Source organism: Pelecanus crispus, chromosome 3 (assembly GCF_030463565.1).
Source record: "Pelecanus crispus isolate bPelCri1 chromosome 3, bPelCri1.pri, whole genome shotgun sequence".
Lineage (NCBI taxonomy): Eukaryota > Metazoa > Chordata > Aves > Pelecaniformes > Pelecanidae > Pelecanus > Pelecanus crispus.
The window spans coordinates 59,389,069-59,461,157 of NC_134645.1; the positions used below are offsets into that span (position 1 = coordinate 59,389,069).

Here is a 72,089-nt window from a genome sequence, read left to right on the forward strand (position 1 = left end):
TGATTGCACTAGCCAGGTTTCCACAAAAAACTGGGCTAAGAAGGTCAAGCTGTGTTTAGCCCTGAGGTCAAACATCACAGACTGGAAAATGAGCCTCTGTTCTTGGTTTAGTTCTAAACGAAAAATATTTGTTTCTAACTTCTAACAATTCCTAGCACTGCAGTATTTCCCTACTTTATTTAAGAATTCCTGCAATTAGAAGAAAATGAATAATGCAAAAATGGATTTGCAAATTAATGGGCTGACTTTATTATGGTTCTAAAAATGAGGCTGCATTATGAATTATTCATGTATACCTGGATGAACACTAACTTTTATTAAAATGTTTGCGAGGTCCAGAAGATTCAGAGTTTTTATCACCAAAATACAATTGTTTGGTAGTCAAAAATAACAGCAGCAAAATCACATGAGAATAACAAAAAAAACCCCAGATGAAATAGGTTATATGAGTCACAGTCCTTAAGTATGTAGAAACACAATGATCTGTTTAAATACAAACCAAATTTGAAGGAAAAAATAGTCTAAATATTATACAAATCAGCATGAATGTTAGTCTTTGTAGAACGGAAAGGTTGTTAGATGGTGTCGTGAGTTATTTGTTCAGAAACTTATATTAGAAGATCTTTAAAAAGATTCAGCATATTTTATAAAAAGGGCAGAAACCATATTCCTGACTTAAGTGGCTAGGGACTTGCCACTGAGAAATTTAAAGTAGGTTATGTCTTACTTGGTGAACAGTCCCCATGCTGAAGAAGCATTTTCCTGAAGAGGGTGGTCAATATGGAGCGTGACAATTTTCAGGAAATTAGGGATCGTTTGGGAATAACTAAGGGATAGAAAGAAATACCATATGCCCAGTAATACATAACTATGCCATAACAAAGAGCACAAGTAGTTGAATGAAATAGCCAGGTTTGGGATTCAAGTGCCCTGTGGACATCTACTCAGTACTTAACTTCTGCAGCTCTTCGCGTTGTTGTCTTTGTCTGGAGGGTCCACAACCATGGCAAGACCTAATAGAGGTGACATACTGAGTCTTGACTTCTATCTTTCAAATTCGAAAGGAAAAAGCACCACAGGAGTGTGACACGTGAATGTAGATTTACTGACAGACCATCTTTATGTATATATGTATGAGGAACATCCTGTTAACTAGTTATCAGCCAATCCAGAGGTCCCTCCCTGAGGTGTTGCCCTAGTTAGTGCTCTATTTCAGGGCTCTGGACCTGAGTGACATGGTGATACTATCTCTGTGAACTGCTGGAAGAGGCAAAAGGCCTATAAATTTCTCAAGTTTTGCTTTGTATGTGCGTGGAGGATCCCTGAGTTTATTTGTAGAGAGGAAAGTAAGCTGAAGTCCTATTGCCTTCCAAATCACCCTTTAGGTTGCTCTTATTTAAAGCCAGATCAGCCTTACAGTCCTTTGGGTAGCCTCTGTGGGTGCTGGGTCTGTTCAAACCAGCTTCCTGAGAAGCTGAAAACCCCAAATTTACTATGAGTTTTCTTTCCAGTGTCCCCACCTTAATCTCATGTAATCCCTTCCTCTGGGGAAAAGTGACTCACAGCTGTTACTGCTAGTGGTAATGAGCAGACCATTTGGACTGAGAAGCACTTCACACTGATTCGATGCTGGGATAGAGAGCACAGACAACTCTCAGGGTGCAGCCTGAAAATGCGCTTCACCCAAGCCTCTTTCTTCATGCTGATAAAGGGAAAGGAAAAAGAAAAGGTGTGGGGTTAAATGCTGTTCCACTTTCAGGTTCTATTTTTTAAGTACATCTTTTTCATTAGTAAACATTGTAATATTTCACCAGTTATTATACAGTTATAGCACCCCAGGCTTCTGTCAGTGCTGAAGTCCTAGTTTGCCAGGTGCTGGGCAGTGGATGCCAAATCGTTTATAGCCTAATGAAGCCAAGATACTATGAATGGACAGAGCAAACTACTGAAAAGAAAGGAGAACCATGAATGGAAAAAGTAGCCATGGGAACAGATGTATGCTTGGAGGCCAGAAGCAAATGTAACTAAGTGGCTTTGAATGATTTATAGTACTTGCATATAAATATTACCTCTCTAACTTGCTTTACTCACTTTCTCCCTGGATGTCAGCATGTGACACATTGGATGGACACCCAAGTGGGACTTCGTATAAAAGGACTTAGAGGGAGTTAAATATTATAATTTGGTCACCCCCAGGAGACTCTACATCTGTTTTCACAAACACTTACTGACAGAAGGGTGTTTTTCAAGTGGAGAGAATTCGGTTGATGCGGAGTTCTTGCTCTGTCAACACCATGGCGATTTGAACAGCAGCTGCTGGTTGTATTTGAGGCTGGAAGGAGGGGAGAGGAACAGTGTTAGCTCTGGATGGGGAACTGCTGAGAAAAGCAATCATTTCTAAATCACTCTTTTTCTAAAATGTGATGGCTTTGCACTAGAAATATTAACTCTTTCTGAAATGTCTCTGTGCCTTTTTTCCCTTTTGTAATACTAACCCATTTCTGAGACACTGGGCATGGCTTCCTCCTCTCTCTCTCTCTCTCCCCCCCCCATGATGTTTGTCAGCGCTTTTACAGCCTTTGCCAGCTTCCCAGCCAGAGCAGATTCCATACCAGCAGACTACCCTCATGGCTCAATTTATAAAGGGCTGATTGCTTTGATGGATGATAAGGCTAAGGAGAATGAGGGAACAAGGGATTTCTTTCTTTCTTTCTTTCTTTTTTTTTTTTTTTTAAAGTAAAAAAAGCCCTCTCCCTTGCTTCTGAAAGACACATTGCAAATAGAGTTAGTCCAAACCTCGCAAGTATTTATCATGGGAGAGCCCATCACAGGTGAAAGCTGTTCCTGTGGTACTGTGTGTGTGATACTGGGGGGTGGGAGGTGGAAACATTAACGCAGGAAAAGGTTAGGAAATGAAAAGGAAAACACACAAAAATCTTAGGCTATGAGAGACTCAGGTACCAGTCCTTGGTCTCTGATGCCTTTTGGAGGTTTTTAAATTCCATATTCATTAGAATAGGGATGTGCTAAACCTGGGAGTGGGAAACAGTTTGCCTTTTTCTTTGCCCCAACTTTGATGAAGCCAACAAGTTTCTGCACCTTGTTCAGTAAAATTACTTCTTTTTTATTTTTTTTTTATTGCTCTGACCACATCTGATGATAATTTGCATGTACATTGTGCCTCTCAAAAGATTTGTTACAGAGAACCTGTGCTGTTTTCTGACCTCCCTTCTCATCAGTCCTCCTTCTATCTTAGTAATAGAGCCATTATCTCTCAACACTGAATTTAATGTTGATGTTTAGCACTGTGCAGATATCTGATTGAGCATTAAAGGCCAAGATTATGCCCATCTTGCGGAGATTTGCCTCAGTGTTCATTCTTGTTGCAGACACAGAAGGAAATATATATGTTGAATCAGTCTAGTGCTTCCTTCGTTTTGCATGTCTTGGCTGGACTCTGATGTGGGCAACTAGTGAAGCTTTGCTTACCTTAACAGTTACGCTATCAACTATTTGCATCTTAATCAAGAGCTCCAGTGCAATGTGAACATGTCCTGAGGACTGTTTTCCACATCCTCTGGCTGTATAGGGTAAGAACAAAAACCGATATGTTCCTTCAGTGTACATATGATCTTTCAGCAGCATCAATATGTCACCTCTTTTTTTTTTGTTGTTCATTCCAACAAAACCACCCATATGGGTGCAATTACTCAGGAGTATGCAAATGGCAACTTAAAGGAGAGACCTCTACAGATGTCTGGACAGGAGCAAACCTGTCCTGTATGGTTGTGTAAAGCTCTCTCAGGTCCCAGTCTAGACTAGCTCATTACATACACTGCATTCACACTGCCTTTTCCAGAGGCAATGTACAGCATGTTAATGCTTACTTTGTTAAGCTTTCCCCTGCCCCGCCCTTTGAGTGGATGAGGCCTGCAGGACTATCATTAATTCAGGGTAACTCCAAGTGTCTAGTAATAGAGGTAATTCTGCCTTCTGGACATCTTTTTCCTCTGCACCTGTAGCTCTTTGTGGCCTTCCCATCCCATTCACATTTACTGCGATAGCACAGACAAGAGCTCTCTAAAAATGATGCATAAACTCTTCTCTATTTCATGGTAAATTTTCTCTCTTTCTTTGATACTGCTTGTTGTGTCCTCTGTTTCCACACAGAGTCGGTGGTGTTGCCTATCTGCCTGCTGCAGGCTGTGCTATAAAGCTTGGCGCTGGCCCTGCCGCTTGTCCGCGGCCAGCAGGAACAGCTGTGGGCCCCTGCTCTGCTGGAGAGGGCTGCAGCACCTGAAGGGAGCAGTTTTGGGAGAAAGCGATGTGGATGTGGGTGCACTCTGAATGACTGAAGGCTGGCCTGGCAAGGGTTTCTGCAAAAGAGAGAAGCCCAGGGTGTTTGCTCTCCTTCTCCAGAACTGGGTTGAAGCAAGCTGTGCTTTTAACATAGAGTGACATTCTCATTTCTTCTGCTGAATCTGGAAAAAGCTCCCATTTGGGGTTTTTTTTTTTTGGCTACTGGTTGCACTGTCTATTACAGTGACTGGATAATTTGTTTATACCTCAGCCCGCTTTAACTCTTTTTACCCCATACTGTCAGGGTTTTGTCCCTGCTGTTGTCATTGATGTATCCAAATTAATGAATCACTTTCTTCAGGATATAGAGGGGACTTTCGAGGTTCAAGAGGCAGCTATCTGCTTAGCTGTCATTGTGTTTTTGTGGGACATAGGCACAGAGTTGGGCTCTGGACTCTTCAAAACACGCCCCTGGTTTCTGGTGAAGGTGGCAGGTACTTACACTTTCATGCTGAAGGGTAGGCATTCCAGCCTGTTGTCTGAGTTGTGTGTGCATGCAAATCCTTCCCACCACCGCCTAGCTGCGGTAAGAATCTTGTCTTCTGGGATTATGCTGACTTCTATTTCAAAAAAGCTTGATGTGACCATGTAGTCTGACCTCCTATACTTCAGTCTTACTCCTATAGACTAGGTCTGAAGGTCATGAAAATAATATAAATGAGTTTAAAAGAAACCAAGAGCAAAAGTTAAATTCATTGCATTCTGCCTGTGCTTATTTGTGGATCTTTGCTTCCTCTATCAATCAAAAAGAGATTAAACTTCCTCACTTGCTTAATACTTGGTTAAACATTATACAGTCCGCTGGCTCCGGCTAAATGTGTCCCCAGTTATATGGGACTTCTACTAATACTGCTCAAGTTAAGCAGCAGTCATTGGAATAAATCAGACATCTCAGTAAAGTGGCCTTCAGCTGAAGTTAGGTGCAGTGTAATCACAGCCTTAAGGGCATGTGGCTTGATTGCTTATAGCTTTGCATGTTTCTTTTAATAGGTGTCATCCTTCTAAATGAAAACTGTCTGTCTTTTTCTGTAGGTCCTTTCAATACATAATAAAGGACCTCAAGTATTTCTTGAAGCCTTCCTGAGGAAATTCTTTTTTTACTGGAATTTTTGAAAGGGAAATAAATGGGAAAACAGGGAGAATTATTGTATTTCCTCTTGCTCACCAAAATCTAACCTTGTCTGAACTCAGCAGTCAGAGTACATTCAAGCATCAGGGAAGCAGAAAGTATTCAAGTTTATAGAATAATAGCCTTAAAAATTTCAGAGTTCTAAATATTGGATGATCAGCTGAATGAAATCTCCAGACCTAAAGGATGGGATCATTAGCCCAAATTCCCTGGGAAATGAAGCTTGAGCAGCTACATTGTCTTTCTAGGCTGTCTATCCCTCCCACAGGGCGTAATTTTTGAGCCCACTGGTCACTTGAGCAAATCTGGCAGAGGCATGGTGTTTCAAAAGACAGGGAGACATGGAGTTGTTCCAGGTTTTGTGAAGGTGGTCAGTCAGAGGGGAGGAAAGAAGAGGCTCTGCAGGAGCACAGCAGCTTCCCTGTGCAGCACATGGGGCTTAAACACCTCACAGCAGGTACTGACCTTGGTTCAGCTGCCAGGGGGGAGCAGGATGAGGTGGGGGGACATGGAGGCTACCAGGAGGGTGTGGGGAGGCTCTAGGGAGTCACTGTGGTGGGGGGACCACAGGCTGGAGGTGGTGACTGGGACCAGGAGGTTGCTAGGGCTGTAGGACATCAACTGACAGGGAACCAGCATCATTAATCATGTAGAGAATGGGACAACTTGTCAATGCTGTGTGAAGGAAGGGAGATGGGGAATGAATTTCTGTGCATTTATGTGGACAATTTTAACGTGTGGTTCAACACTCAGGAATGCAAAATAATACTTTGGTCCCCCTCAGCCCCTTCTTCTGGTTCTACTAACAAAGGACATGAGGAACGAAGAGGGCCGATAGAGCATAGCAGGCAGGGATGGGAAAGCATGGCTGGGACCGTGCAGGGGGCACCCCGGGGAGGCCGGGGCACTGAGGCTCTCCTGCATGTCAGTGCAATGCTCCTCACTGTGCCCACGGCGTGCTGGCCCTGTGGCTGTCACCAGGGTTCTCATCTGCTTACAGGGGTCACCTGGTCCCACAATCATGGCCTGTAACTGCCTCAGGATTTTTTCAAATCTCTTTTCTTTTTGGGTTTGGGCTTGTTTGGGTTTTTTTTTTTTGTTTGTTTTTTGTTTTTTTTTTCAGGGGAAGAAGGTGGGATGCTGCTGCTCAGCAGGAACAAGATGTCTTCCAATTACAGCTGCTCCTGTAGAAGCTCTGCCTGGTGCTGTGTTGTTTATTATCTTCCCTGTGAAGGTTGTGAGAAGGGAACCAAAAATACCAAGTGAGCTCTACTTTAAGGGATAACCACTATGGTATCTCTCCTTTTGCATCAGAAAAGTGCAAATAGAAAATGACAGCCTTTTTTTTCCTTTTCTTCTTTTTTTTGCTGCAGCATGGTTTCTATCCCTGCCTGGCATACTGATTTTCTGGAGAATCCAGGCAGGAATTCAGTGGAAAAAATCGTGAAGATTAAGTACAAACAGGCCTTGCTCAGCACTATATCATGACTGGACTCCTACTACCACTTCGTTTCTTCTCCAGATCTCAAAACACTTCTTTTGTAAAATAGTGTCACATTTCAACAGTGTTTCTTCCTCTTTTCAACCTTTAGCCAAGGAGAATGACTGAAATAGAGCTCACAAATTATCTCTTGGACATCTTAGAGATCTCCCTTGTCCTTATGTGTGCCACACAGTTCTTTCTCAGAGCATTTTTGCATCCTTTAAACAGCATGTTGCAGTGCCAGGATTTTCCAGTTGTAAGGCATCTTTTTTTGTTCAGACTGAAATGTGCATAGAGCTTTATTGCTGCTGCCAAGCCTTAAAATCATCAGGAGAGTAGCCTAGAAGTTGTGAGTTAAGTTAAAATTGTAGTTGTGCTCTTATTTATGAACCTGGGAGGTGCAGTCAAGCTTGCCTCTGCTATGAAGAGACGTATGGACTTTTTAAAAAAGTGCAATTTTGACTGAATTATAAAATTTTTGGGGAAGGAGCTAAGGAAAATGGCAGATTTAACACAGAACCCCAGAGGTGAGTTAATCCATAAAGATGTTGAAAGCTTGTTGTAGGAGAGATTTTAGTGCTTTTAGAAGATAACATTGGTGATGCGGAGCCTGACCCAAGGTTCACCTAGCTGAGAGTGATGTTCCTAACAGCGTCCATAGGTGAAGACCTAGGGAAGAGTCTGAGCAAGACAAGTATGTGTGATACTTGATGGTCTCCCAGCCTTCACCTTTTTGAGCTCAGAGACTTCATGGCCAGCTGCTGTCCCTGAGGAGTTCCCCTCTGCGAGAATATGTCTAGCCTTCCCTGGAAGCCACAGCAACTTACATCATCTGCAGTGCCCTTTGTCGAGGCATTCCTGTTGCCCTTTTTTTTGTTGTTTTGAACTTGGCTCCTATGAGCTTCAGTTGATGCCCCCCTAGCGTTAGTACGGTTAGAGAAGCGGACAACCAGTCTTTACCCACCCTCCCTACACCCAGTCACAGTTTTGCAGACTTTTCTTGTATACCCAAAAGTCACTTCTTGCACAGACTGCTGTGTCCTACCTCACTGATATGTTCCTTGTACAGCAGCTTTCTCTACCTTTGATCTTCTGGTCTGCCTTTCTCTGAACATTTGCCAGTTCTGTTATAAATCTTTTGAGGGATTTTCTTGCTCAGATGCATATGATTCCTCTGCAATTCTTCACTGTTGGTGCTAGTCCTTACTACCCTGAATAACTTTGTATTCTTTCTCACTTCACTCTTTTCTAAATTGTCTGTAAATACACTGAACAGCATGGGTCCCAGCACAGACCTCTCCCGAACTGTTGCTTACTCTTCATTAAGAAAATGCTGCTACTGTATTTCCCAACTGTGCTAGGACCTTCCATGGATGCTTGGCTTCTTCTAACACTTTGGCAGACATTGAAAATCAAGACAGTCTGTGTCAACCAGACCACCCTTATCCACAGGTTTGTTGATTCTTTTGCATATCTCCAGGGAGAATAAGTCAGACCTTATTATAAAAGCCGTACTAACTCTTCCTGTCGTGATCATCCCAAGTAGATTGTACTTCTCTAGATACCCACTAATTTTAGCCTTTATTACAACTTCCCCTAATTAACTTGGTTCAAAGGTCAGGCTACCTTCCCATATCTCTTCTGGTGCTTCCCTAAAAATTGGTGTCACTTGCACCCATAGCAGTGACTGAATGTTGCAATGCATCCTGAAGCTGAGGATGGTCTCCAGGAGCTCAGCACCCTGCGGGTGTCCTGGCCCCTTCTCTGGCCAGTCTACGGGGACACATCACACTGTTCTCAAGTGAAAAACTGTGTGCTCAGAGGGAAGGGCTTTACAGTCACATTGTGTAGCATCTTTTATCTTAAAGCGTAGACAGGAAGCATGGGCTGGGTGTTCACACGGGAGGAGAGGTGTTCAGTCCCTACTGTGCCGCAGCTTAGTCTCTCTCTGCCTCTCTCCCCTGCATGTGCTGTGGGTGTAGTGGTATTTTCCTAGCTCACAGGATTGGGGCTGGATAAATAGACTGCAAACAGTAAGAACCTTATTTACTACTGGAACTGGTGCCATAGTAGAGCCAAAAATAGGTTGGAGAGTGTACATACAGCACCAGTGAAGCATTGCTAACCTTGTGTGACAGAGCAAGGGCTAGCGTGCAAGGAATGTGTTGTGTGGAGGCAGTCGGAAAGCCCTGGCTGAGCACAGCAGGGACAGCCTCTCCTTATGCAAAAAGCACAGGTTTCCTTTGTCAAAACATTGCCTTGGGCAGTACGTTTCAAACAGGGTGATTTTTGTCTGACTCTACCCCTTGTAAGTGAACTTTTGGGCCCTGCTTAGGGCTGTAAACCCATACCTTCAGACATGTCAGTGATCAGAAGGAAATTCTTAATGGTCTGGAGGTGAAACTGGGATGGCAGAAAGGGCCAGGCCTTGTGAAACGCAGAACAGTGGGTCTGGACTGCCACAGAGGTGCATGTTGGCTGCAAGTCTGTAAACAGTACTTAAAACTGGCTGGAGTACAGTTATTCCTTATGTTGAATTACACCTCTAATTTCAACTTCCACATGGAAATTACTTTCAGCAGGTAATGATTTGCAGAAAATAATTGTTTCAGTATTGTGAAAGATATCATGGACTGTCTGAGGAACATGGAAGTGTGTGCTCTCGCCCACTGTGTGGATTGTGCATCAGTCTAGCCACACCTAACAGAGGCATTTGCATGAATAATTAACTGCCATTTCCTGCAAATCAAATTACTTTGAATTAGAATTTAAAATGACTTTACAATTACTGAACCACACTTGTAAGTGAGAGAGAGAGAGAGAGAGCAATGTTTTTACTGTGCCGCATTTAGAAAGGGGCAGAGGCTCTTAACTCTTGAAAGAGAGCAATTATTTCTGAAACACATATTCTGAGAAGCACAGTGTGTGCAGGCATCCTAACCTTATTTGCTTTACACTGCTAACTACCACTGGAGCTGGCGATGCTGCTCTCACAAGTAAGATAAATTGTTTCTTAAAATTTATGAGTAGAAGAACATAAAATGTCTTATATTAGCATCATATTTCAGCAACAGTTGTATGGGCTTCTGCATAGGGTTGGGTTTAGTTTTAAAGTATCCAGTGAGGTTGTTCGGCTTTTTTTCATGATAGGTTGTATAATTGTATGTGTAACTGTGAATCTAACTGTAAATGAAGATGTCCCTATTATCACTTATAGCATCCATTTAAATTGCCAATGGGAATGTTCCACTTGTAATGCAGAATTGTATTTCCTAAAAATATCTGAAAATTTACAGACTCTGAATTTCCTCATGCCTTGTGTCAGACAATGATCAGAGAGATCATCTCTCTTTCTATTTACCTGAAACACAACCAAATAATAATAAAAGGGATTATAAAAAAGTGATGAAGCCAGGACATCATATTTAAAGTTATGCTATGGGGACTCTGGCTAGTATTCCACATCAATGCATTGAAGAAAATGAATGTATTCATGTTTCTTAGTTCCTGCAAACCAGATCTTGTATGTAACTTAAATGACTTCCTGGCTATCTGGCATGATTTCAGAGAGTCAAAGCGTTATTATGAATGTCTGCTTGAAGAACACAGTGCGCCGTTAACCGTTAATAGGAGTCAATGAATCCTGATTGATTCAGCGACCAGGGAATATCTGATGTCCAAGATCATAAAATATTAGGAGAACAGACATTAATTTTACTACCTGCTGCCTAGGAAAGGAATGGATTTAGTTAAAAGGAATAATAAAAGAACAACTTGTTTTTCCATATTAGCTACACAACGTCATTATGTTTTTATATAACTTGAACTGGCAAGAACAATGCAATGTAAGGTCAAGATTCTCACTACCTTTAATCTTGCTGTGACTGGAGGTAGTGTAATGCACTAAGCAAATACTACTGTGGAAATGATGAGACCAATATAATTATAAACCAAGAGGCTGGAAAAAGGAGTGTGTGACACATTTCTTGTCAGATTTATTGGCAGAATGTTAGAATAATCCCTCCTGAAACCAACAGAGGTCCCCAAATTAACAAGACAAGAGAATTTGCCTTAAGTTTGCCTCATCTCACCCTGAATGTCACCATTAATTTACCCTATTGAGTTATGGGATGGGTTTAATGGGGGACTGATGACAGGAGAGGCATTTCATTAGTTCCATCTTCCTTCTTTTGCTTGGAGGAGGTGTCCTGCCAGGTGGTGCAGCTCTGGGGAACCTGCAGTACTTCCTGGAGGGCATGCGTGGTATCTGCGGTGACTGCTGAAGGTGAGCTCTTCTGCCAGCACGCAGACAGCTCAGGTTAGGCTTTCACTGACTGTCATGTCCTAATTGGAAGGGAAGGCAACATTTGTGCTGTTAAAGGGTATTTGGATGTGCAATGGAGGCTGAAAAGGAAAATGTGTTATGGAGTTGGATGGCAGAGAATAAAAGGAGAGTGAAGAGGCGAGAGATTGAAGCAAGAGGAAGATGGTGAAGCAGGATAGCATGGGGGGATGGAGCAGAAGAGCAGGCAGAGAGTAAATGAGTGGAGCTGCTTGCTGCCAAGCAGCTCCCAGAAGATGACACCGGGGAGGAGAAACTTGCCTCTGGGAGGCCTGAAGTTACTGCCTTCCCCTGGGCTATGACTGCTGTTGTCAGCTTGTGTCAGCATGTTGTCAGTGTGTCCCCAGGAGGGTTTGATACAAGTGTAATGAACGGTGTGGAAAAGAAACATTTTCTTATGCCACCTGCTCGCACAAGAAGTTCATCAACAAAAGGGTCATGGTAATTCAAGCCTTTACCTTCTGAAGGGAAGACTGATATATTTTCAGAGATCACAGTTATCTGCAGGAACCACTGCCATGAAAGGACCTGGTTTTGAAGGAAAGGAGGATTTAGCATCATCTGAAGCATTTAGTGCCACCGCTGCCAGCATGCTGGAACAGCTGGACCATTGCTTGGATCTGTCAGTCTGGTGTCTGTTCAGAGGCTCATCACACAGCTTTGCTGGACAATTAACTCCCTGAACCTTCTCTAATAGGAATAATGCCAGGCAGAAACCAGACGGGACAGTGCTGTACGATATGTTTAGACTGTTAAATGGTTAACAACAGAGCTCCTGTTGTGATTCAGTCATGCCAGTAGCATAATGCCAGCTTCTGTCCTCATCTGACACTTTTGTGCTGCTCGGAAGGAACCGCTGGGGAAATATGCTTTCACAGATTGTTGGTTGTACATCCACATCCCTCAGAGCCTTGTATAATAAGGCATCGGCTGAGGAAGGGGAAATAACCAAGTGCTGGTCACATACCAGCTCTATTTTTGCTGTCAGCACAGCCTCAAAGGCAGCTGACACTGGGTGTGAGGTAAAGCTACTCAGGGGTCACCACAATTAACAGCAGGGCTAGGACAGGGTCCCTGCCTGGCTTCATAGATAAAACTCCATGACTTTTTCATTTACTGAGAAGAACCTGACTAAAATGAGCAATTGGGTTCTTAAGCTGCAAAAATCTACTGGCAAACTGCTAAAGCAGGATCCTCTGTGTGTGTGTGTGTGTGCCTGATGGCAAAGCATGTTACGTGATGACAGACCACCCCACGGTTAGCAGGGGCAGGGGGAATCCGTAGCACAGAGAAAGCAGTATATAGGTCCTAATTCTTTTTTAATTTTGGAGTGAAATCACACTGAAAAGCAAACAGTTCCAGTCAATGTTGAAAAATGAGCTTACTTATCTTTTTGGACACAGAAGATGCTCCAGGATTGATTAGCTGTAATTGACTGCAGTGCACTGATTGCAAGGCAAGATATGTTTGATCGCTGGTGGGAAGACACTTGGTCTTGGGGCACCACCTTGGTGATCTCTAAAAGACTGTCAGCCATACATGCAGCGCTGTCCCAAACTGAACTTAACGTGCAGTAAACAGGGACTCTGTTGTTGCTGGAAGGTAATCTGGGAGCATCGGGGGGCAGCAGCCTCTTCTGTCACTGTATCGGTGACATGGCAAGGTGAGGTTAAGGATGCTGGCAGAATGCCTGGATCTCTCAGTTTACTCAGTCATGGTGTGCACTTTTTTTTTTTTTTTTTTTAAGAAATACCCATTCATAAATTTTTAAGTAAAATAACCTCTGTGGAGTCTAAGCCTCCTCTTCCTCGTACCAATGGCTATAGCCATAATATATCTGTGGTGGGGCAACATGAGATCCTCCAGATCTTTCCAATAACACTGATCATTATTTCCCTTTGTTAAATTTTCCTCTGGTATCAAGGACCATGTTCCTATTTTAGAAGGAATGAGAGAATATTTTTTTTCAATCAGAAAGTAGATCTTTTCAAATGGCTGTCACGGCCTGAGCTTTTATATTGTTTTAATGAGACAACAAAGGGAAGAGTTTCACAGTGGGATGCAGAGTGGATTTTGCCTATGTAATTAGTCTGAGCTTTTCAAAGAATTTAAATCCCAAAGATCCCAAGGAAAAATTTCAGCTGATCCCATTTCCAAGCTCTGTATGCTTAAATCAGATGTAAGTCCACTGGAGAAACCACATGTAAAGTCCCCTGGCTGGTGGAGTAGCAAACCTCAAACTGTTTAATTGTGCCACATAGTTGTATTTTTCAAACAGTCCACTAATATCCAGTTTCATTTCAGAGAGTGACTGTCTGTAATGAAGTGTTAGCTGAGTAAAGTGAGTTGTTTGAACAGTGCTGGGATTTTGAACTAAGTGTCATTGTGAGAAATGCTGCCTTTTTATGCACCAGCCAGGGAAAGATGCCCCTTCTTTCTCCAGGAGGGAAGATGGTAAATGTTAATCACCCCTTGACAACCTGTCAGGTGGTGGACTGCAACCCAAGAGGAGCAATTTGCTGATTAGCTGTTGTGACAGGCTATGAAATAAATGTTTATGCGCAGGGCAAAAGTAACAATAGAGTTGGGCAAAAGATCTGTATCTTCTAAAGTCTTCCCTGATCAGTGATTTGGGGGAAAAAATGTTTTCCTTTCTGGCCTGAGGGAAAAGGGTGAAATTATCTTTGTCAAGTTCTTTGTGGTGGTCCTTTAAATACTCTGTGTGCTTGGGATTGCTCTTTAAAAGGGTGACTCGAGATGGGAAGGAGATCTGTGATCCTGGGTCCCTTGGCATGTGGCTTTCCAGCCTCAGGGTCCCTGTGGAGCATGCCGACCCAACCACCCAGCTATCTCACCTTCCCCAGATACCAAGATATTTAAAAATGTCTTCCACAGTGTCTGATGCCTCCATGGTTTATCTGAGAGCCAGGTCAGCATATGTGCTGATCTGCACTCTGTGTACGCATGGGCATGGCCATCTTCACTTCCCAGCTTTCCCTTGCAAGCAACAAATGGAGCAAGGGAGAGGGAAATACTGGAATAGCATCATCCTTGACGCAGCCGAACCAGAGTCACTTAATAGTTGGCCACTGATGCTACTGATCAGAAGGGAGGAAGGGTTTGGCTTGGAGGCATTTCCAGGGGACTGCAAAGGCCCCTTAGGGAGAGCAAAGAAGGGGAGATGCTCGCTGCTAGGCTGGGTGAGGAGCCTGTGTGGCCAATCCACTGTCCAAGCAACACTGCAGACAGCAAGGTGGCCCCTATGAAGGAGAGAAGTTGGAGAGGGATTGGAGCTAGGGACAGGCAGACTGACCCCATGGAAGAGAGGAGGCTGTGGATGCCCTCTGTGGTAAGGACAAGGCTTCAGCCTTGTGATGGATTTCCTCAGGAGGCTGGAAGATTAAAGTCATTCAAAGCATTTAAAGAAGAAGAGGGGGGAAAAAAAGTCCCACAAAAAAACCAAACCCTTTGAACATTGCTGTTTATGATTACATAGGAATTCAAGGCTTCCTTCATGTTCATAGCTAGAAATTGTTTTCCTAGATGAAGTTTTTAGAGGCTCAGATGTAATCAGCTAAGAAACTCTTCAAATAAGCTAGCCGTGTTTTGATATGGTGCAAATAAGAAGTGAAGTAATAGGAATAGCTATTCCAGGAATAGCTGAGGCTTTGAAATGCTGATTTTAAATGCTGCATGCTGCCATTCAGCTGTCCTGTCATAACAGTATGGAACGAAAGACAATTTCCCCTCTCTGTAAGCACACAAAAAAAAGTATATTAGCAAATGGAAATAAAAATCCACCTCTGAAAAGTAGGGGGTTTAATTTTTTTTCTTTTTTTTTCACATTTTATTTTATTTTTTTTAATTCTTTTTTTGCCTCCCTGTATTTCTTCTTTACGTCAAAAATAGCAATGTTTCTTACATCAGCTACAAAGTATATTTCAGTTATCACTTCTCTACTGCTAATAGTTACTTGACTTCACATCATGATTTGAAAAGTCTGATCGTATGGGGCACTGCTATAAATTCACTGTAAACACTCATTCTCCTGTGCCACAGACTGATGAGGAAGAGAGATCTGGGCTGATGGCTGTGCTGCAATCGGAAGCCCAGGCAGAGCACGTACAGGCCCTGTGTACTGGGGATGAAGGCTGGAGAGCTGCAGCTGCAGGGGTGCTGGCATGGGGAGCTGCTTGAGTACTTGCCTAGGGTCATGGGTAAGCTGCTACCTCATTCCTTTGGCATCATGACAACTATGGGGCTCTGATAATGGAGCTGGTTCAGGTCTATCTAGCCACATGCCTTGGCCCCACACCTTGGGCAGTGTGGTCATAACCTGCCTTTTGAATTTCTGTCTCTGCATTTTGACTTTGCCTTTGCCTTCCCCTCCTTGGCCTGATATGCAGAGAAGTAATTTGCTGTGATATTTTGTCTGGAAGAGGTTCCTCTCAACTTGCTGGTTATTGGGAGGGGGCCATTGCCACCCCTCCTTCCTCTTCCCTAAACACCCCTACTCTGAAGAGGTTATAACAGCCTCTGTTAGACTGTGCTCTCCCACCTACCATGTGGCTGTTCAGAAATGGCCCTTTATTTTCTTTACTTTTCCCCATGGGCTGGTATCAAAGGTAACCTAGTGGTACTCACAGAATAGAACAGATTTTAACATAGCCTATTATGAGTCTATGCCTAAAAGTGACTATGGAAAAATAATATTTTGTCTTTATGTGTTTATGTACCCCCATAATTGGGGCAAATAACTTTCAAGGTCTGTGCTATCTGCAGATCCTTGGTGGTTCTTCATGAAAGGTCAGTGCTGTTTTCAGGATCTCTGTTTAGAGAGCTGAAAGTTTTAGTGAGTTCCTGCAAACTCAACCGTGCAGCTTTACTTCAATGAGTAGCACTGTTAATGTCTACCAGACTCCTGCCATGGGTAAACTCACTCCTACATGTTCGTGGTGGTTACACTGGTACAGCAGTAGCAAATTTCTCCTTCTGGTGTGAATCTGGGGGTAAAGTAGTCTCTGGGTTAAAATTTAAGTTATGTTCTGAAAACAGAAATATTTTTAGGACCACTGTTGTCGTGTTGGGCATGAATAATGATTTATCTGGTACCACAGATCCTAATAAATGGATTATTTTATTTAGAAAGATATTAATGAATCATGCTGTCTATTGCAAGGTTATTTATTCTGCCCTGTAATATATAAATACTGAGCTTGTAACCGAAGGGTGGTATACCGAGGACAAATGGAAAGAATTACTCTATTGAATTGTGCATTGTTGTCTCGTGCTTTCATTGCTATGGGATGTAATTGTATTACCCACTGTACTGTTAGATTTCAAAAGGCTAGTTCATAAGCAGTAATAACATTTGTGGCAATCTGAGCTAAGTTAATGAAAAAGATAATCAAATCTAATGCTACAGGGCATGATATCTGATATCTCCAGGGGTCATAAAGAGATCATACAGCTGACTCGAGGGAAGGGAAGGAGGCGGTTGTATGTGTGGAGTGCAGAAGAGGCAAGAGATGGCAAAAAATTGAGGGTCACCTTGCTCAGAAGCACTGCGTGCTGGTCACTGACAGCGGCAGGAGGGTATGTGCTAGATGTATCACAGAGATGAAGATGCTTATCAAGATAATGATATTTTTAGTAATGCCCATACCTGATGAGGTATAAGTTTCAGCTGATCCCAGACATTTGTCTCTATGTGTTGATTAGGAAATTGGATTAAGTAGTTCATGTGTGCTTCTGCCTTGCCCATAGCAGACATATACTGAGTTGGGGGCTGATCATGGGTGGTGTTGGAATAGTCTTTTTTTTGTTTGTTTTTCAGTGAACACCAACTCCAGCCTGAAACTCATGTCTGCCCCTGATGGCAGTATAATATTTCTTTGCATCTCTAGACAATACCCAGTGGCCACTTTTTCCTGCTTCTAACTATAAGCACAGCAAGTTGTCAGTGTGGATGTTTTCACCACCACATACTGGTATATCACTTGAGGGTCCCGACAGTGGCTTATGCACTAACTAGTAGCAGAAATAATGCACGTGTTCCTTGTAGGTGTGTAACTGATGATGTTCAGCAAAAGACATGTGCAATGGTAACTGTAGTCAGCACCCAAAAATGTGTTTTCCCTCATAGATTTGTGCTATATTTATTGCAATTACCTCCTTCATCCTACTCTGCTCTTCTGTACATTCCCTTTTAGCACTGTTCTTCTTTTAGTACTGCTCTCTGTACAGATCTGCCTTTGACTAAAGTAAGAATTCTCATACCAAGTCCTAGTCATCTGAGGCCATCTAGCACTATAGCCTATGTCTGTCCATGGCCAAAGGCAGATGGTTAGGAAAAATGAGAAGGCTAAGGGCTTCACGAAAGCATGCCTCTTTCCATATATCTTCTCAGCAGTCAGAAGTTTAGAGATTTCCTAAATTAGGTGTTTTAACTACCATACTGTGCATTTGATAGTTAATCCAGTCTGAAAAGATGTATTAAATCCCTTTTTTAAATGTCTGTTTGTTCATGAAATTTATTGGTTTCCTATAGCATCCCATATGAAGTCTTGAGTTCTCCAATAAAATACTGGTAGGAAAGACTGTGGGGGCTGATGGTTTCAGTTCTGCCTGGCTATTCACAGCCTCTTTCCCTTCTACCCCTGTGCATTTATGTAACCCACATTCACCCTATACAGATAATATGTTCATTGATAATTTGTGCCTCTGGAGGCTCTTCTACCATTTACATCTTTTGTGTAACTCTTCTGTTAGACCCTATATACATGTAAGAAATCATCAAGAGACTTACCACGAGATTATCTCATAGTAATGCTGTAAGACTCCTCCAGGCAGGATGAGAGAGGTATGTTGAGGTCATGGGAATGATGGGAAGAACCAATGGGGAACATCCAAAGCAGAGATGGAGCTGCATAACTTAGGGCTCATGGCTGGGTTCTGAAAGGTCCTACAGTAGGATGGTCAAACAGCAGAAGTAGTAAGTCGGTCCCACAACCCTCAGATGCAGACTCACGTGAGTTTAGTGCAGAGCTAACACACTGCACTATACAATGTAGACATGTCCTTGTAGCCTATGAATGACACTTGCACATCACATATTTGCTTTGAGAAAAATAAAGGGCCATATTTGATACTTGAGTACATCTTTTTTCTTCAGAACAACAACAACAAATACACATGGGAAACATTAAAGAAAGAAAAGTCCAAAAGCTTTTATTATGGTGGTCTGTATCTTTAAAGAGTGTTTACATGGATATCATGCATTAATACTTGAGTACTTTTGTGTTCTTAATAGCTATATTTCTATCAAAATTTTCTAGTTTCTTTCCAAGTCTATCAGAAAAGCTTCATTCATTCCTAGGAGTAGCGTTATTTGTAATGTTTCTCCTGACTTTTTTGAAACTCAAAAAGAAAAAAAAAAAAACAATCCAGCTGCTAGGCTTTAAGGTTTAGGGTAGAACAGAAGAAATAATGGTACTAAATTTACTGGAACTTGTCATGATCACCATCATAATTACATTTATATAAAGCTTGGATTGAAGAAAATCCAACAGTGCCTTTAGAAATACTGATGAAAATCTACCATACAAAAATTGACTGCTTCCACCCACTCCTTCCCACAGTTCCTCAGAGTATCTCTGTGTTTATATTTTGAATGTCTGTGGTATGGAGTTATTGAAACTAAATCAGGTTTTAATAAAACAAGGTATTGTGGGATTTCTGTGGGGCTGAAGTTCAAGTTAACAATCTTGACTATATAACACCAAATATAGATTTTGCTTAAGTTAATGCCAGAGGGAATTTTATTTATCTTGCTTTCTTTTCCTGCTCTACAAGAGAAAAATTAATATCTCATCACCTCTAAGAAAGTCAAAGTTATTCCAGAAGAGTGAGAGGTTATAAAGTTCCCAGCGTTGCAAATAGAGGTAGTTATTTTAAATAATAGCGTTCAACCTTCTATATTGCTTCTCTCGCTCTTTCAGCACAGACCTGTCTCTCTGCAAGGATGGATTCTCAGCTGCAAAGCATCCAGATCCTAATTTATGTGTATGTGAATGTTCAAGGTTAACAAGAATATATTCCCTGTGGGAGAAACAGTCAGTGCCATTCAGACCTCATTCCTTTTTCCTTCCTTGCCATAGAGTAGGCTGTTGAAAATGTGTCTGATGAAACTGCAGGTCCCTATTCTACTCACATGAACAATTTTAATGTTTCTAATTGGGATTAGGTGAAGTATCTCTCCCCTTGACTGGATGGCCAGCAGGCAGGACAAATGAGTTTAAATAACTGCTCTAAATCAAGGAGACAGAGGATAAATTTAACTCTTTTCCCCGACATGATAATTGTTGTCCTGTACACTGTATGGGTTTTGGTTGTTTTTTTTGGTTGTGGTTTGTTTTGTTTTTTTTTTTTTTCCTCCATATGCAACTCAATATCAATGAGCCAAGCATGTGTCCCAGGTGACAACTTGACTGGAAAGTAGGGAAGAGAAGATGAATGGCTCAGGTTTTAAAGCAGGTCACCCTCTTAGCAGGGGGCAGGTGCCTGTCTACTGCCAATTTTACTGGATTACAATAGAAACCTAAGCACAACTTCTGCATGTCTTCTTTATTTAATCTCTAATGGATTCGCACAGGTATTTGGCTGGTTCTGGGGGTACCCTTCCTACACAAAGACCCATATATTGCCCAGAAGGACCAGGACCTATTTGGACCCAGGGACTATGTGTTGGGTAGGATGCCCTGCAATAGGTGTGAAGTATTTATTCTGTATCTGAGCTGGGCAGCTGGGAAAGCCCAGCCTGAGTACAAGATGTGAGGCAGTTTCATTTTGCCTCTAAGCACATCTAAACAATATATGCACAACTGAGAAATTTGCTTGGCCTTGCCTCTTTTAATACAAGGAGCTTGTATTAATAGAGGATAGATAACCAGACTGTCAGCCAGACTATCATTGTGTGTGGCCAACCAGGATGGCCACACATTCCTCTTCCTGTGCACCAAGCTGGTCATTAATCTGTGTTTCCTGACACGCTGACCCTTATTCAAGGCAGCCAGCAACATTCACTGAAGCATGGGAAAGTAGGGAGCATACAGCAGGAAGCCTTTGGAGTGGCAGTGTCAAATGGGACCAGTAAGCGTGCTCTCAGTGCTGCAAAAGGGTGCGAGACATGAGTGGCTAGGCTATGGACTGAGAACTTGTCAGGATGAAACCTGTGCATGCCTCAACTTCTTCTTCTCTCTCCCCTGTGTGCCCCAGTTTCCACATCAAGAAAAGAGGGGGTGCCCTACGCAGGACCTGCGATGCCCCCCGGCAGGTTCCAGTGGCGGTGCGTGACGTGCCAGGGCCCTGGGGCACACCATCTCCTGGAATGGTTACAGCCATGAACTGCTCCCACTTATTCTGGGGAGGGCTTATCCAAAGTGCAGATTAACTTGCCATGGATGCAGAGACTTCAGAGCTGGCCGTGTGCAGCATGAGATAAGGCTTGGCAGGGCTGGTGCTCGGCCAGCGCTAAAAAGGGCTGATGGGTGCTGGTGACTGCATGCAGTCAGTACCCCTGTACCCTGCTCTTCAGCACAACCCTCAGCACCCACTGCCATCTGGTGTTTCGTTTTCCAGTATGTCCCAAAAGTCCCAGATAAAGATATTGATTCAACGTTGCTGTGTTGATTTGGTTCCCAAGCAGCTGGCTGAGGTAAAAAAATGGGTTAAGCAGTTAGACTTTCTTGGATTAGACCAGGATCCTATCACTTTTTAATCTTTCCTTTGATAAGATAGCTGAATCACAGTTTTAAAATTACTGCAGCATAGATTTTTAGCCCGCAAATATTTCTTATTTTGATTCCCTGAATTCTTCTTATTTCTTCCCCCAGAACATCCAGGATGAATACAGGGTTCTGTGAATCATCTCATTCATGCTTCATGCAGAGGTAATGCTGCCACTTTACTTATCTGTTTTATTGACCCATTTACATAGCCAAGGGTGGTGCTTGTTGTGGTTTAACCCGGCAGGCAGCTAAACACCACACAGCCATTCGCTCACTCTCCCTCTCCCTAGTGGGATGGGGGAGAGAGTCGGGAAAAAAAAAAGTAAAATTTGTGGGTTGAGATAAAGACAGTTTAATAGGACAGAAAAGGAAGAAACAATAATGATAATAATGATAATAATAATAACATATAAAATAAGTGATGCACAATGCAATTGCTCACCACCCGCCGACCGATACCCAGACAGTTCCCGAGCAGCGATTGCTGCCCCCCTGGCCAACTCCCCCCCAGTTTCTATACTGACCATGACGTCATATGGTATGGAATAGCCCTTTGGCCAGTTTGGATCAACTATTCTGGCTGTGCCCCCTCCCAGTTTCTTGTGCACCTGGCAGAGCATGGGAAGCTGAAAAGTCCTTGACTAGCATAAGCAGTACTTAGCAACAACTAAAACATCAGTGTGTTATCAGCATTCTTCTCCTACTAAATCCAAAACACAGCTCTATGCCAGCTACTAGGATGAAAATTAACTCTATCCCAGTTGAAACCAGGACAGCACTGCAAGCTGCTATTCAATTGGTGATATTCTGACTTCCTGGGATACGAGCAATATGACTAATTTTATGAGTTAAACATTGACAAGATGCCATCAATTTTTAAAAGTCACATTCCTACTTGGCTCTTTCTCATAATCATTGTTACAAGCAAGATTACTGGGATCACCATTATGATAAAAATAAGGGGGAGAAGTGTTTTGCCTTAGTCTGGGGTTTTGGAAGATTTTTTTTTTTTTTTATATTTTGCACTTGATGATATTTATGCATTTGTATGGTCAGTGCCTCTGCTTGTAAGCAGTTTCTTTCCAGAAAATATGTAATTCTGGGTCTGCTTAACAGCAGAAGCACATTACAGATGATTGTGGGGGCGGTGGCTGAAAAGTAGAAGCAGGATAGGGTTGAGGATTGAACTTTGGGTCCACCCCTTTCTGCTTACTGCTGTTGTGCTCTTCCTATTTCAACCTCACCTTTTTGGGATAAACTATTGAACTTGGAAGGAAGGCTCCACATTTCCATTATCATGGCACTCTTTTCATCCCTAACCCCAGTCTTTATAGCCATTGTATGTGTTTTGATTGGAGTAATACTGAAGAAGACTAATGGAGAGAAGGAAAAACGTGAGACTAAAAGCAAGCCTCTATCTCGCCCATGGGTGGATGAACATTTAAAAGATGGCACTGACCACCACTTAGAGGAAGAAGGTAAGAAAAATCTAAGCTGTTTTGTTATTTGAATTTGATTTGCTGGTACAAATAAAGAAGATGCGATCTTCTCAACTTCTCCACAGTGATGGAGACGCATAGTGCTACTGCTGCTGTGCCCTGAGCTTGTCAGCTCTGTGGAAGGAGGCTGTCCTGATGTCATGTCACTCTTGGTGTAAATCTCTATTTCCTCCAAATCCCACAGGTCAGAATGCAAAAAGAAAATGCATTTTCAAAGACTGCTGTCTGCCCCTCTGCCCAGCAGATCTCAGACCTATGAGAGACTCTGTGGGGAATGCAGGAAAAGAAAGGAGATACTGCTGAAGCCCCCAGCCTCTTCCCAGGCCTCATTACTGTGAGCAAAGGGAAGACCCGAGCAGAGGGTTTCTCTCTGTAAGCTGATTTTGTAGACATCTCATCCCACTTTACCATCCAGTGCTACATATTTGATCTCAGCACCCCCAGAAAAGTTGGAAATGGGTTTATTACAGTTATTACAGAAGTCCTCCTTTTGTGACTTCTGTGAGCATCCGTGAGAGCTTTAGCCGGATTAGCACTGGGAATCATTTGGGAGGTACGTTGATCAAATATTTAAGAACAAAATGTGGTGATGGTGCTAATCTCTGTTCACTCAACCGTATATTTGAACCTTTACAGAATGCCCCCCCCCCCCCCCTTTTTTTTTTCAGTAGTGATTTCTGACACACAGCTTGGACAAAAGTCTGAGCACAAAATGTACCCTTCCTTCTTTTTGCTTCCTGACTATCCTCCATAAGCTCCCTTCATTCCCTTGCGAAATAAAAATCTACAGGGTTCTGTTCCTATAAAGTTTTTAAACTTGCAGTTAATACAGCCTTTTTCACCCAAGCTAGTTTCAAAGGCTTTTTGTGTGTTTTTTGTCCCATAATGACACATTGCTTGAGTCCACTTCTAGGAATCTTGAAACTTATATTCTTTTTCTGCACGTATACCTTTTTCTAAGAACCATTATTTCTCAGTGTTCGGTGTAGTTTGAGTTACAGTGTTATGAATCAGTTTCCAGAAATAGTTGATACTTGGAACCTTTTAAACCATGTTGACTATTTCCCAAATATACAATATTCCTTTAAAAGTTAGTTCATATGTTGTACCCTCCTTTGTACAATGAAAAATAGATTCTGTATAAAATTATCCCATATTTTCTTTGTCACTAATGGCTTACTAGTTCAGTTAAATTACTGCAAATTACAGTTCCCATGGGTAGTTCAGGTGATAATCTATGAATTATCAGTGGCATCTTTGACTACAGCTGTTTCTATCAGTTTAAAAATTTAGATCCTCTAAATAAACAATCCTATTATCTCTTAACAAGGAGCCTCACTGCAACAGCTACATATACGAAAGGTCTTAGTTGTTTTCCCTGTTATTCAGGCGCTAAATTCAAAACTGTACTAGTTTTACATTGCTTACAAGAAATCGGCAGGCAGGCCGACACACTTGCGCTGTTGTTAAAAGGAGATTTATTTATTTTTAAATAAAACCTCTCTCTATGTACCATGTAATCCAACACTAAATTAGGCTTTCTTGCTTTTAAGAACAAATCATCTTTCCCTTCATGTTGTGTGGTTCCAAACCAACATCTTTGCAAAACAGGCATGTCTTTTACCTCCAGAAAAATTAAAATAATTACATCATGCTTGGGGAAGCTTTTCTTCAGGAGAGGAAAGTCCAGCCTGAGTAAAAAGAGAATATGGCCACCTTGGTAAGGCTATGTTACTCTGCTAATGCTATGCTTCTCTGCTAATGCTATAATCGAGGATCAAAATATTCAGCTTGTTGTCAGTGTTAAAAATTTCAGTGACTGCCATAGATGTTGAAGTGGAAACATGGATGTAAACAGAGATTTTCTTAATAGTAGAGAATATTTGATCTGCTGTGCAAATTCTACTACTTTACTAACATATCTTACTTCATCAGAAAAGCTCTTTCTACTTAAATGTCTCAAGCTGGCTTGTGTTTAAAGACAAAGTTCCTCTAAAGACAATTTGACTTAGGTGAGAATGAAGCATTTTAAAGGCCTTGTCTAAAGCTACAATCTAGGGCTGCTGCAGGTGAACAAGCTGAATTTTGAAGAGCCCTAACAGGAAGAGGCAGCTGAAGACCAAGTCTTTCGATACCTGGCCATGACCAAAGTAAGGGCACTTTGCCAAGAGAGTGAAGTGCTCTGTAAGAAAAGCACTGAACTTACTCGGGCATCATCCACTCCGTCAACCTTCCCTCAAGTGGCACTGCTGGGGATGTTTCCCCTGAGAGGGTCATACCTTTGAGCAGCAAAGCATGAGGTGTAATTAGCTGAACTGCTTGGACAGACTCAGTAGAGTCACTTATTGGCAGTGAAGGGCAGAAGGGGAGGGCCAAATGCTCCCGAGCTTGTCTGTGTTATGCTTTCAGCAGCTGAAGAGCAGGATGTTTCTCAGAGCAGCCAGAAACCCAGTTTTGTGGTTAAGTGGAAAGTATTCACTCAGTCCATTTGTTTAATGCCTTAGCTGGCAGTACTTCAGATTTGTTTGCATACTCATCTGTCCTCTAACTTTTTTCTTCATTTATGAGATCCAGAATGAGAGATTGTTGTGCTGTGGACTGGCAAGAATGGTCTGCATGTGTGTATATCTGGCCATCTCTTGCATTAGGCCATGTGTGATTACCAAGTAGATAACAGACGGAAAAAGATGTTTCTTCAGCCTTGTCTTGAACGATGAGTCACAAGGACTCTCTTTTAGTAGTGGGCATCTGATCCCAAAGTCTCCCACTGCTTCAGGTTTACACAATTAGATATATCTGGACCGTTGCAAAGGCAAGTTCAGTCTTTAGCCCAGTGTATATTGGCCACTTTCTTGGTCATATATTCAGATCAATACAATTGATGGATGAGGTGAATACAGACCCAGTTTACAGTGGTGTGGGGGATAAGGTTGAATTTTATTTGTGTCCTTGTTGATCTGGGGATCAGTTGCAGAGATTAATAGCAAAGGCATTTTATTACTGCATATTTAAGTGTGGAGACTTTGGTGATGTACTCGACTTAAGGACTACAAAGCAATCTACAAAGGCCCAAATGTTCCGTCTCTTCTGAAAATGCACTGCTCATTGCTTGTGATACTTCTTATAATAGACCCCTGCCACTTAGAAGTATTTCTCCTCTCCCCAAGTTCAAAGGCTTCCAATAACTTTTAATAATACTACTGACATGAATGAGGCAACAGCCGTTTAATTTTCAAATTCAATGGCAGTTTATGCTTTGTGTCATTTAGGAACACAGGACTTACATGGACATGGTGCATCATTGTGTTTGTCTCCCTGCTGCTGCAGACACCTTCAGCCTTTGTCACCATCTGAATGAACATGAAAATTGGCCTTTTTTGACCCTGTTTCTTTAACCTTGCTGGAAGGCTATTCCAGAACTTTGTGCTATGGGTTAAAAAGTCCTCATCTGCCTGCCTGCCCAAACTTATTTAATACTACTCTATACCCATTTTTCCTGTTCCATCCTCTTGTTAGTTTAAAAGGCGCTTTTCCAGCCCTGGTGTATACCTTCCTGTGGTTTACAGACAGCAGTCAGATTACCTCTCAACTTTCCTTTTACTAGGTAAAGCAGCAAATCTTCTCTTTATAAAACAGCCACTCTGTTCCTCTGAAGACCTTAAGAAACCTTCTGCAGCTATATTCTAGTTTGAGATAATTTTTACAATATTTTGATGCTGGCCTCTTTCTTCCAAGGTCCACCTCTCCCACTTGATACATACTTCTTTTGCTTAAGATCCCCGACCAACTCTTGAGGTTTCCAGGATCAGCCTGCCAACCACAATTTATAACTCACTAGTAAGGCACTCCATCTCTTTTAGTTCCCTATTATCACACACTCAGTTCAGGATTGGATTCACTACTGGGATTCCTATAGTGGCAGATTATGTAGCAGCCTGCCATTAATCAAGCAAAAAACCACAGGTTCAGTTGCCCAGCATTTTAAGTCCAAAGATCTGAAAGCTTTCTTTATATACATTTAATTGTTTTCCTATGCATCATGTCTTTACACTGGAAAAGAGGATTGGAGAGGAATTCTATGCTTAGGAAGCAACTCCTTAGAGAAGAAACTGAAAGAGCTGGTTTGGAAAGTAAACTCATTGGTCTAGACTGAGGTTACAAGTGAGGTTTCTCAAGCATCAGCCTCAAGACCAACTGATACTATTATCTAGTGGTCTTTGCATAAAACCAAGGAGTGTCCAAGTAAAATTTCTTAAATGATGTACAACTGGGAGCCCACAACACAGGGAAGTGTCACTGTAGGTAAAATAAATGGCCAACAGAAATGAAATGACAAGTCATTGTTCTCAGTGTGAGGTTATGTTACTAGGAACTTATGGTAAGAGTTTTTGCTCCAAATTGAGGCAAAATTTATTACGTGATTTGTAGGCTGATTATAACCTCCCATATGAACTGCTGGGAAGAACACAAACATCATCTTAAAATGTATCCAGAGAGGAATTTCTGGTAGAGTTAGAGAAATAGTACTTTTAAAATGAGATTTCACTCAGGATATCTGAGCCAAAACCATTTTAGATTTGCTTAAAAAGGAGGAAGCCTAATAACTCTTGCAAATGTACAACAGAATCGATGGCAATCTTGAGAATGTGGCTAATAAGATAATAAACTGATTAGCAGAATGTCTGTTGTCCATCAAATGGTGGAATACACAGAATTGTAAACAAGACATTTGTAGTATTGTATAACGTGACTGTACAAACAGGAGTATGTCCAAACACAGCAATTAAAGATATAGAGAGCATGCACTAAACAGATGGTGCTGATAATGATTTTAGCTAAGCATATGGATAATGTTAACTGCTAAAAATGAATGGTAGACACATGGTGGAAGAGAATAAATACTAGATTAATTTATTATTTAAAAAAAATTGCCAGGAGAATTTTGGTTTTGTGTGTTAGTTCTCTCACTTCTGGGTTTTTCTTCTGCCTCAGCCAGTACTCCTGTTTTGAGTACATTAATGTTTTTAAGTTTTGCTTACAAAACTTAAGCTCAGATATGGTGACTGTCATATTCTCATTCTCACTAGTCACCTCCTCTTTGTCCTATGTTCAACATCTTCGAAAATACATTTCTTGTTTCATCATGTTATTATTAAGTTGAACCATCCAGACCACACAGCAGCTTCATTTCTTTTCTTCTCTTCTACTTACATGGATTACAAAAAAACCCAACCAACCAACCAAACAAGCAAGCAAACCTCACAAAATGTATTGCAGCTTGGCTTTAGGTAATACTGCAAGTTTTATACTTTCTGACTGACAAGGCCTAGGTTTCTGTGCTAACTAATCCTTTTCTTCCATTCCTAGTTGTCTATAGATCATTTGAGATGTTTATTCAACCAATTACATCTAAGATTATTTTTATACCTTTGATTTAAAGAAATGCCAAATCTCTCTGCTTCCTGATCCCTGAATTCTTCAATCTGAGTTCTGCAACTTAATTTTTCATAATCCCTTGTTTTCCTCAAGTTTGTTCCCTTAAAAATTGAGAGCCACAGTTGTAGACCTACTTTTCCTTACCCTTTCATTTAGTCAATTAAATTGAATGAACTGATAATCTCAGTTTAAGGGTAGGTTTTTGGTTTTTTTGTTTGTTTGTTTCTTTTATAATGTCCTCCCCTCTCACTGAAACCAAAGCTAAGAGAGTCATTGCACAAGAGAAAACCAGGTCATTTTATTAAGGTATTGGATGCTTCACCTGGGAAGCCTGGTTTATAGTATTATCATAATATTTCCTCTTCGGTCTATGTGTGGAAAGCCATGCTTCTGCCATGTACTTCATAACAATGATGTGATTGAGGCAATATAACTCTCCCTTAAAGATGTGTCCTGATCTGCATGTGACCCTGGGGGCCTTTGTAAGCTTCACACTATCCCAGAAGACAGTGCATCTCAAAAAGCAACCCTTTTTTTAGCCATGCTACTTTTTTATTTCTTTACAATCTACCACAATGTCAGTTATTACTTATTTTTTATTGATATGCTTCCTGGACAAATCAAAGCAGGTACTGCTGTTGTTACTGCATCTTCATTCTTCCCTCCCTGTCACGTTTTGTTTCATGTTCTGTAGAGGCACTGACAGCTCTTCCAGTTTGCTGTCTAGGCCTCTGCACTCAACTGGCCACAAGCAACATTCTCTTTGGATTAAGTACATCATCTGAGCCAGCTCTCTGACTACTGTCCTCATCCCTATAAGTAATTTAATCTTGCTCTTCATCCTTCTGTCCTTCAATATTCACATATGTATTGATGGTCTATCACCTACCTGACTTTCCCCTCCTTGTGTTTCAAAACCAGGTACAGAGATTACACAAATTTCCTCCAGCCTTTGCTCCCATTTGACAAACCTCCTTTGTAAAGATTTTCAGTATTTTATAGACTACTCTCAGTATCTCTAACTCAAAATGGTTGTTGGTAGTTTTGCAATAACACTAGAAAAAGAGATGACCAAGCGGGGCTTGGATTTGCTTAGAAGCCAAGGTTAGTGGCTGAATCAGCTCCATCAGTGGCTGAATAAAAGGTATGGTACATTGAATGTATGGTATTTCCTACTTTCTGAACTTTGATAAAAACCTCATCATAAGAAAGTAAATAACGAGGGCACATAAGAACTCTTGGGTCCTGGAGTTAGTTCTATTTGACTGTTTCTAGGCTAGAAATACTCTATTTCTATTTCCCAGGACACTCAACATTGTAAGCTTGGGAAATGGATAGGGATGATCACTACCACACATTGGTATAAGCACAAATAGCATAGTCTGACCTGAAATTTTCACCAAGACGCTAATCCTATACCTACTATCAGCATAGTTTTGTGGTCAGATTCTGCCTTCTGATAGGCAATGAACAACCTCAGCTGATTTCAGGAAGTTCTTTATTATCATAAGGAAAATATTTCTCCCATTTAGAAACTCCTTTTATGTGAGTGCCTATGTATAAAATTAAGATGCATGTCATTCTGTGTAACTGCTAAATCTCAGTTCAGCAACAAATATCTTTGTTGTGGTTTCAGTGCTGCTATACACAAGATGGATTTGGAGAGGGAGAATTAATTTTATTGGACTAATCAAGACAGTTGCAGGAGGCCATCCAGCTTCCAGGCCTGTAAGTCCTTCGAGAGGAACTTGCAGGAGAGGTTATGGGGCCAAAGCTTGCATGATTTTCTATCCTGTCTATATCAATGGTCACCTTCTGAATTCCTCTACTGGCCAGACAGTCCTCAATCAAGTTGGAAAGTGTTGCTGCGTTGCTGTCTCTCAGCTCCCTGTTTTTTCCCTTAGGGTTTTATACATTTTTGGGTCATCACTTTTTCTCTCAAATCCTTTGGCTGCCAGCCATCACTGTCTCAGCTTCTGTCTGTGGAAGGTTTTTTACTTCCACTTTTTACTTTTTTTCTTTCTCATCCAGTATGGCTTTAGCTCATGTTCTTTCTCACATCTTCACAGCAATTGTGTCACTGTGCCTCTGATGACATGGGCCCTACCCTCTGGGCTGAGGGTTACACCTTCTTCCAAGCCACCAGGCAAAGAGGCAAGAGGGAGAGAGATGCATCCTGCAAACTATTCCACAACTGCTTTCCCTGTGAATCGTCAAGGAGAGGCTGCATAGTGGCTTTTACCAGCTTAATACAGTGGTCCTTGAAAATGGCATACTATGGTACCATGCACAGCGTAGAAGATGTGGGAAGGATGCAGAGCTCTGTCTCCCTGCCTCCCCTCCCCAGCTAGCCTACCGCCCTAAAACCTGTAGGATGTTGAACACTGGGTCCCCAGCAGCAGGTCTTCCTCTCAACATCCTATTGCACCACACTACTTGATAGTGTAAACATAGCTCTTTAACCCCATGGTATTCTCTTCACTGTGTGTGGAGGAGGAACAGCAAAAAAGGGGGTATGAAAGTTTCTGAAAGAGAAGACCACCTGAATCCTAGCAAAGGGCAAGTCCTAGTCAGCGGGTTGCTACTGAATAGTAAATAATCTACTGTACTGAGCATAAGCCACAAAGGGAACACTAGGAAGAGGCATCCTCTTCCTTTTTCAGTTTGAGTGTGCAAGATGCCCACAAAAATAATTTTTACAATGGGTCACTGCTTCCCATTACCATGGAGCCAGGTCCTTGCAGACCGTGACTGAGAGTGCTTAACACAGGCATGAAATGCTAAACAAAACAAACTTTCTGGGTGACTTCTTTGTATGCAAAATGAAATGTATGTTGTTTGGTGCCCAGAATCATTCTGTTTAGATTCAACATGTGAAACTGGATATATTGCAGCCTCTTGCACATGCTGAGCCACACTTGTGAATATTTCACTGCTGTTTATAAAACAACAAAAAAATCAGCCTGGTCTCTAAGGCAACGGCATACTACTAAAATACAGAAATAATTGCTGTTTGAATTTGCACTGAAGATTGCTATGACTCTGGGATAATAGCCTAATGGCGACTGAAAAAGAACTGGAATATTTTTTCCTGACTCAGCTCTCTGTAGCAGATTGCTCAATACTATTGACTAGTCAAAATGCAAAATTTAAATGGCTTTAACTTCCACATAATAGTTGCAAAAAATGCTATCCCTGCTGATTCGAGGAGTGCAGGGGAGAAAGACGAGATCTCAGAGACAACAGAAGATGCCTTTTGTGGTATTAAAAAAAATACAAAACAGAGAGACAGATTTCAGTGAAGTGAGGAACCATTTTGAGTTCTTAAATTAAAGACAAGAAACACAATATCCTACATTTGATATGTTGTTATCCTAAGTATAGATGCCTGTCATCCTTTTCCTCTTATGCTGAAAGTACCATGAAACCAGAGAACTTAACCACAAAGTCACATTTGTGCAGAGCCTAGACTTGTAATGCTTCTCCTATGAAACACGAATATGGAAGAAGCTGACATTCAGCTCTTCAGAGGAGATTTTATACATCTTGGTAGTCAAGTCCTCTCCTTAACTTCAGTAATTTAACTGATTTTCTTCTTTTTTTTTTCTTTTCTTATTAGACTGCTCAGATTGGAACACACATGTTCACATTTACTTACTGAGAAATGTGGGCTCAAAGGTTGGCCACCTTTTCACTGCTGTTTCAGCTTGTAACCCACTTTTACAGGCAGGCTTGCAGACTGAAGTGGGGAAGGCTGTAACTTCTTCATGGATCACACTTGCTACAGCCAGCCAGGACCCTCCTGCCTCTTGGTATTTAAACAAGGTGTTTGTTCAGTAGCTGGAGCTAGGGATCAATGAGTTGTGTCAACTGGAACCTCGGACTTCGCCTTTCCAGTGGTGTAGAAGTGCAATGTATGCCAATGCAGGCCAAAGTGCATTACAGTGCTGAATGGTGAATGCCAAAGATATAAACAGCACTCTCCAGCAAAAAAATCCCTAACCACTTTTATTTTCTTGCAGAGCTTGATGAAGAGTGGCAAAGACTTGATGAAAATGTTGCCCATGTCCCCTTCTTTGTGGAGCGCTACTCTGAGGCTGAAATGATTAAAAGGTCACAGATGTTTTATGAGCTTCTTAATAAGAGGCGGTCTGTCAGGTTTCTCAGTGATGAGCCGGTCCCCAGGGAGGTTATCGATAATGTCATCAGAACAGCAGGTATGGTACTGAGTGGTTCAAGGTCTGAAAAGAAAAACAACAAAAAAAAAACCCCCAAAACAAAAAAAAGAGATCAGCATTGCTGTTCAACTGTGTAAAAGTGATGTGGAAAAGCCAAGGGAATTGGCAGTTGGCTTATGGTTTTCCTAGATTCACCTGTAGCCATAATGAATGAGAACCCATTGATTGATTGGAAATTACTCAGCTTGAACAGCTATATGTCAGGGACTGGTTTGGAGCATTCCCAATTCCTTTGCATTTGCAGTGCACCCAAAAGTGAAAAAGAGCATTTCAACAGCATGAAACAAAACATTTCATTTCCAAGCTTTGAAAGATATTATTTCAAATAAAATTGGTGTACAGTTTAGTGAAACATCTTTCAAATAGAAATATTGAAGTGTTTTCTCTCAAAAATGTCAAACCATGTATACTTCACATGCTTTAAAATTTCATTCATTATGATGATATTTATCATGTGTGGGTTTTATTTGTTGGTTTTTTTTTTTTTTTCCCCCAAACAAGGTGATGAAATTGTCCCAGCCATGTGAAATATTTTAGTTTACGTAAATGGCTGGGGTTTATTACGTGAAAAAAATTTCAGTCTAGAACAAAAAATCTTTTCCAGTCCTTTCGGCATCAATGCCAGGTCCCTATTGTATATGACTGGAGAGTTATGCTGAGGACCCTGATCGAGGTTATTTGACTGAGTGTCAGAAAAGAATTTTCCTTTTTTTTTTTTTTGAGAACTTGTGTTTCAAATCATTACTGTAATGTCCTGGCCTAATCTCCTCTCTGCTTTAGTAACATTGACTTCAGCCAGTAGTGGTTTTGACTCTCATTATTTCTCTTCTATGAACCAGTTGCTGTTAGTATAGAAAGCCCTTAGAGAAAAGTTCAGTAGCCTCTAGCAGGATTAATAATATAGAGATTCTGAGCAATTGATGTGCATTGTTTTCCCTTTAAAAACTGTAAACAGCTTCGTTACTGCACTGTAACAAGGCTCCATCTTCCTCTAATTAGCTGGGAGTCATTAAGACACTGAGCATGTTTTGGCAAATGCAGCAAGGCGAACAAGCCTGGAGTGCAGATGAAGTACTTAACACTGAAAGCTTTGGGCTGTGTGGAGGAAAAGAAAACAAAGCAAAGCATAAATGTCATCAGTTCTTACCCAAACCTGAGTAGGGGCAAGGTTCACGATATAAACACATTTTAATATAAAAGATAGTTCAAGCTGCTTATTCAGTGTTTCATAAACTGAAATCAGCACTTAGATAAGCAAATACAGTATCTGTTCAAGACCTTCAAATATTTTTAAAATGTCTGAAGGGCTAGAGAGACCTGAACAGTCTCCTTAACTTATTTCTCTGTGAGTTTGTACAGATAACTATATTCTTCAGCTTCTCGCTTTCATCTGCTAGGCAGTTAAATTATTCTCCAGTGGTGTTGGTGTGTAATAATCAAGGCTGAATAAGCAAGTCCAGACATGACGTGCACACCTACATACACCAGCTGTCTTTGGGACAACAAACTCAGACTTGTATACTATATGGCAGATGTCTGCATTGTGCAGCTCCTCATCTTTGTCAGTTAGTGACAGATTCGTGCGGGTGGTCGCTTAGCCTTGTTTCCCTGAAAGCCATTAGCTTTGCCCTTCAGCTAAAACCATGTCTCATGGTTGCATATTCAGACAGTGTGTTGCTTTGGGTACAATGCTTTGCATTAACATTACTGTGTGCCTATATTGCACCATAATACTGCCTCACCATAAGAACCACAAAGGAATTTTTACAAATTTTTGCTTCCTGTAAGATGGCTGTATGAAAGGACTGATCTCTGTCATTGAACGGGACTTCACATTCTTTGAGAAACAAATGAACAGAGATTGTCTGCCAGAACTTATCTCAATCCTTTTCTTCCCATCTCATCAACTTGCTTTCCCATTGCTCTGTTGGTCAGTCTGAAAGCCCACAAAGAAGAGCTGATACCTCTTGCTGCACACCCTCCTTCAGCATTGTGCCAACCGGGTTTTCATCTTTCCCTGTTTTTGTATGGAGGTACTTCTCCCAGTGGAGCACACACTGAGCCCTGGACCTTTGTGGTAGTTCAAGATCCACATTTAAAACATAAGATTCGTGAGATCGTAGAAGAAGAAGAAGAAATCAACTACAAAAAAAGGATGGGAGACAGATGGGTTAATGACCTGAAAAGATTCAGGTATGAAAAGGTCAATTTGCTAAGGGGTTTGAAGGGAGCTGTGTTTTGGTCTAGGAAAGACTATACTGGGAAGTTTCAGTCATGTGTTGGGTTTTGGGGGTTTTTTTCATTGCTTTCCCTTCGTTTCAGGAAGAAAAAAACAAGCTGAAAATATTCAGCTCAATTTTTAAAACCTTGTTTTAAAAATGTTCTTTCAAGTTGGTGCTCCTTAAACTCTCCCCAGTTTTCTGGTGCTGCTCAGGAGGGCGGCTGTAAATATTTCCCACTTCCTGATCACAGAAAAAGAAGGAAGGTGGGGTCAGAGACTGCCCCAGACAGAGAGTTGCCAGGGCTGCTATATTGTGGTCCTTTTGCTAATTTACAGCTGGGAAGAAGAAACTCCGGTCTGAGGAAAGCAAAGTTCCCACCCAGCAGGAGCTGAAAAAAAAAAAAAAAAAAGACTATCTCTATATGTTAATTCTGGCTGCCTTGTTCTAAGGGCCAGGTGAGATGCAACACCTGACAGATACCCACAAAAGAAAAACTCACTATGCCTGTGTGCTTCAATCTTACCAGAGGAAGGATGAAATAAGTGACTCAGATGTTCAGCACACCTTTTCCTGTTGCATGGCCTTGTCTTGATTCTCAAGATGATGGGAAACTTACTGAAAGCATCAGAGTCTAGAAAACTGAAGGGATAAAAGAAGCTTGTCTTGATTTCTTCTAGTCTTCCTTTTCCTTTTCTTCCTCCCTCTCACTTTGAATATATTTCTAAGATTCATATTTGGAAAGAAAAACTTGAAAATATGTGTAGAATTGTGCCTTGGTGGCTGGTTCATAAAATTGCCTCCAGTAAAAGGGATTATATACTCTCCATCTTGAAACTCTTCAAAGCATTTGGCTCCATCTTTTTTTTTTTTTTCTATGTAACCTCTGTTGCCATAACTCTTGTCCCAGTTTTTCCCTGCTGTTTGCCAAACAATGAAGCTCCCAAAGCCATTGGGAGTTTTGCTGCTGACTGAGGTAGCCCCAAGGCTTGTCCCTATGCAAGTGCTGAATTATGCAATATTTAATTGTTCCAAATGCCCTCCAAAGTCTGACTGACTTGCTTAACCTCACACAATGGGAAGACATCTACTGAGTCTTGGCTTGTCAAATGAAGCATATGTGCAAAGCTTTATAGGGTTGATTTGCCCTTGTTTCATAATGTTGTTAATTTTCAGGTGCTTGTGTACTATGTAAATTTATGTGCTATGTAAAGAACTAAAATATATTTTTTGTATTTTGAGTGAGAACAGTAGAAAGCACACATTTTCTTATCTAAATCCTACATCATAATTGTATATATTGTCATTAAAAGTTTGGGGACCAAATGGATTCTGACAGGGCTGAAATACCCAGAAACAGAATAACATTTTTTTTGCTGTGAGAATATTTTTAGGTTTACACCGTAGAGAAGTTTTGAACTTTTCTGCCAGCGGTTTTCCCTGCAATCATAAAAAAGTTGGCACTGCTGGTAACAGGTGGAGCTGCAAGTCTGCAAAATTCCAGGAATTAAATAATCCCAAGGGCAAATGCTCATGAGGCCAGTTCATAGATAAGGCATCAAGAACTACCTCCTATTTTTATGCAATTCCACTCTTCGGAGTGAGCGTGTCAACTCCTCAGCCGAATCTGTTAAAATTGGGAACTCTGTTCAAGCGTTCTTTTCCCAGAAATGTTTCTATTTAAGCTGATAATACTTAATCCTTTGCAGTAAATGTTCTAAGCTTTAGTCTACTGCTATAATTGTCATGTACCATTAGTGGCACTTTGCAGACAGTAAATGTGACTTATGGGAAAGTGAAAAGGTCGCAAAATAAATGTCTTAAACATTATTCTTTTGCAGAACAAACTGGATCAAAGAGTACTTGGACACTGCTCCCTATCTGATCCTCATTTTCAAGCAGGTATATGGGCAGCTTCCGAACGGCAAAAAGAAGACTCACTATTACAATGAAATCAGTGTTTCTATTGCCTGTGGTATCCTGCTTGCTGCACTGCAGGTACATTGACAGAACCAGCACACTGGGAGTCAATATATCGGTTTGGATTATGTACCAAGACTATTCTGCCCAAATGATGGTGGAACCCAATTTAGATTTTAGCATTATCAGTCCTGTGGATCACTCCAACTCCTGGCAATATGTCTTAGTTTTGAGTTTTAAAGTTATTCTGCGCAGGCTGACACCCGAGAAGGTGATTTCTACCCTCAGTACTGGTTAACAAGAAGAAAAATGTTATGCAACATACTTCCAGAGTTGTCACTCTTCTCCTGGAACAGGCTTCATCCCCTGTGGTTTCTGCCTTATGCTAACAGGGCTGACAGGGTCTGCAGATTACCCAGGCATGGCTGTACAGTGCCACACTGGCCCCTTCTTTTCAGTAATCCCTAAAAAATGGCTTGACCCCAAATCATTTTTAGTATACAATACTGGAAAAAAAATCAGGGACATATTTCACAGAACAGGCTGTACTATTTCAATCAGTCTTTCTGAGGCATTTCTGAAAGTGAACTGATTTCTAAGGCTCAGCATGTTTGACACCAGCCAGTTGGATTTTCTTAGTGGTTTCTCAGTGCTCAGTTCTGCATGTTGTATCTGATGTATTCACACAGGTGTTTAAATAGCGAAGCTATTTCGATTGCTAATTTGGCCTGTCAGCAGGGTAACGGCAAGGTGCCACCTCTTATATTAGGCCAATTTCCTACCAGAAACTGCTATTTCTCCTCTACGCTGTTTTGAGTGACACTTCCCTGCACACATTGCTGTTCCTTAGGAGGATCTTCAGGATGGGAAATCTGAGAAGTGAGCAGTACAGAAGCACATTGCTGGGGTGTTGCTGCTCTGCAGCTGCATAGGGCTCTGTATTTTCCCTCCGTGGAGCTGAGAGCAAAGGGGATGCACAGGGAATGGGGCAGAACCAGCACCGTGTCACTAGTGCCTTCGAAGCAGTAGGAGTGACAAGGCTCCACTTTCCCCTGAGCCAGCCCACCATCAGGTGAGACTTCTCTCTACCAACTGTTCGGCTCCGTAGTGCTGTCTCTTTCTGAGCTCTTAGAAATTAATCGACAACACTAAAGAACACAGTGCCATGGACTCATAACATTCAGTACCACCACTATTAGCTCTTCAGAAGTCCATGGAGGTTGCTTAACATGAGAGGCCCATTGTCTGAGCACCTCTCCCTGGCTGACTTTTATATCCCAAAGCCTCCCAAAATGCTTGCTTTAGAGAGAGAGAGAGACTGAAATACCTATCCAAAGACTCTCAGGAAGTGCCTCAGGTGTGGGGTCATATTTGGGATAGTGTCAGCTCTTCACTATTTGTCACATTGTTTAGCTTTTAAATGAGATTTTGTATGAGAGGAGGAGTGATGCATAGACTTATTTTAGGGTTCTGATGTAAGCCCGAACATTGGCCACTGTGAGAGATGGCAAACTGTGACAAACTCTGAGGTAGAGCATGAGCCCCCTATCCCTGTCAAGTACACCTCTTGAGCAGGAACAAATGGTCACAAGGCTGTAAGACATCTTCCTGCCAGCTGTATGGGGGTAAGAACTGAAATGTTCCTGTGTATGAGCCAGATGAACCCCATGGCACAATGTGCTGGTTTTGGCTGGGATAGAGTTAATTTTCTTCACAGTAGCTAGTATGGGGCTATGTTTTGGATTTGTGCTGGAAACAGTGTTGATAACACAGGGATGTTTCAGTTCCTGCTGAGCAGTGCTTACACAGAGTCAAGGCCTTGTCTGCTTCTCACCCCACCCCACCAGCGAGCAGGCTGGGGGTGCACAAGGAGTTGGGAGGGGACACAGCTGGGACAGCTGACCCCAACTGACCAAAGGGACATCCCACACCATGTGACATCATGCTCAGCATATAAAGCTGGGGGAAGAAGAAGGAAGGGGGTGGGGGGACATTCGGAGTGATGGCGTTTGTCTTCCCAAGTAACCATTACATGTAATGGAGCCCTGCGTTCCTGGAGATGGCTGAACACCTGCCTGCCGATGGGAAGTAGTGAATGGATTCCTTGTTTGGCTTTGCTTGCACGTGCGGCTTTTGCTTTACCTATTAAACTGTCTTTATCTCAGCCCATGAGTTTTCTCACTTTTACCCTTCTGATTCTCTCCTCCATCCCACCAGGGGTGGGGAGTGAGCGAGCAGCTGTGTGGCGCTTAGTTGCTGGTTGGGGTTAAACCATGACAGTCTTTTTTGGCGCCCAACTTGAGGCACCAGGAATTCGAGATAAGGATAGTAACTGGGAGAGGTAATGGGCAAAACATGGACTGAACAGTGTTAGAGAGCGGAATGATCATGTGGAATTTTGCTCGTTCTAATTGTGGTGAAGGGACAAGGGGTGCATTGTGTAAATTTTCCACTTTCATTTGGTATTGTGATGATGTTATTTTGATTTTGGTGTGGGGAATTGTTTGTTGTTCATGTGAGTGAAGTTTGTGAAGATTGTGTGATGAATGTGGATTTTAATAATAATTCTTAAATATGTGATTCACAGAGGTGAGGGGTGGAATGTATTGGGTTTGCGTGGCAAGGTTCTGGTAGCAGGGTGGCTACAGGGGAGGATTCTGTGAGAAGCTGCTAGAAGCTTCCCCTATGTCTGATAGAGCCAATGCCAGCTGGCTGCAAGACAGACCCACCGCTGGCCAAGGCCGAGCCCATCAGTGACACTGGTAGCGCCTCTGGGATAACATATTTAAGAAGGGGGGAAAAAATACCTGTGCAACTGCAGCCAGAGAAAGGAGTGAGAATATATGAGAGGAACAACTTTGCAGACACCAAGGTCAGTGAAGAAGGAAGGGGAGGAGGTGCTCCAGGCACCAGAGCAGAGATTCCCCTGCAGCCCCTGGTGAAGACCCTGGTGAGGCAGCTGTGCCCCTGCAGCCCATGGAGGCCCACAGTGGAGCAGATATCCACCTGCAGCCCATGGAAGACCCAACACCAGAGCAAGTGGATGCACCTGAAGGAGGCTGTGACCCTGTGGGAAGCCCATGCTGGAGCAAGCCCCTGGCAGGACCTGTGGACCTGTGCAGAGAGGAGCCCATGCTGGAGCAGGTTTGCTGGCAGGACTCATGACCCCACGGGGAACCCACGCTGGTGCAGTCTGTTCCTGAAGGACTGCACCCCATGGAAGGGACCCTCACTGGAGCAGTTCGTGAAGAACTGCAGCCCGTGGCAAGGACTCATGTTGGAGAAGTTTGTGGAGGACTGCCTCCCATGGGAGGGACCCCATGCTGGAGCGGGGAAATGTGAGGAGTCCTCCCCTTGAGGAGGAAGGAGCGGCAGAGACGACGTGTGATGAACTGACCGTAACCCCCATTCCCGTCCCCCTGCACCACTTGGGGAGAGGAGGTAGAGAAAATTGGTAGTCAAGCTGAGTCTGGGAAGAAGGGAGGGGTGGGGGGAAGGTGTTTTAAGATGTGGTTTTATTTCTCATTATCCTACTGTGATTTGATTAGTAATAAATTAAAGTCATTTCCCCAAGTCGAGTCTGTTTTGTCCGTGACGGTAACTGGTGAATGATCTCTCCCTGTCCTTATCTCGACCCATGAGCCTTTCATTATATTTTCTCTCCCCTGTCCAGCTGAGGAGGGGAGTGGCAGAGCAGCTTTGGTGGGCACCTGGCATTGCAACGATGTCCCCACAACTGCCTCTCCACTTCACTGTAGCCATGGGTCCCCTGTTACACTAGGCACTGCAGGCAGGCTCCTGCTGTACAACATAAAGACATGTCAGGCAGAATAAGGGTATTTCCATTAGCCTGTGCTGTTGCTGTGGTGTAGAAATGCTGTACTATTCTGTAAGCAAAGTAGGTGTCTTTTATGGTACTGTTGAGGCTATTAGTAAATCAGGTGTTCCAAAACCTGCAGAAGAGTCTAATGAAGAAGCATTTTGGGGCTAGTCAATAGGAGAATGTGTAGAGATCTGCTGAGAGCAGTGGATACAAATACAGAGCACAGACCTCTGTCTCACTCTGTTGCTGTCTGTCTTGCTGCAGAACGTGGGTCTGTACACCGTGACCTCCACACCCCTCAACTGCGGCCCCCAACTCCGGGCGCTGCTCCAGCGCCCAGCAAATGAGAAGCTACTCCTGCTGCTCCCTGTTGGCTATCCCAAGAAAGATGCTACTGTGCCTGTGCTGACCCGAAAGCCACTGGAAGACATCATGGTGGTCATGTGAGCCCAGCGCCACAAGGATGGAGCACATCCCTGCTGCCAGCTAGCAAACAGCAGCCCGCTGAAGTTGTCACTGCTGGTTCTGTGTATCGTCCTCCTACGTCACTGCTGCTCTGGCTGTTTACACCTGTATTTCTTTTACTGCTAGTCTAATCACGGCAGCTGCATCTACTAATAGCAGCAAGCAGTCAAGCACTGTGCATTTGACAGGTGCTATTACCAATGAGCCCAGGCAGTTGTTCCAGGGGACACGTATAATGTCATTTAAATGACCTTCCTCGCTCAATTTTTCTTATGCATTGTAGGGACAAATCTTTCCTTGAACTGGAATGTATATTCTCCTTATACTTTTGTGATTACCATTACACAGTTATTTTCACTTCAGAATTTTAATGGAGGTTGTATTAAAAACTATAGAGAGGTCAAACTCAGCTGTGTTATCTTGCTCAGTGTGTGCTATTTAAATGCCCCTTCCCATTCACTGTGTTCAGTTCTGCATTGAAGGAAGCTATTTTTCTCATATACAGTAGCATTTTCCCTACTTAATTGATCTCAAAAACCTTGTCTTATAAAAAAGAAAGCCAAAAAAGGCTTTCTTTGCTGGTACAGTGTCTTCGGCTGGGGGAGATCTAGTAGGAACAAGGCATCCAAGTAATTTCCTTGTTACCATCTATTTATACATGTTCCAGGCACAGCTAGATCATATGGCAGCTATCAGTCGTGCCCCCTATATTTGCTGCTTCCACTGGAAGTAGCCAGAGGGAACTACTATTCTGGTTATCCTGTTTATACCCACAAGTCTTCTAGTTTAACGCCCTGAAATTTAAACTGCTTTAGAGACCCTGATATGCGAGAGGTGCTTTCACGTCACACCAAATCAGGAGTATTTTCGTTTATTTTAAGACAGCTTCCCACAAAAGCAATGCTCCCTACTAAAAGCCTTGTCTACAGGCAAGATGTGAATGGGCACCAGTGGGAGTTGCTCACTGGAAGGGTTGATGCTACTGATATCCGCGCTGGCAGAGCCCCCTCGTGGGGTTGTGGTTCCTGCCGGCTTTGGGAACAGCACACGATGAAAACACTGAAAGAGAGAAGTCCTTCCCTGAAGCTGTCTATATTCTGTGAAGTACTTTCCCACCCTGCTCTCTGCTGCATGTAACTTCAGCCAGACTAGCATCAGCCTTCCCTGTGGGTTGCTCGAGTTGACTCACTGCACTTTGTCTGAAGTCAGTCCTATTTAACATGACCTGTTGTCAGCTGAGGAAGTGGAGGGGGTAGTATTTTGCAGAGGTACAGCTTTCTGCAGTGTCAAAGACTCTCTGTCACCCAATGAGAAAAAGTATTTTTCTCTTCGGCGGACAATTTTGCTGGTTTGCAGGCATGGCTTTGTGTTCACCCGTTTTCCTAGCCCCATTTCACATCCTCAGTGGTACAGCAATGGCAGAAAAAGTTTCTCATGCAGACCTCATCTCAAATAAGCTTTTGTAACTACAGTAAAATAAAAAAAGTCCTGTGTCTATACACTTGCAAGGTCTAAAAGCTAGTCAAGAAGAAGGGGATGAGCTGAACCAGGTCAAAACCAACCAGCTGCAGGTTCCCAGTTATCAGGAATACATGTTAGAGTCACTGTAGCAAGTTTTCCTTCTGTGCGGATACTGCGCTGCCATATCAGGCCCCTTTGCAAAGTAGTTTGTATCTGCTATAAATGTATATAAGCCCTATTATGTTTGTTTTAATTCTGCATTCACATCAATAGAGTGATGAACCTCTGTCGCTTTGTGATCTCTCCCATAGCTACAGAAATAAACTGCTTCTACCTGGCCTCGGTCTGCAAAATACAGCATGTTTATTCCACAACAGCACTCAGAGAAGCTTTACCAAATGAATTCAGTTTAAACCAGCATGAGCTTGCATATATGAGGCCATTTCTATTATGTTTTCATAATTGAAAAACAAAGAACTAAACCACTTTAAAAATATTAAAAAAAAAAATTGTCACAATAACAAATATTGGTATATACCGTTATACCTCTTTATACCAAAAGAGATTAATGGTGGGGTTTTTTCCCCATATGTTGATTCTAGAAACTAATGTACACAGAGTAATATAAAAAAAACAAGCCTTCACACCTACTGGATGGGAAATTTTCTACCCTTGAATGCACTTCTCAAATCACAAAATGTATATAAAAGATGCTTTTTTTTTTCATAAAAAAACCTATTCAAATGCAAATACTCCAGTAGTATTACAACTGCTAATGATACTGTGGTGTCTCTTATAAATCATGTTAGTGCTCCTGTTGTGACAAGCCTACTTGGAATTGCCACTATTCTCTAATAAGTGTGTTGTCTTTACTTAAAACACAAATTAAATAAGAATAAATTTTGCCTTTCCATGTAGAACATTATTTAATAAAACTAAAGCTATGATCTAAAATGTTTGACATTTAACTAAGGATTTTTCCTTTGTTTTGGTGAACAAATGGTGTTTTTTTCAGGAAGAGAACATTCTGGGAGGAATGTCTCCCACACAACCATTAGGGATTTAATTTTTCTATTCTTCTCCCTGTTACCTTTTAAACCAAGATTAAAAGACTTGACAGGATTTGCAAAACAGGCTGGAACTTGGCATGTCTTCTCATGGTACCTTATGGCCACATCTCCCAAAGTGTCTGGACTCAGTCTACCCACCTCTTTTAGACACTTAGATGGGAACTAAGCCCTTTAGCAAACGTAGCTCTAAATATGAGTTTTCTAGAATCACAGAATAATGGAATGGATTTCCAGCATTACCATCTCCAAAATGCTGCTCAAAGCAGGTCTAATTAGATCAGGTTTCTTAAGGTCTTGCCCAGTCTCTACAACCTCTTTGGGCAACCTGTATGGTATTTGTTCACTTCCATAGTAAGTAAAAGTTTTCCTGCTATCTAATCAGAATTTTCCATGTTTCAACTTGTGTCCATTGCCTCTTGGACAATGCTGTGTATCTCCAAGAGAAGTCTGGCTTCGTCTTCTCTGTATCTTCCAATCGGGTATCTGCAGACAGCACTCAGGTCTCCCATGAGGCTTCTTTTCTCCAGACTGAACAAACACAGCTCTGTGTGCTCCAGCTCCCTGGCCAGCTTGGTGGCAACTGCTGAACGTGCTCTAGCATGTCACTATCTTTCTGGTACTGCGCAGGCCAAAACTGGACACGGTACTCCAGACGTGATATCACAAATGCCAAATAGAGATGAAGGATCACTTCCCTGGGCCTGCTTGCTACAATTTTACTAAATGCAGCCCAGGACGTGGTTGGCCACCTTTGCTGCAAGGGCACACTGCTGATGCAGGTTCGACTTCTTGTCCACCATGGGGTCCTTTTCCGAAGAGCTGCTTGCAGACAGCTGGCCCCAGCCTGCACAGCGGCAGTGGGTTATTCTAGCCCAGATGCAGGATGCTGTATTTACTTTTGATGAAATCCATGAGGCTCCTATCAGGCCATTTCTGCAGCCTGTTCAGGTCCTTCTGAATAGCATCCCCACTCTCCAGTGATGCAACCACTTCCTGCAATTTGGTGTCATTCCCAAACTTGCTAAGAGTGCACCCTGTCCTCTCATCTTTTGCCCTCACTTCTTTTCAGGTAACGCCTTCACCCTGCTCCTAGAGCCACCTGGTCACTCTTGCTTGATATGTGCCCAGTCATTCCTGGCAGCATTAGTGGTGCCCACATGGATACGTAGCAAGGAGTAGTAGCTTGAGGTCCTGTGCAATATCACTGGTCCTGGCCCCAGCAAGCAGCAAACCTCCTGAGACAGGAGGCCGGGTCAGCAAACAGGCTCCAGGGACCATCTCTCGCCTTTCCCTTTGGGCCCCGCCGTACCCCAATGGTCAGGGCCCCTGGCACCATATATCTGCTGTGGTTGTAGATCTGCAGCTGCAGTGGGCACCTTCCCTTCTGTGGCCAGAAGTCACTAGCCGCCAAGCCCTCCCCATGGATAGGCAGGGGGTGTTGGTCTCTGGGAGGTGGGGAGGATGGAGGGTGGGGAAGCATCAACCTGGAGCAGCAGGTACCTGTGCATGGTTTCCTACATCTCTGAGAATAGGGCTGGTAGCATTCACAGGCTAAATCCTGGGTGCCTGAGGGGTGCTCAGACAGGCTTGTTCTCTCACAAGAAGGAAACGACCAACGGGGTGAGACAGAGAGGAGCGTTGCCCTAGAGCAGACTGTGCTGAGCTCCCTGTTGCTGAGAGGACAGTGTTGGCAGCCTTCATGAACTAAGTGACTGCCCACCCTGCTGGGGGGAACACTTGGGCAGGCTTGTAGTCTCATGAGAGTGGACCTGCAGAGATGGGAAGTGTCACCCAGGACCATGGGATGCCACGGCTTCTTTTTTTGCTGTGAGGGCCGATCTAGTAACAGAGTTGTGCAGCACTGATGGAGTTTATGACCTAAATGTCATGTTCTTTGGGGGGTGTTTGCATGGGCTCATAGCGCTATGAGAACAGTGATGCTGGGGAAGGAGGGGAGACGCATCAGTCAGGAGCAACAGGCACATGTACTGGGCTGACATTTGCTGTCAGGGCAGCAGGAATGTGCAACAGCATTCATAAGCTACGTGAAGGGTGCTGGGGGAGGTGTTCAGGTGGGCACATAGCCTCATGAGGAGAGACTTGCTAGGGAAGGAAGGGCAGAAGTTCAGCCCAAGACTAGAAGATGTTTGTTCTGGGCTTTCCCTTTTCTGTCGAGAATGGTGTGGGTGGCAGAAGTATGTGTCAGGGACAGTGTTTGTGAGTGAAGTGACAGGACCTTGTGAGGGAAGGGGACTTTTGGCTGACCATGTAGTCTGCTGTGTAGGCATGGTCTAGATCAGAAAGCAGCTGCCCGCTGGCTATCTCAGCCAAGATGCTTTGTAGGTGGCCTCAAGTCAAGCCATTCCCTGTAGCTGTATGATGCAGTGTGTGCCATCTCATCTCACTTTAAAAAAAGAAAAAAACACCTCATCTCTGGATGATCAGACCCTCACTGAGCACTGTGTGGAAGCCTTGGTAGAGCATGCATTTCTTTGCGTCACCCTTGTGCCCTTTTGTCAAAGCGTGACTGTTCCTTACAGATGGTTATTGTCCTTGTTCACAATCAACAATTGAACGCCACCTCATGAAAACATGGGTGTTTTTTGGGTGAAAAAAAAAAGCTGCTAACACTGAATAACATTTCTGGGATCTTCTTTGAACTGTGTGGACAAATTTGTATGCATTCAAGGACCCTCATTGTCTGAGGTTTGCCAGTCAAATGGGCTTGAAATCAGGTGCAACATGCTGGGTTGCATCACAGCCCAGATGATTAAAGGAATGAGTATCAGATGTTGTTGGAGCTTGGAACCATGGTAAACTGCTCGTCTTCTCCCACTGCATGGATGGCTAAACTGGCATGGGTTTCAGTTTGCTCTGGAATACTGAGCTGTAAGCTATTGCAGCTCACCTGGTACTTCATTAGCAATCCAGCTGGCCACAGAGTGAGGCAGGGAAGCACTAATGGAGCAGCAGCATCTTACCCACTCTATTGTCTTCCTTTCCAGCCAGGTAAGCCAGAACCAAGTTGATTCTTTTAGAAATTTTTTTTTTTTTAAATTTTATTTTAGTGATTCAGAGTGCAAGGTATGAGGACTCTGTCACACTGGTGTATATGCCCGTCTCCTCTATAGCTTAGAACTCACCTATGTGATTGAGTGCAAGATTTCCATAAGCTAGCTGGGCTGTAGTAACCATCTAAGTGCACCGCTCTCAGCTCGAAAAAAATAACAGGTTCTTGGTATTTAGCTTAGTTTGCAAATAGTTTAAAGCTAAGTGTTGTTATCTTGCATTTGATGGAGATAACTGTGCCCAAGAATAGCTACCGGGTCTGAGCTGGTGCACAGGGATGTGTTAAGCTGTAGTTTATCAGCTGTGTATTTGAGCACTTCTTACCATATGAATTCATGGTACTGCAATAAAAGCAAAGCAATTTCTGGGTGTAAGGAAGTCTTAACGTGGTGCTGTGTATCCCCGATGAACAGAAGCATGCAAGCCATAATGTCAGGTTGTGGTTTTGTTCTGACTAAGCTGCAGCCCTTCAAAGGCCTTTAAGCAAGTAGATGTGCAGTCAGCATCCGATTGATTTATTTCTTTAATTGCTACATAGATCTCACGGGCTCATGAAAAATAAATCTTGGGAAAACACCCAGCTCCCACTCCAAGGCACGATCAGCTGTACCTGAGTGCCAGGTACTGACAGAACATGAATCTACAGCACTAATCCACTGCTCCCAGAAAAACACTTGAAAGAAATAAAAACTCAAAAGCTAATTCTGCCAGCTCATACAAGTGCTAGGAAGGTTTTTTCCAGAAGGGCTCAGCCTTTGTTTCATGTTACTGTCACTGATCAGACCTCCATGGACACCATGAGGAAGAGGTTGGCTGCTGTATTGTTTTTGAAGATTTCCACCCACCTGAGCTTAGTCATCTGTTCTGCAAAAGCAGAACAGACATTGTATTCATGACTCATAACTCTCAATGCATTTCATTATTTGTTTGGTTAATATTACCTATTTCAGACACCTAAGAGAGCTATAATCTCTCAGCCAGGTCTTTGCCCATATAGATGGAACTCCCCTATGCTTGTGGAGTGTAAATAAGGAGAACGCTTAATGGCATGAAAGCTGGCAACAAGTCCATTCAAATTTAAGATGGAGGAAAGTTCTTGAAGCTTGAATCAGCACAGGAGCAAGTTACGAGTTAAACATCGCATCCTGCTGCGGGTTGTGCGTATGTGGACATGTAATCACTATAAACCTTAGCTACAAGACTGGAACTGTGTTGAACTGGTTCTGGTAGAAACATAGACAACAAAGGCAGTCCAAGACCCAGGTAACACAGCCTAAGACATGGGAAAACAATACTGATTGGCAAGATGGGTAATGACCATAACCTCAAGGCATCAGTTACCAAGTTTTTTGAGATACAGCATTGAGACGTGAGGTGTTTGAAGGATTTTTAAGAGGGGAGCTATCAGGTACTTGGAGTTATTTATGAGGAGCTGTCCTAAACCTGAGGGTAAGTTCTTGTCTCTTACCTGAGGGTAAGATCTTGTAACTGAGATCACTAGTGACTCAGCTTGAAAGGGTGAGACCAGAGTTCGACAGTTTTGCCCTAGAATGTGACAATGTTGGTGGAGTTGTAGTGAGGAACACCTCTTGCAAATACCAAGTTCAAAGTACGTATATTGAGACTAGGGTGGACACAAGCACAGCTGTGAAGACCCACGACAGTCACAGATGTGCTTCAAAGAGAGGATCTGCTTTAGCAGACTGACTTATTTTCCATTGGATATGCAGTAGGGACACTGGTCTGTAGATTATGCACTAGATTCTAATGAAGCTTTTGCGTCATTGTTTTTGTAGTGCAAATGGTCCAAATGTCATAAGGCTTTTAGCATTTTCCAAGTATTCCTTTAGCTCACTCATAGGATGACAACAATATATGCAGCTTGCAGAAGGTTGTCATAACCAATTCTCTGTCATAACCAATTCTCTGTGGGACCAATGCCAAGGTACCACTCTTTGGTAAAGAGAAATATGTTCCCAAGCAGCTTGCTGTGAAAGACATCTCTATGAAAGTAGTATTACCAGGTGGAAGGGGTAATAAAAACTTTCTGGTTTTGCCTTCCAGTGACAAATAAGTATGAGATGTGATATAAGTCTCATGCAGCAACAGTTCCTGGTGATGCAAGGTAATCTATAAAGCTGTAGTGACTTCTGGTTTTGTTTAAGGAACATACTCGATGTTCATGTGAGCCACTTCTCCTCTAACATGGTGACCTAAAAGAATAGCTTTGGAAAGACAGAATTATAGATTGGTAGCCAGAAAAAAAAGAAGGCAGGGGGAAATACTGAATTCCATTTTGTTAAACCTGCAGGAACCTCTGAGAGTGCTGTCCCTGCAACAGATTTACATGCCTTGCTGCCATGCCAAGGTCTAGCCAGGGTTGATGATTCACAGTACCTGCCTGCATGAAGTTAATGAAGGCCTAATGGCTTCAGAGTGGAAGGCTTTTTGTGGTTGAGAGGAGTTTGGGGTAGGGGTGTGAAAGGTTTTAGCAAGGGTGCTTTTGGCATCATAGCATTAATTAGTAATACTCCATCCTGTTGTGATCACCTCTTTTTCAGTCTGAAGATCTCGGGCCACTTTCAATAATAGTGTAACCTCTGTGCACCAGTAAACTTGTTCCTTGGGGTTTTCAACTGAGGAAAAAAGAAATAGAGTGGGATGAGCAGCAACTGCTAGGCAATGTGTAAGTGTCCACACAAAGGGGTGAAGGAGCTGAGGAGAAGAGGAGCTTTCCTGCACTGCCATAGCTGCGTGGGTTTGGGACAGGCCATTGTGGTTTTTCCTGTTTGTGAGCTGGGATGCATTAAATTTAGAGCTGACTTAATTTGAGGAGATTATGTGGCTATTGAAAAATCTGTGTGACTCCTGAGGTTATGTGTAAAGGCTACTAATGAGTGATGACTTAGCTGCTGCCAAGCAGGACAGTTGTTGCACCACTCCTATTTGGTATAGGACTTTCTATTTCTCAGAGTGCTTCTTAGGCTTAATACAATACAGCAACTCATTCTCTAATTTTGGTCTCTATTTTCCTTTTTGCTGGAAAATGGAGATGAAGCATATGGCGGGAGAAGAATAATTTTAAATTCGGTGAAATACAAATATTGGTCCAAGCAAAAAGGTGGTGCAACCAGTAAGCAAAGTGTTGGACTGTTATACATGGCTTTATAAATGTAAGTATTAAGTAATCATATATTTTACACACTTCTGCAAAATGGTATAAAGTAGGAGCATCCTCAACTTTAAACTAGGGTGAATTATCAATTAACTTTCGAAGTAGCTGGTCCTGCAAAGGGAGGAAAAACAATCTTCAGAAGGAAGCATCAAAATATTTCTAAATACACTACTTAGAAATCAAAAGCCACTGGAGATACTGACTCATTTTGATTAACTGCATTTTTGAGAAAGCATGAAAAGAATTGTGATTATTTCCTCTTACTGCTTTGGAGACCAAAGCAGCATACGCAAGTGTAATCACTTGAGAGAGATCTGGGATCTGTTTCATGCTCAACTGTATTTCAGACTGCCCTTGAAAGGAGAAATTGCTTTTCCAAGCTGTCTGCTAGCTAAGATATCAAGCCAACAACTGATCATCTGTACGTAGGATTCCAGATTGTGTTTCAGCTTAAGGGTATGTTATGAGTTGAACAGGGCTTAGTAGCTCATTTCTGTAGCTCAGTGAGATCTGAGACAAGCATGACGCACAAGCCTTACATACATTGCATCTTGCAACGTCTCACTTTGACCACCTTTCATTTATGATGCTATTGTAGCAATGGATGGTACTAGACAGGGAGATTTCTTATTGTCAGCACTAACTCCAGCTGGCAAGTACACGTAAATGTGTATGTAAAAAAGTAAGTGTGTATATATGAAGCATAGGTGAAATATGTGGCACAGCGGAATTGTTCTTGCCCCATGTGATGTGGATTGGTGCTTCATAAGTGGCTGTAGTTTTGCCACTTTCCCAGGAGGGAAATCTTAGGCAAACACCAAACGTTGCTGCTTTTGGAAGGTGCAGAATTAAGTCTAGGAAAAAGCTCTAAGGGAAGAAAGAATCTTACGAAGTGTCTTGCTTCCTACCAGAAGGTAGCAATGTTTTATATAAGATCACCTTCAACCACTGGTTCTCCCTGCTACCTGGTGCACCTTGGGTGCATTCATGATGAATGAGCAGTGGCAAAATAATAGCTGCTTCTTGCTTATCCATTTTCTAATGTTATCTACCTCAACCTCTTTTCTGTGCTTCATTTCTCATCTGTCACTTTACGCTATATTTTTGCTGTAGGTACTTTTTGAACTTTAAGCATGGTGTTCCTTTTCTTTAATAGAAACACAAAATGTTGCAGTAGCATTAGATACTACCCAAATAGTACTGAACATCTCATGAGTTTGATTACTTCAGGGTTTCGGAAGTTCTAAGGCTACTTGTACTATAGCTTCAGTAACAAGATTTCAGCTTGGCATCCCAGAGTGAGTAACTTGATCTGGTTGCATCCATGTTGTTTGGATGCTCACAGGCCTGACTTTTCCCTGCCCAAAGATCACATTGTCTTGTTACTGACTAGATTCTGAACAAGAGCAGACATGTAAGCAATACAAGTAGGTCTTTTCATTCTAACCTTCAAGCCGTGTCTTTCTATATATTGCTGCTGTTCTGTAATATTGAACAGTACCTGGTGGAGTGTTTACTGTGAAGATGACCAGACCTACAGCATGATTCTCATGTTTTGTGTGTGGGTTCTGGACACCGATCTTAGCCTTTTTGCGTTACTTAGGGTAGCACTTCATGTCTTATCAGCCTTCACTATACAGCAGTCTGCCATGTGTGGTTTTAATAATAGAGTAGAAATATCAACTTTTCAAGGCTATGGCCAGCCCACAGAGGTAAAATGACTTAGCTTTCCCATACTTAATAGCACCAAGGTGTAAGCCATTTCTGGATATATCGACTACACTAGCAAGGCTGGTAAGTTGAGAGTTTCCCACATGTAACTTATTTCTGTTTGAAGGGTATATAACTTTCCGTTTGATGTACATGTGCAAAAATATTTGACAGAAACAAATATGAGTGCTATGCAAAGTGTGTTGAGTTGGCAGAAGACCTAGGAAAACAGCAAGCACAGGTCAGTAGCAAGAGGGCCATTTTTGTGTGCTTATTTTTACTGAGATTTTTCCTCTATGTTGGTATAGCACCTGGACTCCATTCATATATGTAATAAAAAACAATCCTCACCCCGAAGTTTGTGGCTTCCTTTCAGCTGAATTTATTATATTGTCTGTTTATAATTAGATCACAAAGCACAAGTAAAAGTATGAATGAGGTAATAAACAAACGTTAAGCAACCTGCTGTCAACTGTTGTCTATTTTAACTGCCAGTAGGAAATATGGCAGGTACCTCCAAATCGGAGTAACTCTCTCTGCGAATATTACCTTCCTGTTTCATTTAGTAAATTGTTGATGAACAAATTGCAAAGTTCAAGAATGTAATTATTTGGAATTAGAAGTGAATTTCTTTAGCACATAATTGATATTCTGTGGATCATTTGATTAGCAGCTGAAAACAGTTTGTAAATGATGCTGTAATTAGCTAGCACAGTGCTCACTCCAAATGAGACTGCAGTGTTATAAATTTGGGTAGACCTAATTATCCAAGCAGAATACAGAGTCAATGCAGCTTGACTTCTAACTAACTTAACCTGAACAAATGTCTTGTAATAGAAGACTCCATGTTCACCTGCAGGAATCAAACATGGAAGACTTGCAACGAGGTCTGGATTAAAAATTGCCTCAGAATTCGCTTCCTTTTCATTCTGTGCTGATGTCAGATGTCTGTGGGTTCCCACTTCATGGTTTCACATCTCACTGGGGGGCCAGGGCAGAGTGGACTAAATGTGATTGATGTACAAAAATCAGCACAGAGAGTAGCCATGAAGGGTGGAAGACCCTCTGAACAAATGCAGATTATCTGTGGGATGTTCCTTCAGAGCATGAAGGTCCCTCTTGACTGAAGGCTGTGTATTTTCACCTGCATAATCCTGCAGCAGAGCTGTCTTGTGGGAGGGACATGTGTTTCCTCCTGCCTCTTAGATGTAGGAAAGCAGAGTCCTCCTATGAGCAGCTAAATGGGGAAATAATATTCTCTGCATGGATTATTCAGAGTCAGCTGATGTAATAGGAGACTGTGTTGCCTGCAGGCCAGTATCCCTGCCCAGAGTTAAAATACCTTTTGTAAGAAAAAGTAAATAATGTTTTTAATAATCTTTTTTTTTTTTTTCTTCTTCGGTTGGTTTATGAACTGTGTAACTACTCTGGCATGTCTGTTATGCTCTCCAAGGGCTGGAGACATAAATGAAAAAAAAAAAAAAAGAGATTTTTTATTATATTGTTTAGCTTCTCAGAGTAAGTCTAGTCATATGGAATGGGATTTTCCTTGACCTTTAGTAGATACAATAATTTTTTTTATCTCCAGCTGCTTCTGGTTGGCAAGAAAATACATGAAGCGCTCCGCTACATTTACTGCCATTTTCTGGGGACCACTAGATGGCACAAGAACACTGTGTAGGAACAGAGGACCTTTGCCTGGAAATGAGTTGGCTCATTAAGTGCGCATACTCCTGTTACCTTTTACCATAGTCTGTTACCCAAATCACGGATCTAGGAATATGCATCTGAGAATAAAATCCTAAAGTTTTGTCTGTGCTCAAAAAGGGACCGCACAGAAAGCACAAAATTTGGCATGCACCTAAATAGCTCAAGAGTTAACTGTAATTGTAAAGGAGGAGGTTCACCTCATTCAAGCTCTGATAGACTTAGACAGGTGGGGTTTTTCTTCACTGTAGAAGGGACCCAGCTTCATCTAGTCACATATTGCCATATGCTTTGTAGCAATACAGACCCAGAAGGCTTCGTGCTAGTCATCCAGCAGAATGTCATGTTCATTAGGTGTCTTTAAATAAGAAAATAGTCACTAATTTCCAGCCATTTCCTTTCATTGAATTTGTTCTCCACGTATTTCCCTTCCTTCCCTGTGTGTCTTCATACTCATGTCCAGACCTCTGCAAACTTGGCTAGCCAGCAGCTAAGGCATGGCACTCGGGCAATTCTACCCCAGGGAGCAGATCCAGCTCCAGTCCACTCAAAGGCTCTTAATTGCTCATGTGAAGCACAAGGCATGGTTTGTCCTCTGGGCAAGACGTGTAGGTGTTTAATGTCTGCTCTTTGCCTGAGAGAAGGTAACCACAAAGAGGGAGACCACTCCAAAGGAGTTTCTTTCTTTTCAGATGTTAAGTCGTGAGTGAAGTATGCAACACAAGACTGAGAAGAGCTGTGGAGAAAAAGCTTTCCCCCCACTTCCTCCACCTTGACTCTGAAGTAAATCTTCATTTACTCTCTACTTAAGGGATTTTGGAATGAGCTGTGTATGAAAACTAGGACTCTCTCTGTTTCCATAACTGGTGTGAGAATTAAGCCTGGGGCTTTAAAAAACTTGGGAAGTAAGTGCAAGTCACCTTATAATATGGGCTGTGGTGGTCTTAGAAGCCTAACGGGAATGTAGAAGTGCAAAAGGGCCTGGGAGTGAAATACAGATTTGAAGGCATGTCTGTAATGTTGTATTCAGGCTAGCTGTACTGTTGTGTTACAACAAAGAGATCGCATAGTGGGGGAAGGTAGGCCTGAATTTGCCTGCAGGTCAGAGGAGTTACTTGGTTGCCCAAGCAGCAAGTCAGATGCCAACATCAAATGAAGGAGCATCTGGTGCATTTCCCTTAGTGAAGATTCAGCCAGGTAGTTAAAGCACAAGACTGGCACTCTTGCCCACATAATATTGGACAAATCACTAAATGTATTTTTTTCTCTTTATCTCTGTCAGTGCCTGAACAGTGGGATTTGTGATGATAATCTACAAAGGAAATCAAGGGGAAAAATTACTAGAGCAGCCCATGATAATCTTGATCTGATAATCTCAAATTTGCTGCCTAAATCAGTTTTCCAGATTTCATATTCAGCTTATCTGTGATTAAACCTTATCTGTATTTCATCATTAATCATGAATGTATTCTTCCCATAATAGTCATGGAAGCTGAAAGGATACCAGGAAAGTAGGAGACTGAGAAAGAAGAGATAAACACTGCAGAAATATTTTAACACCGGACAGACTAGTAGCAGTAAATTTTGTGCACTTGGGGAAGCAAAGAATGTAGGCTTGAACTTCAAATCCATCTTGGCTGCTGCTTTCAGCATTTCATTTCCTCCTGAGGAGGATGCCAGGTGTCTACTTGAAAATAGAAAGTGTTCCCAGGCAGGGTTTTCTGTCTGTATTCTGTGCTCCTATATTCAGAAAGACGAAAATAACTTCTTACAAAGGCCGGGCACTAGATGGAATATACAGTGTGGTTTTTTTAGAGATGGATTCATACTTCCTTAATGAAAGGCTCCTTACTATGTTTGTATAATGCTTAGATAAATATGATGGAAGTTTCTCCCATTAATGTGATTAATTTGTACTTCCTTGCTGTGTAACCTAATGTACACTGTGTTGCACTTCTGTCACTAGAGGCAATACAGAGCAGTTGAAGGCGAAGTTGTAGGCTTACACAAAAAGTAAAACACCTTTCATTTTTACCTTGAAATAGTTGCTGAAGGGAAAAATTGGAGCAGAGGGAGCACTGAGAATTAGAGAAGGAACAGGTCTTATGAATTCATGGTATATGTGGGAGAGAGCAGTTGCTGTTTTGCAGATCTACGTTACTCAAGAGAAATAGTTCCACAGCAATCTCACCGGCTATTCTTTGGCATTTTTGTAAATTGCAGCAATATGAAATTATTAGCTACACAGCCCCAATACAGAAGCTCCCCATGAATAACTTTCAGTTTGGAATGTGGTAGTTTCCAGAAAGCCTTGAACTCATTGGGCTTATGGGGCCCTGGGTGTGTTCACAGCAGCTGGCACCAGTGCAGTGTGGCTCCCTGGGCAGCACAGGCAGCGACCAGAGTGTCTGCTTGGAGCCGGAGCCCAGAACTGGCATCTGCAGTGCCCTTGGGGCAGCGCCCCTGCCCGCTCCCCCTCACCGACTGCACCTGGAGCTGGGGAGCAAGCCTGCCTTGGCTAGCGTGGCTATGCCTGAAATGGTTAAAACAAAGGAGGAGAAACCAGAGTGATGCGGAGGAATGCAGGGCTGACCATTGCCTCACCCAGACTAGGGCATGGCTCTTAGTGAGCTTGCATGTGCTGGGTATCGGGCACCTTATCAAAGCCAGTGGTGGTGCGAGGCAGAAGGGGCGACTTCTGCCACCTGAAAAAAGAAAAGTGTTTGGCTGAAGGAGGAAATAAATCACAGATCCCACAGTCTTAAGGCTAAACTCCCATGAAAGGCTGAAACGTTGATTATTTTTAGCAGGGGAGAGCCTAGGGAGAGGGCTTGTCAAGTAGATTAAACCATTGTTAGGAGCAGACCAGAATTCTCCTGCAGCGCTTTCCTTTCCATCACACCTGCATCCTGATGTGAAATAAAGTTGGGGGGGTGGAAATGTGGAGGTGGGAAAAGCTGTGCTTGGAGAGCTGAAGTGGTAGCGGTTAGTGATGGAGTCGGTCTTTCCTGTCACTGCTTTTACCCTATTAGCTTCTCTTATGCTGACTTCTTTCTGTTAATCCCCAGGATAGCCTCTGAGTGTTGTTTATCATTCTGAGGCAAAATGTTCCAGCCTCCTCTCACCACCCTTGCTTCCTGCACGCAGTGGTGCTGATATGTCTAAGTGTCCAGAAGAGCCTGAGGACAGAGTGGGAGGATGTTTTCTCCTTTTTCTAAACTCTCTGGGCCCATTACTCTTGCTCAGCCGGGGAGAGCTGTTCTAGTTCCCCCTGCTTTCTCCCAAGCATCCAGGCTGTGAGAAGCAGCGCTGTCATGCTGCAGCAAACAAGGTGCTACACAGCTGCCAGGGGATTCATCCATGCTGGGCCAGGTGCTGCCTAACCTCCCCTTAACCTCCCCTTTTGGAGCACATGTTTAAGCATTGTTCAAAGCACTCTGGTCACTGTGGGATGGCATGGGTGGGTTGGGCAGGACAGAGTATTCAAGGCTGCCCTTTGCCAGCTAGGTTTTCACTAATTTCCTGGCTCTGGTGGGTGACTTATCTCCCAGACAGAAGGAAAAGAAAGCTGGGAGAGCATGTTTGCCCCAGAGACAGAAGGTATTTGGGAGGGCAGCTGGAGATTCAGCCAGCCAGGTGTTGTGGCAACAGAAGCTGGCTCTTTTTATCTGGAGCAAAAGTGTGAATAAGGAGAGGTGCCTTTCAGAGACTGGGTCTGACGCAGTTTGAGCCTCTCTTCTGTTCTACCCTTCTGTTCAATCATTTAGGTCACAGCCATTTACAGAAGAAAGTCTTTTAGGTAGCAGTCCTTCACAGAAGAGTCCCACAATTCTTTAGTCCTGGACCAAGCCTGAGTTTTGTATTGCCCTAGAGGCCCTCTGGCTTAGGGCCTTTGAGCCTAGAAGGTGGAGGCTTGTCCATAAAATGGCACTATGTATTTCCCAAGAACTAAACTTTGGGGGGAGGAACTGAAGAAATATAAAAACAGATAAACCATGTACAGACTTGTCTTCTTCGGAAGCCTACCAGCTCACAAATGGAGGCCACTGGGACCCTCAACTGTGAGTGAAGGGAAGGTAGGACGAAAGCCTGTCTCTCTTAACAGTCTTTCTGAATACATTAGGAAGCGTGCCTTTAAACCTACTTGGATGGTCTGTCCTCCACAAGTTTTTCCTGCTTCTTACATAGCAGATTAGCCTGACTTCAGGAAGGTCTCTTACAATCACACGAAAATGTTTCTTGCCTTGTCCTAGAGTATTCCTCCATCTACTCTATCATCTGAAAGGAGAGGTGAGACCCTTCTGGAGCCTCTGAAGCAACTTCTGAAAGACCCAGTGGTCCTAAGAATGAAAACCCTCTCCAGAAGGGGTAGGTGAATGGCTGAGCTGTATGAAACTCAGCTGTGTTCTTCCCTGCCTGATGCAGGCAGCCTGTTTTCAGTTTAACCTTGCATTTTTGTACAGTAAATTGCCTTCCAGTAATCAGACATTTAAAAGATTATATATACAATTACAGGCATCTCCAAATCCATCACAGATGTCCTTGGGGTTTTGTATGCCTAAGGGAAAGCCTGGGCTTTTAAAGATGGAAGAAGCAGGAGAGATGAAAAGGAAGAGGCTAGCTGCTTTCACAGAAATATGGGAGTTATCAGACTGAGCCAGACTTAGACTGTTGTCTGGCTTGGATACACTGAGCATAGAAGGGGGCTCTAATTATCACTGTTCTGCACCCACTGGTGGAGTGCATGCCTTCAGTCATGTAGGCTGCTGGTGTCTGCACAGCCAAACTGTCTCTCTTTGGAGCTGGGATCCCTGCAAGCAGGACTAGAGCCTAATTACTCTGGCTATTCCTCCTGGGAAGGGATCCACACACTGATGTCTGATATCAGCCCGCGCTAAAGGAGGAGCACGGAAAGAGGAGCTGTTGCATTACTGTGCAACAGCTGCATTTCGGGATCGGTGCCAAAAGTGGGGGAGGAAAACTTCTGGAGGCCTGAAGAGATAGAGAAAGGCAGATCCCTCCAGGTCTGAGACCAACGCCGTGGGTGGGCAGGGGCTGGGATGCTCTGTGGGAAAGATTTGCTGTTTGAGTAGAAAGGGAGTTCCCTCCTGGGTCTTCATGCAAACTGCTTCCCCTAAATCCCAGGCTTTATCACAGATCTAGGCTAGTACCATGGGATGGGCTGCAGAGCTACAGCCTCCACCCCTTTCCACCCCCTGGCACCAGATACTGGTAACCTCTGGATTTAAAGACGTGCTGGTTTTGGCACAGAGGAGCTCAGAGCCGAAACCAACAGTGGGGCTGTCCGAGCACCTCCTCGGCAGCATGAGGCAGCGCAGTACAGGAAGCTTATGCTCCAGGCACAGAACTTGGCGAGGCTGTGTGATGTAGCTGCCACAGCTCTCAGCCTTGCATGACTTCTCTGTTGGATGTGAGACAAGGGTGCTCCAGTGGGGCAGGCAAATGTAGGGTTTGGTAATACTGACAGCCAGAAATTTTTCTCAGAGCCGGCTGCTTAATAAGAAATGTTGAGCGTAAAGGACATGTATTTTTTCTACCTCTTGGTGTTTGATATCAGAAAAGCACTTTGCAACCCTGCAGACGTGCCTGTGCTTCCAGTGACTTCATTTGGAAGTGTCCAGCCACACCTGGGGAGAGCTGTAAAGTGTGAGTCGGGATGACAGCATAGTAAATACAACAGGATTTCCTGGGATTATGTTTGAATGCTTGGCCCTCTTGGGGAGGGGGAGAACGTATTTGGTCTCTGACAAAGCCATGAGAAGGCTTTCCGTATTAGGTAATTTATAAAGCCACAGGTTATAATCCAGCCAGCAACCTGCTTCAAATTGAATGATTTGAGGATGTTTGTGTGGCTCTGTTCAGTAAATCCAAATTGCATGGGATACAGTTACATTAAAATATTTAGTCAGTCTAAACCATGTTTCTGTCACTCTCTTTTTGTAATCGTTAAAAAATGTAGTGTAAACCAGCTAGCTATGTGTTACTTAGAGGAATGTATAATAGAGTTACTTTGTGACCGATCAAAGTGCTTTTCCAATGGCTCACAGTTTTCTGGTATATTGTCCGTAAAGTTTTCTTCCTTTTTTGTACTTAAAATTTGTTCTGACTGTCTGAACAGGGGAGAATAAATACATCCTAATGAACAGTATAATGAATATGAAGCTACTTTGGCAAACCAATTTCATTTTCATGAATCTCATTGTTAGTTGAATATATTAAATAATTAGTGTGTGTCCTCTTTGAGGACAAATGCTTCTCCTAAAATTAAAGACATCTTTTTTTGAGCGTAATGCTTAGCTCTTGTTGAGTGGCAGTGGACCAGGTAAACCATGCTGTTCTAGCCCTATTTGGTGGCATGTATAAACTTTCTAATGTACACTTAAAGCGTAATATCTGCAAATAATGTGTGTAGCTTTAAAATAAGCTTTTGTAAGCAGTCAGTCTGGAAGAATTTGAGTGGACTGTCAGTGAAGTACAAGCAGCAAAGAACATGCCATTTTGAATCTGCCCTGTCTGTTGGTGGAATTAGTCTTTGTGGTGTTTGTCCAGTTGTGTTACTGAATCTAATCACTGCAACAACTCACAGACATTTCCATTAGCTGGGACCAGTGCATATTATTCTTTAAATTCTGAGAAGAGGTTTTAGGAAAAATATATTTTAATAATAAATCTCACTTGCACCAGTGACTGTGATTCCAGTGCATTGTGGCATAGCTGTTAGCACCATGCTGAAGTCTGTGCTGATAAGGATGAGGAGCTAGGAGGTAATCAGTATCTGTAGCATTGCCTATAATATTATTGGAAATCTGTCCTCCCTAGCATATAGACTGCCCAAGTCTAAGCAAGGCAGTCAGTTTTGATCTCCTGATGTTATTCTGCTTCTAAAGGGGAGGGACTGAAGTGTCCCAAGGTTGGGGTTCAAGTGGTTCTTTGTTTTAAACAGCCATCGGATTTCAGCAAACATCAGAGAATTTTGGGGTAGCAGACAGCTCCTTTCCTGTTTGAGCTGTATCTTTTCTGGCATGGGATGTTAGAGATATAATCTTCTTTTCCAATGTAGTGAAAGGAAGTGTATATTGGTCAAGATTACTATTAGCAGGAGATAACATTTGCTTCAGAACGAAGGCGTATTGTGCTAGCACAGTATACTGTAATTTAAATCATTCATAATGCAATTTGCTCTGTGGGTCCAGTCTGTAAACTAAACTAGAAACTGGCATTTTAGCTGGATGCATTCAGTTTCAAAGTACTGAAGAGTGCACATAATGTCAGCAAGAATTATAATTTTCTTCTGTCAAGTAATTTTCATAAGTAGTGGCTCTACACCTCTTTCCTTCTCCATGTGAATAATGTCTCTGACTTTTATTTTTTCTTTGTCAGTCTGGAAAAATACTGTAGTACCATCACGTTCAATATGCTTGTCTCAGCTTACCTGGTTTCACTATGCTATTGCTAGGTGGATGAATGAGTTAAAGTTTTGTCGTCTTCTGAGGTAGAAGCTGGCTGGGAGTACTTGAAGCTCACTGCTACAGATTGTGAAGAAGGAAAGGTGAAGGAGCTTCTTCTGAGGACTGTGCTAACAGCCTCCATTGAACACTGGAGTAAGGACCAAGAGGACATGAAAGGCAGAAGGCACGAAGAAAGGGGGTTCAGAAGAAAACTGAGGTGGAGTTTGCCAGAGGTGCAGTGATGTTCAGACCTCCTCCCTCTTTTCCTAAAGGAGTCTGCAGGCAGTGTCTCACCCTGACAAAGGCACACAACAGAATGGTGATAAAAGGCCTTTGCTTCTGTATCTAGATGTTCACTGAAGGGTACTTTTCTTCCCTGTATGCATCTTGTTCAGCTGTACCGGATTAATCATTGTCAGCCTTGCCTTAAGGGGTTATGCCCTTCCTCACTGTAGGTTTAAACTTGTCTTGGGTGCGGGGACATAATAGCAGAGTACTGTGAATTTGAGGCACATCTGTGATGTGCAGAAGTAGGCGTCTGAATGTGGGCTTTGGAGTCAGCAGAAGGCATGCCGTGCAGGGCACGGGGAAGATGGCCAGGATCCCTACTTTTACTCCTGCCTGGGAACCGCTGATCTCATTGCAGAGAAAAGGACTGCTTGTCTCCCTTTAGGTAAGATGACTGCCACTCAGTCCTGCCTTCCCAGCATGGGACCATGGAGGCCAGCTTCTCTTTCAGCCTGTGCAAGTAATGATTCTGCTTGTTTGCTTCTCCAACCCATCCTGGGAGAAAGGGACTAGAAAAGGAGCAAAATAGGCTAAAGAGAGCAGTGCAAAGTGAAGACAACTGAGAATGTGCAGTTTTAATGTGAATTTTAATAAAATTCTGTGCCTTTTCCAGCATTTAAGAGTAGTGAGTGCTAATATTTTAGTCTTCATGAATGGCCTGCAGTACACATGACTGCTATGTCTCCTTGTGTACTTCTCAACTGAAAATGCCTCTTTTGTGGAAAGTGGTGTGTGAACGCAGGTTCCTTCAGTGTGAAATAATGAATGGTCCTGTTTGCAAAATGGTCTTTCTATCTATGTTTTTTGGCCCCTTCTCCTCCAAATTTTTCAAGTGTAGGTTTCTCTATCACCCCCATCTGCTGCCTGTTTACCCCTTCCACTGTCTTTTCTTATGCATCATTTGTACTTAATGCAACACTATTTGGATCAGGTGATTCACATATATGCTTCTGCTGCTGAACAACCAACATGAGGCAGGGAAGTCTACCCCCTGACTAGTGACTGCTTGTTTCCTACTTTGCCTTTCTCAGAGTGGGTTTAAGTCCAGTTTTTAATGGAGAGAAGGGAGAGGGGTTATGAGGTGCCACCAAATCGAATGCCACCTCCACTCATTTTTTGTGCGGGCTTCTAAGAGTGTTGGAATACAATATGAGGAGACAGCAACCAAGTGTGTTTAGCCATATTTACAGGTTTTTCTTTAGATCTGTATGTCACTATTATAGCCCACATTAACAGACTGCAAACCTGGATCTGCCTTTTGTTAAACCAAGGCTTAGCAGTGTTTTGTTTTTTTCCTGTGGTGACATTTGAAGGATCTATTATATATGGCTGCACCATCTGGAAAAGATGCCAAGGCTAAACTGACTTCATGTGTCATGAAGTCCACCGGCATCTATGTAATGTGGATTGCTGCACATCACTGTTCTGCTCGGTGCACGGTACAACAGATTTTCCAAGTAACAATCTTGTGACAGTGTAGGCTAAGGATAAACAAAAATTGGAGGACTGGGGAGTGATTCCCAGGTCTTGTGTAAGGAACTGTGCCCAAGCTGTGTCCTGACTCCACTCATAAGCCAGCTTCCATCTTTTCCTCCCCATCTCCAGGCTCTCGATCTTCCAGAAACTAGAACCCAAGCACATAGGCCTGAATGGGGTTTCACTGTGTTGCAATCAGACAGTCAGGAAATCAAGACTACAGGACATGTCAAGGGAATGTCCCTTGATGTGGATCCCACCCCTAAATGTGGAAGCTATATATTTTTTGCAAAAGGAGTTGTACCTCCAGGTAATTCTTTATACCAGAAACCTCAGGTGCCTTCTGACTGGCACTCAGCAGGGTTTGGGCAGAGTCAAAAGGTGAGAGCTGTGGTGCCTTCAGGGAGATGTTGCAGGGATTCTCTGCTCCCTCTTATGAATTCAGCGGAGTTGCCCATTGTGCACAGAGGCAATGTACGGCTTTGTGCATATGGGAGTCAGGAGCCTTTCGCCTCTTTGAGAAGCAGTATGTGGTTTATCCCTAGTACGGTAGGGAAAAAAAAAAATCTGGCATGCCTTTCTGGAGAGGTTGCTGGGCCCTGACCTGATTTAATTGAGGATTTTGCCAAGCTTATTACATGGGATGTTCTTTGGCAGCACTGAGTGAACAGAGCCGGCTGATCACAAATTATCATTTACAAGCGCACAGTATGAAACATAAAAATAGCTCTTTAAAAAAAATACTCCTTTTCAATGACATATAATAACCTTCCTTTAGTAGCCTGTCATAGACCTCAAGAACTGTATGACAAGTCATCTCAGCTTCCTCAGTTTTAGCTGTCTTCCCAGACATATTACTAACATGAGGTTGAATAATGCAAAAAATACATGTCTCCATATTAATTTGGTTTTTTAAACTACATCACTGGTTCTATAGATGTGCCCATTTTGCCTATCAGAAATGTCAACCAATATTTACTGATGCACCTTCTTATCAAAAACACCTTTTACATATTCCCACATAAGGATTTCAGGCAAAAAAATATAAGTTACATACACAAAGTGTTTGCTTTGGAAGTGCTTACATATTCATCGAATCAGGGGTGAAAATGAAGAGCAGAAAATAAAACTTACCTGACCAATGACACTTAAACACTACAGCTTGAATTTCAAGCATCTGTTCTGACTCCATAAAATAAGATTTTTTTAAAAAAAATATTTGAATAGCAAATACTTTAAAACTTCCTGATTTACTCATAATCAAGCAGAAAAGAAAGTTTATCAGCTCTGGGCAGAAATCAGGCTGAAGAGGTTTAAATTTTTTACTCTGTTCAGAGATGAATGTGCAGTTGGTGAATATAAACAGTTTGATACCACAGCCAAGGGGAGCCAGTGAGTATGTAGTGGTGTTCCAGCAGCAGCACTGCCACTGATAGAGAGAAACAGCTGGATGCAACATATACCAAATGCACCATCAAATTGTCAGTAAATAGTGTCTATAGGACTGATTCTGGGGGTATGCCAGGGGAACATCTATTACATACAAACAAAGCTCTCCACGAGTATTAAACCTTAGGTTGTTGGCCTGACGGCTACTTGCAGTACAGCACATTTCATGGTGTGAATGAGTGAGACAACAGGGTAGGTTAAAAAGGAATGACAGGAGAAATTACATTTCCTTACAGTTTCTAGGCAAAATGTAATTTTTTCAGAACATTATTCATTAAGTGAAAAGGCTGTTCCACACTCTGAGAAGTAATATTTCAAATTTCTCAATGAAAAAGAAAAATCTTGTTACACTCTAACAGACCTTGGTTTTATTTGAAGAAGCAGTCCAGAAATTTTCCCATTGTAGCTCATCACCTCCTTGATGACAGATATATATCTGGGCTCAGGACAGTCAATAAGAAAGTAAGTTCCTCGGGTGACATGGTTCATGAGCAATTTTTATTGTCCTTATGAAAATCAAGAGGTGATAAAGACTCCCAGTGACTCCTTTACCATTAACAGTCTTCATTTCTTCGTCCTCACAAGGTTACAGCAAACTGGTTGTCATCAAGTTGTATTTTTTTTTTGTCATCTTTTACTTAGAAGCTGTGAAAATAGGACAATAGGAAGAATGTGAGGTTTTATAGATAGAACAACAGTGAGAGTCACTATTTTACAAACTAAATGTAAAGAAACATGCTTGTCCTATATTCTAAGGCAGGCATCTTTCATGACTGAAGAGCTCTGAGTTAAGACAAAGGATTAAAAAAAAATTTTTTTTTTTATAGTAAAACTTTGTGGAAAAATCTGATGAAGATCCTGTCTTTTAGTTAGTTACAGGCCAGCTGCAAAATACAGGCCTGAGCAGTAACCTTCATGTTACTATGCAACTGTTGACTTTCAAACCTGAGAGGAGGTGGGAGGAAGGAAGGCATCAAAGAGTTATTTTCCGTGTTTGAAAGCTAACGAGACTGTGGATTTTCACCTTTACAAAATGTTATTAGCTACCAGACTGAGTAACTTGCCAAATCTGTGGAAGAAAAAACACTGATGACTTAACAGCTCTTGAGTCTTAGGGCTCATTCCAGGACTGGCTTTGGTCTACACCTAACCTACTGTAACTACGTACTGTATGTTGACATGTTGACATCAGTAGTGTTCCTAAGTGTCAGGAAAGGAGACTAAACAATGATTAATGTGCTGCCAAAATTACTAAAGACTGATATGGGAGCTAGCTTATTTTCCTTTACCTCACCTTCTTTTTCCTGCCCTCTCCTGTTTTCTGTTTGGCTGTTTCACGTTATAGAAAGAAACAGGTAAAGGATCACTTATCTAGGAATGATGTAAGGTCCAAGAGAGATATGGAAACAGGCAATTTCCTGTGAGTACAAGGCTTATGCATTGCCCATCAATCTCTGCAAATTTAACCAATACATTCTAAATTTTAAACAAATTCATTGGACGTAGGAGTTTCAAAGATGGTAATTTCCTAAAAACATCATGAAAATTCATTGTGAGAAAGCAGACAAAGGGAAAGTTTGAGTTCAGTCCTTATCTTACCTGTACGATCCGCAAGCTTTGCTGTCAGCACTCATGTTCCGAATCAGCTGTGACCTGTACTGCCTCTTGCCTTGTCAAATGGGCAACGTGTATAAGAGGGAAATGTAAGTATTTTGAAAGTCAGGGCAGGGGTGGAGAATATAGGATACCGAGAAACTAGGGCAATTACAGTGGAAGAGATTTGGTGAACAGACAAGCAATCTGATGGTGCAGTGGGAGCTTTGGTTAGTGTGATGGATGGGGAGGTAAAAGTCTCTTAGTGGCTATGAGGGTATGTGGAAGACATGAGAGCATTGCGGTAGCAGGGTTCATGGATAAACGGTTCCTCTCCAGCAGTGCTGTCTGGATAGCAGCTTGGATCTGCAATACAATTTACTTTTTTGCATGTTTCCCCCCTTAGCCACCTCATTCCCTTTTCTTTTCTCTCCCCCCTCCACTTGACAAGCTCCCTCACTTACATCACTGCCAAGGTCATAAGTCAGCTGAGAAACGAGGAATGACTAACTTCCTTCCCCTTGGGGTATTAGCACACTGCTGCTATAAAACACTTAGGTCACCTGTCTTCCCAGCAAGAGAGCAACAAGTACACAGTGTAATCCAACCACTTCAGTGCATCTCTTCCCTTTGGAGGAGCCACTACAGTGGCTACAGGGTTGGGCTTTTTATACTCTTGGGGAGTTCCACTGACTTTTACCTGTAGCAATTTTTTTTCAAGTAAAGTTTTCTCAAAGGTTTCATGTTTACAGATGTCTCTATAGAGCCCTATGTTGTTTCTGAAACACTGCAACACTTTTGAGCTGACATTTGCAAAGGAATTAAATAGCAGCAGCTCTAAACCGGAACTATATGAAATTAAAGAAACAAAATAAAATATGGAATCACAGAGGAATTCTAAAGCAAAGTGAAAGGAGAGTTCAGGACAGAGCACAGGACCACAGCAAGGCTGGTGAATATAAGAAATGTAAGTTGCAGAGCAAGACTGGCCATGAAATTGCACTGCCCATCTTGGAGATGTCAATTTGTCATTCTGTGCCCAGTTTCACCTAGTTAGGAAAGAGGCGAGTACTCCTGTCTTCAGAAATGCAGTGTTGCTGATTTAGCTCATCTTTTCAGAGCATTTTGTGATGCACAGCTAGAAGGCACTGTAGAAATGTAAATGACTGTTTGGGAAGTAGTATAGTTCTGTTATGATCTGTGCAGCTCCTGGGAAAGAGTGCACTGAGATGTCTAAGAGAAAATGGAGTTCATGTCAGCAGTTGGATGAAACAAAGAAGATGATGGCAGAGATGGATGAGAAGAGGGAAGTGTGCAAGGTGTAAAGAAAAACATGGGTGAGTAACATCTGCCTGAGAAAAAGAAGTTGGAGATAGTCTAGTCTACCCTTAATTGGTTTAGTGTGGACTTGGTAATGTTAGGTTAATGGTTGGACTGGATGATCTTAAAGGTCTTTTCCAACCTAAACAATTCTATGATTCTATGAATGAGGGAGAGCAGTACACAAATGGAAGAGGCTGATGGTGGGTAGAAAGTGAGGTTAGAGGGTGAAAAGACCTCAGGCAGTGTTAGACCACAAGGAGAAGGAAGGAAAAGGCAAAGGGAAAATCAATTAGAAAATATGAAAATATTTAAAGAGGAGGAGATTGTGCCAGATCAGGGAACATGTATGGGGAACAGACCTCATGAAAGAAAGACCTTGGAGTGTATGAGTGGAAAAAAGTAATGTGATAAAAGAAAAGGTGATGCGAAGAGAAATGGTGGTCGATGAGGTTATGGCAATTTTAGTGGAAAATGAGAAAAAGCAGAACAACATCAATGTCTGCAGCAGGTGGAAAATAAGGGAAAAAAATGAAGGCATGACTAAATGGTAATGGTCCTTGTAGGGTGGCTTTTGAGTCCTGAGTAGGTTAGACAATGTTCATATAAGCTACTGCAAATGTATTATTATATACTTTATATACATATATATACATATATACAGTGTCAGCAGAAGGACCATTGAGTTTGAGAAAGTGGCTATCGCTAAAATATCAGCCTATGGATAGCCTGTAAACAACTTAAAAATGCAGAATAAACTATAATGTGCAATGCATTTTCTTCCTTTTTTCCTTTTCCTTTACTGCAGCAGTGTTTTTCATGCTCCCCACCCCAGCCCTCCCTGACCCCGGCCCCAGCTGTACTGTCTACCTGTCCTTGGTGGAATGCAAAGGAGAAGCTCCCTCTGAATGCAGAGATGGTGCCAGACCTTGTCAGAGAGAGAAGGCTCAATGTCCATCAGCCATTGGCACCGTGCATGCTCCCTGGCTGACATGCAGCTGCTTTGCTCTGAAACAGAAGCAAATTGTTTTACAGCCTTAGGCTGCTTCTATAACACAGTGAACTTGACGTAACTCTGTTACGGCATTGCCAAGCTGGAGCAAATAAGTAATAGCACTTGTTTTCCTGCCTCTGTAAACTCATCCTGCTTTCCTTCTCTGACTTCCCCAGTAGAAACCAGATAATTAAAAACTGGACCTAAACTGCAGCCATTAAGATTCATGTCACACCTTAAGAAAATTTCCTGAGTGTAAGCCTAGATGATTTAGAGAGATCACCTTTCCTTGACTGGAGGTGTTTTAAGACCATGTTAACAGCATATAAATTAAAAAGGGATTGAAGGCTGGGGCTTTAACACCAATGCCACAGGAGGACAAGCCAGTACAAGACCAGGCAGGTGTGGAAGCAAAATCAAAGGGATGTCAGACTGATTAAGAATAAACCACATCAGAAGTGCAACTGGTGAGAGACTTACTCATTCAGAGTCAAATAAGGTAGGGAATATGGTATTTCTTTACACCGTCTCTTGGGGAGAATTTGTGAGCAGGTTAAGAATGGAAGAAGGTCGAGTACAATAGGCTGTGGTCATCAGTGGAAAGATGAAGAATGGACTTATCTGGGCTAAATGGGGACAGATATGGGGTTGTCCTGTGGTCAGGGATCTGTAGTTCACTCTTCTATAGCATATGTTCTTTATTTTTTTCTTCTCCGTTGCCTCTGCTGTGGGAAGTGTCTTAAACTATCACAGCGGACTAAGTTGTATTTGTATTATCCTTGTTTCACTATATTCCATAGAGGGTTGTGTTGTCAAGGAGCTCTAAAACCTGTGCTTCACATTTCTTAGTATGGAGAACACTTCTATTTGCTGGGCTGGCAGCTGCTCTGTAAGCTTTTCAGTCTTTTTTAATTACTCCGCCTTCTGTAGCAAGCCACTGTGAATTAGTTCTTTGGGGCTTATTATCCAGGCTCCTTTACCAGACTCGAGAAGGAACAAGAGGTACTGAAGAAGGCCCCAGGGGATATCCCCTGCCTAATGAAATTCTGCTGTGCCTGTAGAGCCACAGTGCCAAGCGGAGGATGGAGGGGTCACGGCTGGGATGTGTTGCATTCTGGCTGATAACGCATGAGAGCTGATCGGAGCGGCCATGAAACTGCTTTGCATGGCACTGGAAGTCAAGTCAGCTCTGAATGATACCAGGAAACAGTAGGATAAGGACGCTGCAAGCTTCCTTTACCCGTGTCCTTCTCACTTACACAGTCTGCAGTGCTGAAGTCACTGACAACTGAAAGAGCAGTAACTGGAAAGAGGAAGGAAAAAGTCCAGTATCTCTGCTTTTGGTTGGGGTTTCCTCTGATTCCGGGGAATCTGACCTTGACAAGCATGCCAGGGCAGAGAGGTAGGGCTCTTTGCAAGCAACAGCCACCCTGATTGACAGAAGGAAATTAGATTGTATGCTCTTGTATTCCAGTGGATGGAGGTAACTTACCCAGATACTGCAGATTTAGAGTCAAGAGCTGTCTGACGCAGATTTTGAGTGAGGCTATCTTTACCCCGCCTTGCTCGGCAGATGTGGGAGCAACAAAGATCCTCACTTTTACAGTGGAAAAAAAAGTTCTTCCCTCTTCTGCTTTGTGGTTGTTGCATGCTGATTAGGAACCTGCTGAGAACATGTGATACCAAATAAGGCTCTTTTCTCCTCCCTCATTAACTGAATCACCTCAGTTAAGTGCAGGAAATAGTAGGAAACAAGGAGTTACAATAAATGCTGAAGCTTCAAACCCAACCCAAACCTCTCCATAGACTGGAGACACATGCTACTGCTCTGGGTAGCAAAACTTCAATAAAACTCCAGGGATTTGGACACATTAAACATGCTAATCCCAGGATTGCTTTTTAATAGCAGTTTTTAACTCACCTGTGCTGCTACCTGTTGCTCTATCAAGGTCATGCTCACAGGGAAGAGCATGAGAAAACGAACCAAGGGAGATTTGCTTCTGTGGTCTCAGGGTGTCGTGCAGTTGCTGCCTGGAGCTTTCTCACTGGTTTAAGTATCTTGTGAAAGCATGACTCTGGACTGAAACAGTTACATCTGAAGAGACTAGGATGTGAACATGCTTATGAAGATACAGAGGTGCACTTACAGGTACAGCGTGTTCTCACAGCTAGCTGCGTCTGTATGAAGTGTGCAGAGAGGCACTCCAGCTGTGCACAGCTGCACCATATTCAGCAGCAGAGCATTTGAATATGAACAGGGCTTTCCCTTTGGTCTCAGTCCTTTCCCTCTCTCCTTGGTGAATGAATAAATCTACAGTGTTGCTATTTACGTGAGAATTAGCTGTTTGGGATTACTGGTTTGGGTTATTAACTTGGGTTCATGAATAAGCAGAATGACTAGTGCCAGGGAATCGTGCCCTTGAGCTCTGCTGATGAAAGAATGATGGAGAAACAGCAAATATGCCAATGGCTTTTGACTATTGTTTTATTATTAATAGTATTGCTAAAAGGAGCCTAAGTAGAAAAAAATGCTTTTCCTGTCTGACTCTGAACTGTGTGTGGGGCTGCAGTTCAGGGCACCTCCTCTAAAGCGTGAATGATAGATGTGGTGTAGTTACTATTTTTTGTCATGGTCATTGCTAGCTGCTCAAAAGGTATTTCTGGTTCCCCTGTGGAGGGAACAGATGCCACTCTGGTACCTTTTGCCCTGGACACCCACTTGGCTTCTGCAAAACCGGTAACTGTGGAGGTTCCTCTTGATGCCAGCTCTGGTAATGAAGCAGTTAAGTGAGACCTGCAGAAAACCCAGGAGAAATGCACTGATTAAATGCTTTAGTTATCTTCTACCATTCTTCTTGCCTGCTCTTTTTCACCTTCTTCCGGCCTTGGCAGTGCGTGCTCTTGTGTTTTTTTTGAAAAAGCTGGATGGGAAATTAGTAAACACTTTATTTGGTTCAACATATGTTAAGGAAGTGGAAACAGCTGGGGGCCAAAGGGAGAACGCGGCTGGCAAGGCAGGTTGTTATTTTTATACAGAGCTGTTCAGTTAGGTCTCTTTGTGTAGAGATGACACTCCACTCGGCCCAGTTTTATCCCGATGCCTCCTATTAGTCCTCTCGCCTTAGAGCATTTTGTTTTAGCAGTTCGCACACCTGCATGTTTACGCCCTGTGATCCATCGCACAACAGTTTCTCCTTATCTTTCCCTTTCCTCAGCGCCTTTCTCTTCCTTTTCCTTTCCTACAGCTGTTGCCTTTGGTGTCGTCCCCCCCCTACAGATACCAGGGGAGGTAGGAGAGCTCTGGCCTGGCTTTGTCTGTCACCTTCCCAGCCCTTCCTCTTTCAGTACAGCAAGAAAGCCTAGGGTGAAAGCTGGTCTGAAGGAAAAGAGCCAGCCAACTTCTGCCAAGTTTGAAGAGACAAACCAAGTGTGAGTTCAGAGGAAGTTATTAGGTGGGGGAGCAGATGGGATGTCCGTAGTGCCCAGGAAAATGGTCTCACTCAAGTGATTTGCATGAAATCATAATGAGTCAGGACTGAAAACTTCGATTTTATATATGTATGTATTATAATCTACATTATTTTATATAATTATATTTATATATTACATTATTGTATATTCTAGAGTGATAGGCAATAGAGCAGAAACTCATAACCACCTCTCTTCTGGCAGGAGAGAGCCCTGAGTGATTCCATTAGGAAAAGAGAGATGTCACTCTATTAAATGAGGAAAAAGTGATGGAATAAGTGGTGTTGTATCAAGGCAAAGAATAAAATGATCTCCTCTCTTTTTCCTACCCTTTCCCTGTATGTTTTAAAAATTCTCTTCAACTCTTTTGCAACCCATTCCCAGTAATGAATTCAGCGGAGCAGACTGGCACATTTTTCCCTGTCACATGGAGATCTTGCATAATGTAGGTAAAGCGAACAGATATTCTTGGGCTTTGATTATACCAAGGCCACTTAATACGGCTAGAGGGATTGCTTTTGGTGTTTTTATTCAAACACCAAAGACCAAGGCCACTCTGTTATTTCTTCCTGATTTGCTAAGGAAAGTGATTTAACTGCAGAGCTCTTATTGCTGTTTTATTACTGTTGTGTACGAACCCTTACAAATTCCTGGGAGCTGAAAAACACTTCCAAGCAAAACACAGTTTTGATTCTTGGCTTCTGTGAGAGGGTTTTGTAGCCTAGTTCCTATGTCAAAGATCACATAAGACTTATCCAGAGAATTATGAGAGTCAGCATGGCAAGACTTAACTTTTTTTTGCAGCAATGACTCTGGGACTGAAGCCTAGCAGCCTTGTGCAGAGAGGAGAAACGAGGGCCAGAGACACCTCGCTGACTCTGTTGCCACAGAATTCTTTAAACAGCCTTAATTCTGATGACCTCCCCCTCCCTGACGTAATTTTAAACTGTTTCATTAAGTGTATTGCTAATAATGTTTCTCAAAATCCATTTTAATGGCTTTTAATGGTTTATTTGTTGTGAGATATTTACTATGTTCTGTGGCCCAAGAACAACAATGCTATTTTTATGTATTTTATGTGCAAGACAGGGTGGCCTCCTCGTTATGCAGTACCATTAAATGAATGCAGGAACATTAAG

At 42.5% G+C, this 72,089-nt stretch overlaps 1 protein-coding gene across 1 annotated transcript; it reads left to right on the plus strand.

Moving 5' to 3' along the window:
• Window positions 1-19,827: 19,827 nt before the first annotated feature.
• On the plus strand, window positions 19,828-40,683 carry IYD (iodotyrosine deiodinase). The gene is made up of 6 exons (XM_009490232.2): window positions 19,828-19,867; window positions 22,340-22,579; window positions 32,059-32,253; window positions 34,308-34,467; window positions 36,335-36,491; window positions 40,501-40,683. The coding sequence occupies exons 1-6, from the start codon at window positions 19,828-19,830 to the stop codon at window positions 40,681-40,683; spliced, it is 975 nt and encodes a 324-aa protein (XP_009488507.2).
• Window positions 40,684-72,089: the final 31,406 nt, after the last annotated feature.

Coding starts and splice junctions, on each gene's coding strand:
- IYD (XM_009490232.2), top strand. CDS start 19,828: ATGGCTCAGGTTTTAAAGCAGGTCACCCTCTTAGCAGGGG. Junction 32,254..34,307: donor TAATGTCATCAGAACAGCAG/GTATGGTACTGA, acceptor TTTTGTATGGAG/GTACTTCTCCCAGTGGAGCA. Junction 36,492..40,500: donor TCCTGCTTGCTGCACTGCAG/GTACATTGACAG, acceptor GTCTTGCTGCAG/AACGTGGGTCTGTACACCGT.